This window comes from Sceloporus occidentalis, unplaced genomic scaffold (genome assembly GCF_023333645.1).
Source record: "Sceloporus occidentalis isolate IW3139 unplaced genomic scaffold, rSceOcc1.0.p SCAF_3, whole genome shotgun sequence".
NCBI classification, from domain to species: Eukaryota; Metazoa; Chordata; class Lepidosauria; order Squamata; family Phrynosomatidae; genus Sceloporus; species Sceloporus occidentalis.
This window is the reverse complement of record NW_028316983.1, coordinates 136,418,189-136,490,277: the sequence shown is the minus strand read 5'-3', so window position 1 is coordinate 136,490,277 and position 72,089 is coordinate 136,418,189.

Here is a 72,089-nt window from a genome sequence, read left to right as displayed (position 1 = left end):
ACCAGTTTACTCATAAGTAAAATGGCATGCTGCAGGGAAGGGCGTACTCTGAGCACTCACCCTCCCTGCCATGTACTGTCTACTTATGAGTAAAATGGAACATGGCAGGGAGGAGGTGCTATGGGCACTCTTCCTCCCTGCCACATGCCACTCTACTCATGAGTAAAATGGCATGTGGCAGGGAGGGGGGTGCGCTCAGCCAGGTGACATCTCTCTTTTAGGGTGTCACCCAGTGCGTTACATTCTCCCCACACCCCCTAATGATGCCACTGACTTGTACCTTATTTATGTCCATTGACTACAACTCTATCTTGCTTTTTTTAGAAATTCACCATGTATTGGCAGCCAGTGAGACATGGACCAACATTGGTCCATAGACTCCAACTTTGAGTAGTACTGCCTTAGAAAAAGGATACGGCCATGTGTATTATTCACAAGGCTGATTACCACCCAACCTCCCACTCACCAGGAATGGACCATTCAGAGAATTATTTCTGAGCTGAAGTCATCCACAATAATTTCCCACCCACAATATTGAAAGGGTGGCACTCCCCTTTTATTCTTTTTTTTTTTTGGGGGGGTGTGGGTGTGGGGGTAAAATTATGCTACATACTATTTTTTAGATAGATAGATAGTAAACTCTTTGCTACCTAACATGTATTGGGAGCTCTAGATGTTTTGTTGTTGAAATAGAACATTAAAAATATGTTTCCCACTGCCACTGTAAAAATCTAATGATTAATAACTGTTAAATTGCTGTTCTTTCATCATACCCATAGCCTACCTTCTAAAGTAGAATGATCAGCTCATGAAATCTTCAGGTTTGCAGTTTAAGAAGGTATATTTAGAGTGCTTAGCCAGAGAGTTCAAGTGCACCAGCAAGTTACAACTCCAGGATGCAGCCATGGCAGTTAAAGTGAAATCACAAGTGCTATGACTGTGTAGTGTGAAAGTGCTCCAAGATGCTGTTCAATGGAAGGTAAACATAACTGGCCTATTTTTTTTTTATTTTTTTATTAGAAATTTGGATGTTCAAATGGGAAATAAGGGAAGTGTTAATAGTGTCAAATGTCATTAAGCGATCCTTAAGAAATATTTATATTTTGAACTTCTAGGAAGCAAAAAAGTTGAACATCTGTCCATAGAACTTTTTTTAAACAACCATATGTCTGTCACACTACAGTATTTTATTGAATGGGAGAACTGTGATTCTTTATCCCCTAATATTTTACAAGGCTTCCAAAAGTTCCCTTGAACTGATGAGGCTCCACAGTTTCTGTTTATCCGCAATGATGCCAGAGAAGTGCAAGTTGACTTAAGCAAGGCTTAAAGTGGAGTCCTTTTTTGCTTTTGCTCTGGTCCTGAAAACCACAATTGCTGTAATAATTTGCTCCTAGCAGTTGTCTAGCAGCTGTCTAAATTTACAAGGTCACTGCCAGCATAACCTAAGCCAAACTTTTAGAGACCTTGGGGTCAGGTTTCTTAGAGCTGCACATTCTTCTTTGAACCAAAACTCCATCTGAAAGAACTTGACATGCTTTAACGATGAATGTTCATCGCTTCTCACATTTGCAGCTTCAAAGGACCAATTACTACTCGGCTGACATAGACTGTTTCATGATACTTCCTGTGCAAAGTGCTACCTCTCTGCACTTTGAGTTTAAGATGCTTCTGTTTTCGTTGGTCACTTTCTCTTTTGCAAGGCAAAAATCAATACCAGGTTTCCTCTCACCTCTATCTTGCACTTGTTAAAAGCAATTAGCATTAGGAACTCTAACAATACTCTTGAATACTCTTACCATGACAAAGATATTTATGTTCACTTTAATGGATGCAGTAATACTGAATCATTTAGGATGTTTTGCCATTAAAAAACATTGGAAACATCTGTCTTCTAAAAGGAATTTCACATTTTAAAGATACATCTCAATGGCAAAGAATTCCCTTTTCACATTCAGTTTGTATGACAGACTGCAAGTAAGAAAAACAGTTAAAACATTAGAACAGTAAAAACAGTTAATTTTCTCATTTCACAAATTGAGAAGCATAGCCATCTTCATTTTTTGAACTACTAAAGTTATTTAAAATTTGTCACATATAAACTGAGTGCTGGCACACTTGAACACATTTCAAATTAATTTTCAAATATTTTAATGAATGACTTTCACTTTTAGTTTATTTAGTAAATGTGACCTCATTTTAAACAGCTTTGGAATGATTGATTATAAAGCCACAAATGTTTCTTGAAGCTGAATGAGTCAATGTTGGTGCAAATCTCTCCAGTTAAAAACAAGATCCATTATATTCAGTGTCCACTGTACACAGAGTGGATGTGTGTACAGATCTTCCAAGTAACTGTTAATAGAGGATGGTTACAAACCATAGAAATAAATGTATATATCAAAAGTAGAGGGAAAAAGAAATTGAATGAATAAAAGGATCAGTCCAGAGCATAACAGAATCTGGAATGTCATGTTTTGTTCTAATGTCAGGCAATGGTGGCTAGTGGCTTTCACGTGAGTGGGACAAGTACTCTTCTCTGAGTTTTAATATAAACTTTACAGAAACTGTCCAAGGAACTGAAATCTGTTCCCAAATAGGTTCAACACCTTGAATAGCTCTTTTAAAATTTGAACTGTTCTCTGCTCCACTGATACTGTTGTAATGCATAAAGAGCAGAACAAAGACCATGTTAGTCTGATAAGGTCAATAGAAAGTTCATGAACAGCCCCACTGGAAAACCCCCCCCCCCCCCATTTTTCCTCTATTAAATACAGTGGTCCCTTGTTATCCACTAGGGTTTGATTCCACAACTCTCCATGGATACCAAAATTCATGGATGCTCAAGTCCCACTATACACAATACTTTAGTAAAATGGTGTCCCTTATATAAAATGGCAAAATCAAGGTTTTCTATTTGGATTTTCAAAAACATTTTCAAGTAGGGGATGGTTGAATCCATTGATGCAGAATCTGTGGATAGGGAACTCTAACTGTAACTATAGTTCCAAGAATATGAGTGGAAGGACAAGGACTTGCAAAGAGCATGCAGAGGCACTCCTGATTTCAGCTTACAGGCAGTTTCAGGTTCTGAAGGAGGCAGTTTCAGCCTGATTCAGGTACTGAAGGAGACCCTCTCATTCCATCAATCCCTGGATGGAGATAGACCACACACACATATGCACACCAGCCATTGCATTTGGGAAGTCCCAGTTCCCAAATGGAAAGTTGATCAGGAAAGATGGAATTTTCCCAGTAGCTTTGCTGATAAGGTTTATGGAATGATGGGTTGTGGAAATAATTTTGTTACCTGTTGCAAGTGAGAGGCAATTATTTGAAAGAGAGATAATGCTTTTCATCTCAGAGTAGATTAATGATGACAAATGACTGATAAAATGTAATAAGAACAACTGGTTATTTAAAAAGGTGAAAGCTTTGCCTTCTCATTTAGCTATTGGAAATAGAATTTAAGAGGTTTATGCTCAACTTATTATGAATCAGAGATGATTGCAACCTGCAGGCTGTCAGATTTCGCTCCAAACCACCCAGATTTTTTTTCTTTTTCAAAAGAAGTGAGAAATTTTAAGAAAGCAACTGCACTGGACCAACTGTTCCCAACTAGGAAGATCAATGAGCTAGTAGAAGCAAAAGAAGTTTAGATGAGTCAGTAACTCCTATCACTTTTTAAAAAGCTTATAGGCCTTAAAAAAATCAAAATTCTCATTGATTCCCCCAAACAACTGAAAGTAGAATTTCTTGGTTTTAAAAAGAATTATATGCATCAGACCAATTATATGCATCATATCAGGTTAATAAAATAATTTTGAATGGATTATAAATGCCTCCATTTTTAAAAGAAGTTGCAGTATTACAAGCTCCATTAACTGTTGCAAAGATGAAGCAGGTTATTGTTCATTTATAGATCTCTAGGAATAGGTGATATCATTGGAGACTATTACAAGACATTATTGAATTAAACACCTTTTGATGTCTGAAAACAGATTGTACTAAAATGTGCTTAAGTTAGCAGATATCTCTCTTTCTGTCTCTAAGGAAGACAAATCAGAACTTAGGCCCAATAAATCCATAGGTATCTAAATCCATCAGGATATGTGACTTGTAGTTTAAAGTAGTAAAATAGTGCATGGTCTCCTGTGTTCAAATAGCAACATTTTGAAGAACATTATCTTGGTCAAATGCCTTACTATCCACTAGGAAGTGTGCTTACTGTCACAAAGTTTAATTAACTCACAACAGTTTTGGAAGAGAAATGTGTCCATGTTCCACACGAAACTTGCAGCACAAGAGAAATTGAGGATTATCTCTGATGGAGCCTGGGAATGTATGGTTCCAAGTCTAGTCAGTCATTGTAGCTAATATTAAAATGGGAGCTCCAGTCCAACATTGGTTTCCGGACCCAGTACAAGGTGTTGGTTATTACCTTTAAAGCCCTAAGTGGCTTGGGTCCAAGCTATCTCAGAGACCGCCTCTTCCCATACAACCCTCCCCGCGCTCTCCGGTCCTCTGGGAGGAACTTGTTGCAGCCTCAAAAATTGAGGCTTGTGGCGACCTCCTGGAGGGCTTTTTCTGCTGTCGCCCCAGGCTCTGGAACGACCTGCTGGACGAGATCCATCAATTAACATCTTTGGACAGCTTCAAAAAGGCTGTCAAGATGGATCTCTTCAGGCAGGCCTTCCTAGACGGAAAAATCCCGGCCTCAGGATCTCCCTCCTCCTCAGTAATGTCTCCAAAGCCCCCTTTTTCTTTCTTTAGAACTGAAGTTGCAGTAGTTTATTAGTTGGTTTTATTTTATTTAATTTATTGTTGGTTTAACTAGTTATTGTGGTTTTAAATTAGATATGCAGTTTAATAACTTTTTAAGGGGGGGAGGGAAATATATTGTTTCTATGCTGTATGTTATTTTAATGTTGTAAACCGCCCGGATTGGTTCGCCACAGGGCGGTATATAAATAAAAATTTATAATAATAATAATAATAATAATAATAATAATAATAATTATTATTATTATTATTAACAATATTTGAAGGACCATAGTTCACTTCAGATAGTTTGAATGTTGGACTAGAACTGAAGGAAACCAAGATGTGAATCTCCACTGAGCCACTGAAACTCACAAGGAGACCTTGAGCAAGTCACCGCTTTCTCAACCTCAAAGAAAAGCAATGGCAAGCCTCCTTTGAGTAAATCTTGCAAAAAACCCTGTGATAAGGTTGTCATAAGCAGTAGTTGACTTGACAGCACATAACAACAATATTTTCTTACTCCTGTAATACAGTACATTCATCTTTCATATTCATCTGCCAAGGAACTGAGTACAATTAACATATCTGAAATACATTTCTTTCCCAGGTATTTTTGTGAGAAAAAAAATCCCTATCTTTGAAAGAGTGACTATTTGCTATCTAGTTGTTGGCATGTATCACTTGAGGTGGCAGCTTATCACAATATTATCTGAAAATGCTTCTCTTTTTATTAAATTTAGCATTCATTAGATTGAACTGCTACCATGATTTCTTTACTGGCAACAAGTTTTGGTTGAGCCATCTCTGTAATATAGCAGATTTGTCATTTTGTCGTGTTATGTATTGCGTTTTGCACTCCTGTTATGGCCTGTGGCCAATGTGGAAATACAATGGAACTAAACCAGAAAAAAAACAACCCTTTATTATTTTAGTGACTCAATTAACCAAACGATGGAGCAAAGTTATGAAACCCTTGAGAGTGTCTGAACTGTGGAGGGAAAATTAATAGTACTAATTGGTGAGAAGGAAAAGATCTTTTAAAAATCGATAAAAATCGGTCCCTATCACTTTTGAATCAGGATGCTAAGCACTAAAATATGGTCTACAAGTATACTGAATATGATACTGATCACTCACAAAGAACAAATTGTTTTTATAAAATCTAGGAAATAACCACAGATATAGACTGATAATATGGCATGTAAGATAAACATTTCTCACAAATAAAATCTATTTCAGAATGTTTTTAATACACTATTCAGTGTTTTCAAATTTGTCCAGAGTTCATAAAATGAATTCAGATAATGTACTCCAATTCCAATGCAAAAAATATTAGTAAACCATAAATGTTTAATGTAAAGTCAAAGGCTTTCACAGCTGGCATCCATAGCTTTCTGTAGGTGTTGCAGGCTATGTGGCCATGTTCTGGAAGAATTTATTCCTGACATTTCACCTGCATCTGTGGCTGGTACCTTCCATGTAAATGTTTACATAAAACTGATTTACACAGAGGATTAGATAAAAAAGATTTCTTCTTTGGGGGTCATCCTCATAAGAAGTAATGCTAATATAGGAGTCAGTGTAGGCAAGTGATTGTCTTTCTTTAAAAAAATAGCTTATTTGGGTAGCCCCATCTCTTTGAAAACCAGAAGGTAATTCACTGTCTTTTTACAAGTGCAAAGTGACTTTGCTTGTTATCAGGATACATGATCACTTTTAATAAATCATGATGGATTTATATAAATATGATGAGATCTTATAAGTATGGTATCCCTTCAAGGCATTCTATTCACTGGAGAGAGAAACTCATTGAAAAATCTTACAGATGAAGCCTTTTCAGGTCTACTAGAAGTAAGTGACCTAGAAACAGTGGTACATGCGCTGGTAACCTCTCAGCTTGACTTCTGCAACAAAGGGGTATAACTCAGGGGAGGGACAAAAAAGAAGTAGTTCTCATGGGATTCTGCAAGAGCCGAGCGTTAAAAAACAAAAACAGCCTTGAGTGTAGGGTAGCCAGAGTGAAAACTGGAGTGGGCACCTGTATCTTTAATGATGGTGGAAGATGGGATATATAAGCAGGTGTTGCTTTTTTACCTGGTTTTATGGCAAGCAACACCTGCTGAAATTTCCACTTCTACACAGTTATTAAAGGTACATGAACCCTCTCTAGTTTTCACTTTGCCTTTTTAGGTCTCTTTTTTGAGTCAATAATAATTAAGCACTGAAACTGCTCATCAGCATTGACTGGGGATCCTTGTCAGAACAGTCTCTATCTTAGTTGAACTTTCTTAGTGATATCACATTCTTTCCCATAGACTTTGGTCCAATCATAATCTGCCATTATCACCTCTTTTGAGTTTTCTAATTCTCCAAATTCCTTCCCTTGTGCCTAGCTGCTTCCCCTTATAGGCACCTTGCCCAATTTCATTTTCTCCTTGGCTCGTGTCTCTCTTTTAATCCTTGCCTTTTTGCTTCTGTCACTGCTGCTCCAGCCCCATTCCAGGTAACATCATAGTTAACTCCAAAAATTAAAGGGAGGATATTATTTAGGAGAAAACTTTTTATGACTTTTCAAGAATACAGCATTTTGCTATTGGGAAATCCACACTATTAAATTGCAAATATAAATAAATATACGTCAGTAATAAAATGCACAAACTCTGGTCTCGTCTCTTAATACAGCCTGTAAAAACTGTTCTACTGGTAAAGTTTTACACCTGCATGTCTTCTGAAATTATTTCAGCAGTAATTAGCATATTAGACGTCTCCAGCAACACAACTATAAAATTCAGTTGAGTGGGGCCATTAACTACAATTTTCACATTGTTTGCACTGCAGAAGAAAAATAACTGGGAGATAATTCTCAGTAACTTAATACCCTTAAATGGCTTATATGAATATGGTTCACTCTATATGCAGGGATTTACCTTAATGATCTCATTCCGGAGGAATCTGCTTTAGATCAAACCGGGTTAAAGATCAGGCCTGTCAAAAGATGATGTCATTAGATCCCATTACCAAAAAACGCCAGGGTCATTTTGAGTACAGAAACCAATTTGTGTTCATATTATTTATCTATCTTATATCTTTCTATATCTGTGTCTAGATAGATAAATAAAGTGTATGAGAGAGAAAGAGAGAGTAGTCTCTAGGCAAAATCCCACAGGAATTTCTCTGGCACTGTTCTGGGTGAAATAAAAGGCAAACTATTCAGCCTTATGCCTTTTGGCATGCTCTGGGCCACAGACACTTCTACTGGACTGTGGTCTTAGCCTCATGCCCCATGTAGCAGATTTGAAGCTCTTTTATAACACACTCCATAAGTCTGCTGTTGCCCAGTTCCTGTTTCTCTTCCTGGGCAGCCGACCCACAGCACAGAACAGAGGTAGGAAAATCTGTGGTCCTCCAGATGCTGTTAGACTGCAACTCCTTTCAGTCCCAGCTAATATAACCAGTGGTGATGAATGATAGGACTTGTAGTTCAGCGCACCAAGAGGGGAAAACATTCTTCCTTCTAGACACAGATGTGTACACAGTCCTGCCTCTAAGTTTGAAGGATAACAACATGATTGAATGCACAGCTCCTACTCTAGTTAGGGAAAGGCAGAGTGACTCATTTGTTTCTTCTGATGTCCATCCAGCCCCTAGCAAAATACAGTTGACAATGTTCTTGTGGTAGAGAACATTGTAGATTAAGGACAAAACTTTGTAGAATAGATGCAGAGCCTTTCTAGATCTGGGATAGCTAGAAGATGGCACCAGGAGAGAAAAGGGTTAAAAACCGGATACACTTACCAGCATTCAAAGCTCAAAGAACTCCTGTGATGTGCCATTTCAAGGTTTGAGTTGGCCTAGGAATATTAAGCTTTCAAGGGTCTGAAACAGCTAGGGTGTTGTTGTTGCAAACTTCATGTTGTCAGAAATGGAAAAACCAAACCCTCTCACAGACGCCTCTAGTAACACCACCATACTGCTGCTGGTGGCGGTGCCACTACAGTGCCAGGTAACTGGGAAGGAAGGTTCTTATTTTCTTAAAGTGTGTTGGATAAATTAAGATGGGAAGAGATGGGCACTTCAGACTCTTTCAGGTTCCTGATGAAATAATTGGGCATGCAATAGTTTCTGGAAGGAATGTCCCCTTTCTTTGGAAAATAGTATATTTGTAAAAATAGCAAGTCCTACCTTTAACCACATCAAGGTGTATTCACCTATTACTAATAGGAAAGAAGTTAGGCATATGCATACCACTGAAGTGATTTACCCATACTAGCACTTGCTGATAATAAGGGTATCCTGAGCATTTAAGTTGCTACAGGCAAACACCCATCCTTAAATGCTGACCAGCAAGACAAACACAGATAGTGTCTCAACTTGCTGCAACCAGTCTGTAAACCCCCAATTTAATCATCTCCTTCTGAACAGAAAAAGTCCTTTATCTTCATCCATTTGAAGACAAATGCAGAGGCAGTAGCAGGATTATTTCAGACATCAGCAGAGCATGTTTTCCTGTGATGCTGTGGGTCTATCCAGCAAACAAATTCACATCCAATACACATTCCCCTGTATATCAGTGTTCACCTTTATTGACAATTTGGATAGGAACCCAACAAATCTAGGAGATAAAAAAAACCATTATTTGGTTGTGCAAGAGTCTTGTTATGTAAGATTTTTGCTGTACCAGATTTTTGTTTGTTTGTTTTGAACAACAAACAGCAAGCTTTCAACCAACAAAATATGTGGCTATCTGAAAAATAGTGTTTTGGCACAAAACACACAACTTTCTAGATACAGTGCTTTTTTGTGCAAAAGCATGTAATTGTCATGCAAAACAAAACAAAACAAAAACCACAGATTAATTTCCCCAAACACTTTGAGATGTGTGAATACCAAGTGAAGAACTGTGCAGAAATATATATCTTCTCTGCAGCAGGAGCAAAACTGTGGAAATTAGTCATCCTCTGTTGCAAGGACAAAAGAAGTGAAAGTTACCATCCCAGCTCAGTGCAATTACAGGATCACTTACATTCAAGGTAAATACTGATCCAAATGTTCTAATATGTTCGTGCATTTCTGTAGCACATGATATCAAACGAAAGGGGCTTAGAATAAAAAATAAGCCAGTGAAAGTCTACCACAGCCCCAAATAGTTGTTCCTCTCAGGTGGGCTCATAGAAAATCAAATTTCTCATGCATGCTCTGATTTTTGAGGGAGATACAAATTGACACGGGTAGTTAGCCAAATAGGTATGATTTGGTGAACACGCCAAATCTTTGGGCAATCCAAAATAGTGGTAGTAGTCATAACTTGATTACACTGTATAGTTACGATGACCAATGCTTTTTAGTAAATCAATAGGAGTTTTTGGTATTGTTCCTGATGCTGCTACTACAGGCTGAGTATGCCTTACCTGAAAATCAGAAATGTTCCAAAATGGGTGGCTGAGATAGAGATTGTTTTGGTTTCTGATTGTTCAGTATACACAAACATTGTTTCATGTACAACATGATTTAAAACATTGTATAAAAATACTGTCAGAATATGGGTATATGAAACATAAATGAATTTTGCATTTAGACTTGGGTCCCAACTCCAAGATATCTCATTAGGTATGCAAATATTCACATCCAAATAAATAAATAAATCAAAATCCCCAAACAGTTCTGATCCCAAGCATTTTGGATAAGGGAAATTCAGCCTGTCCTACTATTACCCCTCATCCAAGTAACAAAAACTGTAAACGCAGCAATCTTATCTGGGTCACAGCATGTAGAACAGCATTTTTTTTAACTAAAAAAGTTTATTTTTTAAAAAAATCTGCCCAGCAAGAACAGGTTGTTTACTTAAAGATCATTTGGCCTTCAAAGATTAGTTGTCCAGATCTTTCAATATATGTTAGTTTTATATGTATACATATAAATGTGGGTGGAAAGTGGAGATATTAAGGCCCTTGCTTGTTTTCTTTTCTTGTATTTTATCTACCTCTCTCTCTCTCTCTCTCGTGGTTTTGGAGCCATTGTGGGAATCATGACTGAAGAGCAGCTGATACATCTTATAAAATTGTCAAATGTTTAACTCATACCTGCCTGTTCTTTTAATCCTGGCTTTATGTATCAATATAAGTAGCGGATGATTTCAGTTACCCAAAATGTCAACTGGTGCATTTTTCAGTGGAAGCCATTGTAAAAAACAGACTGGGTTTTGTTATTTTGTTGATCACTTGGAAAACCTAGAGGCGTTGCAGTTGGAAAGACAAGTAAGCACATTAAAGTCAACTGATTTTGAGTTAAGAATAAGCAATATTAAATTTATTCCAGTCAATTTCCCAGGCTAGAATCCTGCACCAGAAAACATGTCTGGCACATAGCTATGCCTTTGTAGCTAGAACTCCCCACAAAACAAAGCAAAACAAAACAAAACAAAAAACCCTACTTTTTAAGTGATATAGCCCCCCACAGAGCCATCTGTATATTGTTAGATGGTGAGGGAATGAAGAGAGATGCATCCAGCTATTTTCCTCAAGCTAAACAACTGAAAAAGGCATCTGCAAGGATTTCCACGGGTCCTCAGGAACTTCTACAAGTCCTACATTTAATGTCCTTTCAGTATGTCATCTACAGGAAGACAGCTGAATGTCTCTCCACTGATCCCACACAATCTTCAACGACATGGAAATGGCTGTGTGTGGAGGTCTGCATTGCTTTAAAAGTAGGTTGGGGGGATTGGGAGCACTGTATGGTAAGTAAAAAACTGGGACCACCCCAATCATCAAAAAAGTGAATTGCAGTGGTTTAAGTCTAAGTTACATCATCCTAAGTCATCAACAGGATTCTAGCTGAAGTATACATTTTAATGTACACGGTGCTGCTAAGAGAGTGATTTAAATGAAAACTGGCAAACTCTGTTTCAAGACCCAGCTGCTTCAAAATCTGGAATAATAATAATAATAATAATAATAATAATAATAATAATAATATTACAGTTCTTACAAATGTAAGCTAAAACCAGTATAATGTATTATGTTTGATTAAGGACTTTAAATTTCAATTAAATAAATCTTTACTGAACTCATGCAGATTATATCTGTCTTTGAAAATAGCACGACCAGCTGCTACTGTCTGTACCCCATTCCTTTTCCTATTACAGATTATCCCTTTACAGATGCTTTATTTCATCATTTTTTCACTTACAGGAAAGTGTTTCATTTTCCCACAGGAGACACTCACATCCTCATTTTTCTTCTGGATAAATTTGTCACAATATTTCTCATCTGACTATTGTTTATTATCCATCCTTCTCCTTCTTTATCAGAGCCTTAATCAGTCCTTAGAATGGTATTTAATGGCTGAAACAGATGGCCCCTTTGCGTTGCCATCTGGGTGGCTTTAGAACTTGGCGTTTATACACCGCACGTCCTGATGTTTACACACAGCTGGCTTCAAAGCGCTTTGGTGGCATGGCATTTATATGCCGCATGGCACTGGAGTGCCTTAAAGCTGGCTTCTGGCTGTGGCGGGGTGGAAAAAGCTGGCTTTTTTCCAGCTGAAAAGGAGAGGCTCTTTGCCACTCCTTTTCCAGCCAGTTTCAAGGTGGATTGGGGCTGCAACATGTGGTTGCTGCAGGCCCAATCTGTCTTCAGAAGAGGCAGCATCAAGCTGCCCCTTCAGGGCTGGCTGTTTTGGCCCTAAGATGATCTTTCTTATGTCTTCCTGTCCTACTATTTTAAAAATGTCTGATTTCACACATGCACGTTCCTCACAACGTCATAGGTCACTCCTGAATGTGTGAACTGAAACCTTTGAAAAGTAGTAGTAGTACACATGCTTAATTTGAGGAAGGGGCTAGCCTGAAGAAAGAGGCTCCTCCCTCCCTAACTGTCATCTTCTGGCTTCCTATTCCCCTCCAGCTATGCTCTGACTATGTCGGGGAGAAGCTTGCTCTTTTCTTAAACATTTGGAGCATTTTGTTTGTCATCCATTGTTTCTTTTCTTTCTTTTTGACCACAGGTATTATCTTTCTGCATTCTTCTTTCACTTTATACCTTATTTTTGTCCATAATTCTTCTGGTTCCTGGTCAGTTGGGCTTAATAGTGCAAATCTGTTTCTTATATTTTCTTTAAATTCTGTTAGAATGTTCTTCAGATCATATTTTGATATGATGATTGGTTTGGAGTTCTTCAGATTTATTCTAATTTTTGATATTAATAAATCCATGATATGTGCTGCAGTCTATGCTTACCTCTGCTTATCAATGTGCCTGAAGGTACAGCAGAGTGACCATTGTGACAATTACAGTCAGTAGCCCTATTATTTATTTATTTATTTATTTAGTGCTGTAGATTTACATAGCGCTGTACATACAGACAATAAAATCGATAAAAATGAAACCTGCCAATGGTGTACATTCTACAAAATACATATAAAACAATAGATAGTAATACAAGATAGAATTAGATAAAATAAAGAGGCAACAGACTGAGAACATCAGAGATCAAATAAAACAAAATATCAGATAACAATCACACAATGCCTAGGAACGCTTTCCTGAACAATATAGTCCAGCTCAGTTTTGAAACTGGTTAAAGAAGTGAAGAATCTTCTTCCTCTGGTCATTTTTGCATTTGAATGTTGAAAAATCCCAAGAATCCAATGACCAGCTGCATCACAGAGCTGTTTCAAAATACTGCCCCCATATTAGCAGTGTAACCTCTGGGCAGAAAAAAGCCATTACCTAGACCTCTCCTTGATCTTTCTTTCCACCAGTCAAAGCAGTGGCATCCAAATGGGTCAAGCCCAAGCTAGTGTCATGCTGGGGCACTGTGAGAAATAAAATATGTACTTCGAGGAAGCCACCCAGTGCTAATCAAAGTGCTTCCAACACATCTAGTGTGATGTAGAGGTAACCCATTGGGAGGAGAGATGCTAGAAGTCAGTTGACCTCCTCAATACAAGAGATGCCCCTGACAACAAACCTCACTCTTTATAGAATGCAAAGGCCCATCCACAATTAGTCTATATTTCAGTACACATACCCATCATCTGGTAAACACCCAAGTAGTTTCATATCTGTATAATGATATGATCTATATGATGATGATATTCAGGACCAGAGCTGTAGTGCTCACAACATGACATAGTCTGGAAGTATTCCTTAGTCATTCTATATAAAATGGAAGCCTGAGCAGAAGGTCATTAGCCAAAGGGTACCAAAGGTAGATATTTATCAGCCTCCAAGAATATCAAAGGGCCCACCCACCATGCCATCACTTTTGCACAGAGTCCCAAAGAAGAATTCTCAGTTGTGCATGCACAACCCACATCTTCAAGGTGAATGGACTTTGTAAAGAGTGCTTTTCCAAGGCCCCCCATCCACCTTGACTTCTCTCTCTCTCTCTCTCTCTCTCTTTCTCTCTCTCCCCCTTTCCCCCTCTCTCTGTATGTGAAAATTAAAAATCCACTTCTGTTTTATTCCACTTGGCTTCATCATTATTTGTTGGTGGAAAAAAAATTCAACTGAATTCATATGGACACTGTTGGACTTGAGTAGGGTTAATCTACTTAGGCTCAGGTGAGTTCAGTTTAGTCTTGATTCACTTCATTGCACAGCCATAATGGTTATTAACAAGCTTAAGGGCCTTTGGGAGCTTATAGATAACAATGAAGTACCATGGAAGGTGGGAAATCATTATGCTAATAAGGTGAGCATAATAATTTGCAGTCACACACAGTTTCCATACTAATCCTTGGGGTTGGAATAGGTCACAAGGTCTGTAAACCTTTCATCAACTTCATAATTTTTTTTTGCTCCTGCTCTTTAATTAATGAATGTATGGTAACATAAAAGTAGATGTAAAGGGGGTAATATATAAGTTTTTCATGCACCACTGGAAATATTTAATAGCCTCGAGTGTGCATGCATTTGGAAACACTGCCTTTACAATGATTTCTCTTTGGTCCAATTGTATTTATTCATTTTAATGTCCTTTGACTTGGTAATTAATGTGTAGTGTCTCCAAGTGAAAAGAACAAAGGAGCTTCAGAGAGTGAAAGTATCTTTTTTCAGGTTACAGATCAAATAAGATTCAGTTACAAATTCAAAAGCAAAACAGGCTCCAAATTAGAAGTTTGCTTTCCAGACCATCCTTAGAGTTGTCCACAGAAATGAAATCAGCAGAGCAGACATTGTTCTGGAGGGAAGGTATTGTTTAGCTCCCTTTCTTTAGAAATGTTTTTCACTTAGGTTTTTTCACTGACTCTCAAGCAGTGTTCAAATTATAGAACAAGCAGGGTGGAAAAATCATTTTCATTCCCATGCCCATCAGAAAGAATCCTGCTGCTATGAGATTGTGGGATGTGTGATCCAAAACTATCTCCACAAATGTCCCAAGTTCCACTTTACTTAATAGTCTCTTTAGCTTATACTTTTAGAGGCTACACAGAAGGCACAGTTTAATGGATAGAACCACAAAATAGGACATATTGATTTTAATGACAGCATCAAGACCTCCTTATTGCTTCCTTTATAGAGCATTTTACAGAAGGATCAGACATGTACAAAAGGCAACACTGAAGCAAGAGTCTGAGAGCTTCCAAACTTCACAGAGTACTATATCCAGAATTATTTGATATCAAAAGTTAAAAAATGTAACATTTAATTATTTTAAAAAAGCTTTCATACTGGAATACTATCTATCTATCTATCTATCTATCTATGCATGTTGTTCCACTGAATTTAACAAAAATTATTTCTTAATAAACATTCATAGGTTTGTGAACTTAACTCATTTTTTAAGATGGCCTGGACTAAACAAACACAGAGAAATTAATTAATTAATTAATTAATTCAGAATTTGTACAAAAATCTTACATACAATAGCTAGCCTTTTGTCTTTTGTGAGACCCAGTGTGGTGTAGTGGTTTAAGAATTGGACTACAACTCTGGAGACCAGAATCTGAATCCCAACTCAGCCATGAAAACCCACTCTTAGCTTCAGAGGGAGGCAATGGCAAACCCCTTCTGAAAAACATGTCAAGAAAACCCTATGATAGGCTTGCCTTAGGGTCAACATAAGTCGGAAACAACTTGAAGGCACACAGCAACAACAACAAGAAGCAAGAATGACAAATAGAAATCATGTGGCAGACATGCATTGCCCCAATGACAACCAAACAACTGACTTAGTCAACATCCACAAGACATTAGAGAGACAATGACTGAGAAACACTCCATTCCTTGAACTAGAAATAGGGAATATGAATTGTGAGGAAATACTAACACAGAAGATGGCTTTTGAAGGAAACAAGACCATGACAAGTGCACCATGGAAGATTCAAGGCTAAGAATACAAGCCCCCGCATTACCTTTTCAAAATAGATTACACAGTGGGGTTCCTCTCCTTCCACTCAGGAATTATTAGTGGTTGTCATAGCACCTCCTCCTATACTTTGGCCTCTGTGGTAGACCTATGTTTCTGTTATTCATGCCCATTACAAAGCATGCACTCCAAATCCCAATAAAAACAACTATACGACAACTACAAGTCTAAACATTCAAGCCAGGCATAGCTAGATGCTACCAGCAACCTCATTTTCTTGGCAAAGGCTAAGATAGAACCTCCCAAAAGAATACTTTGGAAATGGACTGAAGCAGAAATATTAAATGTGTTTAGGGGAGCATTGGATGATATTTTAAGCAATCACAGATGGTGGTGCATTAGCTGGTTACCGACAGCAGTTATCAGCTTTACAAAAGATTTTGACAGGTCTCATAGTAAATGATTAATTACTGTAAGGTATTCCAATTTCCTCTTTCTTTTGGCTCATGGCTTAGGGTGAAATCCGTGGCTCCTATTACACCACCCACAAAAAACAGGAAATGTCATTTCACTGCTCTGACCAAGGACCAATCATCAGTGCAAAATTGGGCTAAGTATACTCCAGTGTATACATGTCAGTTTTGGAAAGCCATTCCTCAAGGGAACAAAGAGGAAAGCAAATTAACCTGCTTCCATGATGCTCTTTTATTTGCTTTAGGTGACCATTGGCTTGCAAAAAGTCCCAACAGAGATGCTTGTAAACTTGCTCCTCCATGGGCAAAAAGAGAAGGAGATGCTGACAGAAAGAGTAGGATGTAATTCAGACACCTCTCTGTCTTTCCGCAGATGCATAACTCATTAACATCTCCACAAACATGAGTAAACCTAGCATGTAATTTGGTAATATACACATCAGACTTATCCTAAATCCTGCAACCTCCACGGTGGTCTACTGGAAAATGAAAAACATTGAGAATGACATGTTAAAATTAATGGCAGAGATGACCTCTTACAGTCTCCCTCTTAAACCACAGAGGTAGCTGATATCTCCAAAAGGAAGTATAGAACTCAGGTTGAGATGAGAAACCGTCTTGGCATAATAAGACAAAACATTGCAAGGATTGTTCATGATATCTAACCTTGGTGAGAGACCAAGAAACCAAGTGGGTTTGTGGTAGGAGGAACTACAATTTGCTCAAAGCTTCTATTTTTGTTTTCCTTTGGTGAAGGTCAGCACAAACACACCTTAAGCACAAGAGGGTAGAAGGATTTATCAGAAAAACAGAAACAACTCATTTAATGCTAGTACTGTTGCTTCAACACAGCAGTAGCTACATTTTACAAAATGACACATTCTATAGAAATATACAAAAAGTACATGCACAGTTTAGGCTCCCAAATGACCAAGAGAAAATCCTGCGAGTGTTAGCAACTCACATCAAGTAGAGGAAAAAAATATATAGTTTTTGTTTCTATACTACACAAGATTATTAATCTGGCCAGAATTTACAGCCTCAGTTTCAAGACATATAGGAAGGAGTACATTTCTCCTTCCAAAATCCCTTGTGACATTGAACAGTGGTCCAGACTTGGTGAGGAGAACGTCTTGAGAGAAGACAGACATTCTTCTGTGAAAAATCTGGATGATGTCAGTCATGGTTGTGATCCTTCAATTGGAAGATTAATCCGTATGTTTATAATTTAGGCCTCACAAACTTAGCTGGTGAAGTTTTGCTGCCAGTGGGGCAGTTTGGGCATGATGGAGCCACTATTTTCTTTGGACTCCCTTGTGCTGTTTGCACACCTGGGAAGAAGCAGCTAAACAGCTTGTTGTTGGGGAGGGGGGTGAGATAATTCCCAGATGGCTGACCTGAGAAACATGGATTACCCTCAGGTCCTCCTGGGGAGTATATTCTTAGGAGCACTCCTGCTTTGTCTAGCATGCTGTGCATGCATTGGATCATTTGGATCTGTGCCTCATGGCAGGCCAATCTATGCCACTGTAACTCATTAAAGTTGTGGCTATTTTCTACTAAGCTCATTTGTTGTGTGGCTGAGTATCTGGCTTTGACTTCTATTAGCCTTTCACTACTAGACCTCCAATAAATATTTACCATTGGAGATAGGTGAAATTTAATCAAGTTTGTGGATTCAGAGGAGAACATTACTAGATTATTTTCAATCCAATGGCTTGGACTGTGATTGTAGTTTGGATTCTTTTGTAGTGTATTTATTTGTTTTGTATTGTTATGCATACTGCTTTCTATTTGCATTGTATTGTTATGCATGCTGCTTGGTACTTTTATCACCTTTAAAATTCATTAACTTTGATACACACTCATAAAAATGACATCTATGTCCATTGAAACTTGACACCTGAATTAACAAAATGAAAATGTGGAATCTATAAGCAGGTGAGAGAGGCCTGTATACATGTGACTCTCTAAACCGAATGAATCTTATGTTTGTTAAATAGCCACATCTTTCTCTTAAGGTTGAAACAGAATATATACAAATCTGTTGTGTGCCTGCTGTCCTGACATGGAGATTAGGACTGGGTAAATAGCATCAGTTTCACCATATTCATGATGTTCAAGACCAGGGATAGGGCTGTATAAATACAGCTTCAGCTTGAAATTAAGTCTAAATAGCACAAATCATTGTACAAGACATTCTTAGACATTCTTTTGTAAAATGCCTGAGTCAATGTGATACTTTTTGCCGTTTTTTGGGTGATCTATTAATCAATTTCCAGTAGTAATAATAATAATACCCACTATTCTTAATTGTCTTCACTTTGGTAACATTTGCCAGTAACACTGTAACAGTATGGAAAAAAAAAGTCTGCATTGCAGAGCAATCCTACCAATTCCATGATCAGAACAGATTCAGCAGCATCTGTCTTATCTGCAGCCCTGCTGAGTTCTTGTTGAATGGTAAACTAGTGGCTTCTAGCAAGGAGGTTTAAAGGAGTTATCCAAAGCTCTGAATGATATTCTCAATATACGTTTTGTACCTTGGATCACACCTTTAAAGTTAAAACTAAAACCCAGACTGAATTTACTGCTCCGTTGACATGGGAGGCATTAGTTGTTCCTGTTCCTGTTAGCAGGATGGAAGTAAGGATGGATCAACATTCTCTTTCCTTTCTCCAGGTTTTCACTGAATTTACAATCCTTCTAATGTTATGGGTTTAAGTTTATCCCCCCCGCCAATTCTTAAACAGGAAATATCCCCTTTCCCATGTTGTGTGTGTGGAGTAGGGGAGGACTCATGAAGCACTAGGGCTTGGGATCATGTGACTCCAGGTCCTTCTCCAGTCTGCCCACAGGATCTCTAACCCACTCCCTACAGACATCTCCATCAGGACTCAGCTTTGTAGCTTTGACATGACAAGAGGGAACAGATGTAGAACTTAAAGCTGGGAAAGGACTCCTGAGGTTTGACTTTCTTTCTCCAAGTCAGTGTTCTCACTCTCTCTGGTCTTAGAAGGTTAAATCTAATGGTTTGAGTGCCTCTGAAAGTCATAGGACTGTAGATACAAGCATTTATATTACCTTATAGAAATATCTGTTATATAGCCCTTGGTTTGTTTTTAAATGACAAAGGTTAGTATTTTCATTTTGAATAGGTCTTTTAACCCTTGCCATGTCCATAAGTCAACTTTTGGGTACATTTCTTAGACTTATGGACATATTTCTAATACCTGTAATTACAATCCTTTCTTGGTTCTACGGAAATCTATGACGGTGAAAATAATTGCCGATACTCTAATGGGGTGATACTACAACACCATCACCTAGTGTCCCCCAAATACATTAAACTACACTGCTTATCATTCTCAGTTAACACAGTGCTGGCGGATTGCAAGCCTCTTAGGACTATTTATTTCATGATCTTTTGAAATTCAGATATAGCAAAAGAATATATCCATCAATACCTCCTCTATGAATTAGTTACTCTACAGCCTGTAATACTCTAGAGTGATACCAACTCTTGTTTTTTTCCACCTCACTCTATATTATCTTTATATTAAATAGGCCTTATATAAGCTATGCCATATAAAAATATAAAATTGCAGTCTTTCTGATACCAGAAAAAAGTGACAGTTTGATAATACATTTCCTTATAAAGGAATTATCAGGGTCTCTCTCCCCCCCCCCCCCGGTTTGTATTTGATCCTATAAAGTAGTTAATTATAAAAATATGAATGGTAATTAAATGCATGTAATTCTTAGATGGGCCATATCTCAATTATTAATATCACATTATGGTTTCCATTATACATATATTTTTATTCACACACACATACTTCCCTCTGCTTTCAAAATAGTTTTATTCTAGTACTTTTGTCTTTAGCTTAATTTGTTTGCAGAAAAATAGAATTAATCTGTTACTCCACTAATAACAAGCCACTCCAATTTGGAAGACCATGAAACCCCTGCTGTTTAACTTATTTGTAAAAGAGGAAACTACTGTTTAATAGTTTGGTGTCCAGAGGATTCCAGTTTCCTATCTCTTTACAGGCAACGATCATTAGGCCATTTGTCTGTGGAAGACAGCAGAACTGTACATTCTTGGCCTTCTGCCCAACACTGGCAAATAAATGAATGAATGACTATTAAATATATAGTGCTCCACTTTGAAATCCAGTGTCCAGCAACAATAACAGTCCTGTGTTATAGCACCTGGCAGAGGCTCTGTAGTGAAAAGCTTACAAATCTTTTCCCCTTCAACCCCCCCTCCCCCATTGAAGACACCGCTGGGAATATTTTGGAATGAATTCTGTCTGAGTGAGAAGCAATAAAATTCTGGGACTATTCCCACACTGACTGCAGGGTAAGTGAGGATGTCAGGGAGATGCAAAGATGGCATTATATAATTTTCTTTGGGATCTGTCTATTTTAAAAATTCTTTCTAAGAGCATACAAAAGTCTTTTCCTCTCCCCCAACTCAAGATGCAGCAATTTGTTGTCATACATTTCATACAATTAGGTTTGATTTCTTTCTAAAACATAGAAAGATTTTAAGAATTTTCTGTGCTTTGCCCTTCAAGCATGTGTCATGTACCTTCCTAGCAGAGCCAGCCTAGATATTTTGCATCAAGAGTAGAGCAGTGAAGCACTATTTCCTTCCAGCTGCCCTAAAGACAGACAAGTGATTTTGTTAGATGAAGCAGGAACTCTGACCCATGTCCTATGTGCACCCAGGGGGTGTAACAGGGAAATTACGGGCATTTCCCCAAAATAAGTATTGTGCCCCCAATTAAATTTGCCTTCAGTTCTGAACATTTGCTGTGTTTACATGACTGGGTATTGGTCCCATTTCTTTGGATGTCTAAACTGGTTTACTAAAAGTTCAACTGAAGTTTTAAGTGACAGTCATGCTAGAAATTGGGGGATTTCATGAAAGTTTCATTAGGAGGGCCAGAATTCTTATTTAGGACAGACAGTGTCCTCATTCCCACAGAGCTGAACCCCTGTATGCACCTCTGCCCATTTTTGTGGCTCTCCAAGGATGTCCCTACCTTCCATCTCTCAGGAAAAAAAAAAATAACAACACCATATGCTCTGCTTCTTCACCACTTTGAGGGGAAAGGGGGAGGAGAATCACCTCTTAAAGTCCACATAGGCATCCCCCCCAAAAAAAAAATTGGATCTTTTTCTACTTTTGAAATCAATTTATTATTTACTAAAGTTGTTAATTTATTAATTTCTTCCATGTCCTTAATTTTGAATAACCATTCTTCTAGGGTTGGTGGCTCCTCTAATTTCCACCTTCTTGCTAAAACTATTCTTGCCAGAGTTAATACATACATCATAATTTTCCAGTATTTTTTCTCTACTTCTTCACACAGTACAGATGGCATATTAAGAAGATATCATTCAGGGACACGAGAAAATTGTACATTCAAAATTTGTTGCAATTGGTCTTTTGGACCAATACTTTCAAATTAATAGACAGGTCCACCACATGTGTAACTATGTTCCTGCTTCTTTATGGCATCTCTAGCACCCATCATTGCCAATTTTGTATATCCTATTTAATTTGACTGGCGTATAATACCATCTATTCATCACTTTGAGAGGTTTTAGAAGTTATAAATCCTTCATTAAATCCAGCATAATAAGAATTACAAAAACAACAACAACAACTTAGGGCTGAAACAGATGGCCTTTTAAAGCCACCATCCAGGTGGCTTGGAGTGCGGCATTCATTCGCTTTGTCCTCCCGCACTGCCTTGAAGCTGCCTGGAAGTTGGGTGGCTGCCAAGCCATGGGCAGCCTCAAGACACTGTGGTGGCATGGAGTTTACACACTGCACACCACTGCAAGCATGTTGAAGCTGGCTTTGAGCTGTGGTGGGGCCAGGAAAGGCACCTTTTCCATGTCCAGAAAAGGAGTGGATCTTTGATCCTCCTTTTTTGGTCAGTTACAAGGTGGATTGGGGCTTTGGCATGTGTTCACCATGGCCTCAATCTGTCTTTGGAAGGGTCACCTTCAAGCTGCCCCTTCTGCCAGTCTGTTTCATCCCACAATCAATGAAAAGCTAAAAACACACAATGGAGGTTTTAGAAGTTAGAAATCCTTCGTTGAGTGTTTTAGCTGATTATGTTGGCTTTTTGTAACTCTTATTATGCTAGATTTACATGTTTTGTGCTGATTTTACTTTGATGGATTGCTGTTTGTTTTTTTGAGAGATCTTTATTAGCCTTCGCTACATACACTACTATTCAGTTTCTGAAAGTTTTGTATCATCTTAGGATGATTAGATTATATTTATGAGGCATCTGTCTCATAGATTCACCTGGGCTTGTTAGAGTTTAAATATGAATAAATACTTACCAATTTTTAGGCATCTTGTAACAAACACATGGCATTATAACCAAAATGCAGGTTTTCTTGATAGTCACAAGGGAATGTTGCATGTCAGAAATTATAGAGTTACACTAATGGATGCAGTTACCTGAGTCTTAAGATTGCAAGTAACCAATTTTGGGATTACCAGCTTTCTTCAGGAATGCAATGTGTTTCATAACATAAGGAATTCAGAACTTAATATAATAACATAATTATGAAGGATTTTCCATTTCATAATGGAAAGCAGAGGATGTGGTGGGACAAGACCTCATATATGAAGGAACCCTTTTGCATTTGCATTTTGTGAGGAATTCATCCCAAAATATTTGCTTCATTTACTAGAATGAAAGTTGCTAGTTCACATAGTAAATATCATAAATGTGGTCATAGCTCCATTTTAGACTGAAGGTTGTTTGCTCAAGCTGAAAAGGGCTAACTTTTGTTTGTGAATGACTGTTGCCAATGTCATTCTTCACATCCCTACAGTGCCTTTTCAGCATGCAAATGAGTACTTCTCATAAATCCTTAGGCCTAAATCCATTTGCAAACCCCACTAAAGTACACCCACTGAATCAATAGGACTTACATAAGTGTTGATTTACCATTTAGCAATATGTCTGCCCTAGCTGGGTCTATGAGTCACTCACTTTACGGCCTTGTTAAACAATTTTTAAAGTTTTTTTTATAGTGTGTGTGTGTATACACACAAACACATGCACGCACGCACGCACGCACACACACACATACACATTCAATTTCTTTAAAATCACTTTTCAAAACTGAGAATAAATTAAATTCTCTATCCATTGATATGCTTGCACACAAACAGAAATATGGGCACAATTCTATTTCACCCATCTATCCTGGCTGTGAGTTTCTACAGAGGCTTTGATGTTGCCTTTCCCTTTTTATCCTCCTTTACAAGGTCTTGCACAGGTAGAAGTGAGCAAGTTAATAAGCAAAGGGATCTGCCCAGTTTCCTTTTTCATTCTCCTGGGTGGTGGCAAAGTGCCCTTTGCCCATAGCACAGCTGACATGTGGAAAATGCTCTTAATGGGGCTGATGGAGAACACTTGGCAAATGAAGGCCACACAAACAACTAGTTAGAACCTCCTGGGGCTTAGCCCCTGGACTGCAAGTTTCCTACCCTTAGCATCAGAGCTTGGCTAATGGAATTGCTGGCTGGAAGCTTTTGGGTATTGTAGTCCAAAAGAGTAACATTCTCACGCCCTGCTTAACAAAAAGTATCTCACTAAAAATAAAACTGAGGTGTGAGATCATTTTCAGTATTGTCTGGGGGAAGAAGATAGGCACCTAGATATCTCCAGGGGCCCCTTAACTCACCAGGGTTTTATATGTTTGGTAACTGAGTTTTGTGCATATTAGTCATTGGTGACATCATATAGATAACAATAACTATATGGCATATTCAGCCATTGGTGACAATTTAATGAAACACTTAAAGCCTTGTCACTTCCCACTGTTAGACAAGATGACATGGCGGGGTCTCCAAGCTCATTGAGTCTACTATTCTGTCAGGTTTGTCTTTACAAGAGGGCTTAATCAGTGACTTTTATTTAGTGCTGTGCTGTCCCAGAATTTTTCTACTGGCCTTGGCTTGGATGATGATCCTCAGTTATGATTGACAGCCAGTGACATGGATGAAGAAGTGTCTGAAAATAGTAACCAGTAAATCTACAGAACAGATCTTGAGTTCTTCTTTAGTGCACTCCAAATTTAATATCTCAAAGGAGACTGTACATCAACAGGATAGTCAGGACTGTGACAAATCTTCAGTATCAATACAATGATACAGCATTGGTACGGATATACAAGCTTCAATGTTAAGTTTACCAAATGCTCTAAAATAATTAATAATTGACTGAGCCTCCTCAGCTGATCAGGACTTTACTAGGTATCTGTTTCAAAAATCCAGAATTTTTGTTCTGAGTTATCACTATACATTTTTTTGACTGTAGCAAATTTAGATTTGAGAGAGAGAGAGAGAGAGAGAGACTGCTTTGGGATAAGGATATCATATTAGACTATTAGTAGTAAATGGATAATTCTGACTGCCCCCATTTTAACAACTTTCTAAAAAGTTAGCAATGCTAATTGCTCACACTTGGGCCTTGGGAGTCTCTGAACAGGAAACTATGAAGATTGACGGACTTTGCTGTCAGCAACTTCCCTCAGGTCTTGCAGTATTTTACCATGTCAAAAATGATACAGAGTTATCTGGAGATTCTTCAGCCTTATATTTAGTAGGGATTGGAATTTTAAAAATATTATTCATTCTTACTAAAAGAGAAGAACTTTTTAAATAGAAATATTATATGTATATTGTTGAGAAAATATGTGTGTGTATTGTAACCTCTTCTGGATGAAGTGTGTCTATGTGTATGTGTGCATATCCATATATTTGTATGTATCTTACAGGTAACTGTCTCAAGCCTTGCTATCTTTACCCTTGTCCCTGGAAGCAGGATGATGTGACCAACATGGCTTCTCTAAGTTTATGGTTTTGTTTTAGCAGCTACCAGCAGCTCCAACACAGCTTTTGCTACTAGATTCACCATGGCATGTTTGTAGTGTGTATATATTTCACTGTCTTTACGTAGCAACAGGAAAGAGAAAATATTAGAAATTTTCAGCTTAGTCAAATGTTAAAGAAAACAAAGATGTTTCTGCCTAGTGGCTAAATAAAAGATTACAGTTGTCCTTCATACAAACAAAGAGCGTATGGAATTTGTTCTTGTGCACCTTCAAGTCATTACCAACTTATGGCAACCCTAAGACAAAGCTATCCTGCGGTTTTCTTGGCAAGATTTGTTTAGAAGTAGTTTGCCTTTGGCTCCTTCTGATGCTAAGAGATTATGACTTGCTCAAGGTCACTCAGCAAGTTTCCATTGCTTAGCAGGGATTCGAACCTTGGTGTCCAGAGTTCTAGCCCAATGCTCAAACCACTACACCATTCTGGTTCTCATTGCATTCCAAATTATATTCCTATATATATATTCAACAAATTGAAGCTGAATCCAGACAAAATGGGGGTACTCACGGTAGCGGCCCTGAACGCAGGTATTGGGATACAACCTCCGGTCCTGGATGGGGTCACACTCTCCTCCAAGGACTGTGTCTGGGGGTGCTCCTGGACCTGTCACTCCTGATGACGAATCAGGTAAATGCGACAGTCAGGAGTGCCTGTTATCAGCTTCAGCTGATATATCAGCTGCACCCTTTTCTGTAAGTTAGGGACATTGAGACCGTGATACATGCTCTGGTAACCTCTCATCTGGATTTCTGTAATGCACTTTACATGAGGCTATCCTTGTGCTTGTCCCAGAAACTTCAACTAGTACTGAATATGGCAGCCAGACTGGTCTCAGGCACATCCATAAAAGACCATCTAACACCGATCTTAAGATCACTTCACTGGCTGCCCATTAGTTTCTGGGTCCAATACAAGGTGTTAGTTATTATCTATAAAGCCCTAAATAGCTTGGGTCCAAGCTATCTTCAGGACCGCCTCCTGCCACATGATCCTCCCCATGCGCTCAGGTCTTCTGGGAGGACTCTCTTACAGCTTTAAAAAGCAGTTTGTCTATGAACACCCAGAGGACCCTTTCGGTTATCGCTCCCAGATTATGGAATGGTCTGCTGGATGAGATCTGTCATATTACCACCCTAAACAGCTTTAAGAAAGCCATTAAGACCAATCTTTTCTGGCAGGCCTTTCCTGAATAAATTCCCAGCCACCAAAAGAAAGTAAATCCAGCTTTTGATTCAACCTCGCTGTAGCCACAGTTTATCATTATTTGTGAATTTTAAGTATGTTTTGATTTTAAGCTGTTTAATTGTATTTGAAGGGGGTGGGTGGGAATGATGGTTCATGCATGTATATTTTAATGTTGTAATCCACCCCGATTGCATTTTGTAGAGGAAAATAAATAAATAAATAAATAAATAAATAAATAAATAAAATATAAAGAGAGCCAGTGTGGTGTGATGGTTTCAGTGCTGCACTAGGATTCTTGGAGGCCAGGGTTCAAATCCTTACTTGCCCATGGAAAACCACTGGGTGATCTTGAGCAAGTCATACTCACTCAGTCTCCGAGGATGGCAATGGCAAAGCCCTTCCAATCAAATCTTGCCAAGGGTTTGCCGTAAGTAACAAATAACTTGAAGGAAACAACAACAAATAAAGATGATAATCTTCCTGCAAGCATACAGACAATACACACTCTCTCTTTAATTTTAGTTAAAAAGAACTAGAAATTAATTCAGCAGGACATGTTGATACAACATGGTAATTGAACCCTCTCACAGATCCGACTAGGCAAGATTTGCTTTCATAGCTGTGCATTCTAAGAGGCAGATGTTCTGCTACAATGGGTTGGAAGAAGACAAAGGAAAGAACATGACTCTTTTTTAGCAGAAACCTTGTGGTCGGTCATAGCTCCCCCTGCTGGAAACAAAGATCAAATAATGTGGTTGTCTTGCTGGTCACCCTTTCCATAAAATGACACATATTCTACATTTAGCTCCTGCAACTGACTTGGCCTCTATAGATATAGCTGGCAGATCTTGTGACCTGCCAAGCCAAACACAGCTCATAAGGAATTCAGGTCTGCCCTCTAAACAAGAAGATCAAAATAGTGTGCTAATACAAATCTATTGAAAGATAACAAGAGAATAAAGACTGTATAGAATTAATTTTAAACAAAAACCAATAAGATATCCTGAAAATCTAACATTTGTGCATTACAAGACTTAGATTTAAACCATTTTAAAACAGGGAACACTTTATTACAACCCTCTTCAAAAGAACAGGATCCAAACGCCAAAGAAGCTTTTCTTTCTGATCAGTGCAAACATGCCTTCTGGAAAAGAAAGTCGTGAGGGTCACTAAGGTTTTCCAAAGCCTCTCAAAAAAGTGAAGATAAATTTTCCCCTTCTATCAGATGGGAAACAGTTAAATTCAAGTAGCTTCCAGTAATTAAAAAGTGTTTCTTTGTAAAATAAATAGCCCTCTGATACTTTATCGAGGCTTTAAATCCTTAGACAATCAGCAGTTTTAAAAATGCACTACACATCATAGCAATAACATTCTAGGGATTTATTTCAGAAGGATGTAATCTAATATATTCCTTTCCCAAACACATTTTGTATTTTATCTAATGTGTCTAACCTAAGGGTATGTAACCAGATACTTGGCAGACAAAAAATACATATATATGAGCCTAGAATTATTATTATTATTTTTTAAAAATCAACAACAATACCCAACTTCAATATATTTGCACATGACTGTCAGAGAGAAAGAAAAGTAATAAATAAATAAATAAATAAGTGGAGGTTTCGACTGACACTTCTGGTTTAATGCTGCTTTACTGAGTGACTGGCATAATGATAAGTGATGGTAATTTCCCTTAAAAACCTTAATGAGCAGATCATTACTATAGAGGAATGGGGAGAAAACTTTAATCCCACAGAGGCAGGCTCTCCATGCTTGGCTGTGCAATAACCAGACAGAACTCTCAATGAGATTCCCAAGCTTGTGTTCCCTAGATAAAATTTTCTCTCACTCTACTTTTGCAAAGGTAATGAGGAGGTAATGAGGCTTGACTTGATATTGCCCCCCCCCCCCCCGTACTTGATTCCCTTCATTCCCCCAGCAGGTTCCCATAGGATAGAGTAAGATGCTGGATTTCTATAAAAGCTGTGCTGATAGATAGGTAGAGGAGGTGAATGTTACTGTTTGGTTTTGGATTCTGCCTGGATGAGGAAAAGGATTTAAATTCAAGGCTTTTTCAGTACTGTCAATTCAGTACCTACCGGCTAAGACAATCTGACACCACACAGATCTTGTCGGGCCTGTTGACTGTTTATTTTGTCACTTTGCTGATATTAAATACTGATATCCCCCTCCCTTGTACCTATCCTCTCTTCTCCTCCCCTATTGCCAGTGTGCTACATTAAATCCAAATCAATAACAAAACTCTGAAAGGTAGGCAGAAGTGTTACATTAGATCATTAGCTTAATTTGAGCTGAAAGGTCTTTGTTGTAAGTTGGGGGCGGGAAGGGACCTGGGGACCTTTGCAAAGTATTTTGCTGGCAAGCTTGTTGAGATTTGATTGCCTTTGTTGTGATAATCTAAAATTAATTTGCACTTGAACCCATCTTTCTTCTGGGCTCAATTTAAACACCGTTATAATTATGCGCCCGGCATGAAATTGAGAGCAGACACTGATATGACAAGTCTGATTTTTTTTTAAATTCCCCAGGTACTAAAGGCTTTTTCCCTCACTTATCTCACAAGGTAATAAAACAAAATGTTCCAGTGCAGCTTATGCTTAAGAGAGAGGTATTTGCCTGAGGGGAAACAGTAATAATCAGTGTATTGCTACACATTTACTCATGTACTTTCTCAGTAGGTCAATCTCTTTCTTTTAAAGTGATGTTAAACTTCTGCTAATATCGGTTGATTTGTACCTGGTACCATTTTTTTTTTGAGAAAAAAAGTAACGCTATTTTAAAAAAGAAGAAAGAAAGATATGTTTCATTCTATTTTACCCACTCACCATCTAAAAGGCTTTGTCTCAAACATCCATTTTGATAGATATGAAAAAGAACCATTAAAGCATACCTCCTAATAGCTACAATTGATCTGAGCCATGCACCTTCCTTGTTCTCAGTGTGAGATGTAATATCCTTATCAGTGTTCTTTTAGTTTTAACCCAGATTAGTGTTTTTGGTGAAGAATCTCATTAACTACAATAAGCCCTTTCCCCCATCCATTTTTTCTTTTGCAGGTTGGCTTCCTTTAGAACTATAATGTTCAGAAAAAAGGCTACTGAGGTCGTTGCCCAAGGTACAAATTCCACTTTAAATTGTCAGATGGTTTAGGGGAGCAGTCATCTTCCTTAGAAAGAGATTTTTTTTCAAGATCTGGAATTACTGTACAATCCCATTCATGGGGTGGAATGGGGGAGTCGGGGAAAGGCTATGTCTCAGCAGCAGAGTGCATGCAAAGGGAACAAAGTTCAGTTCTCGGCATCTCCAGGTGAAAGACTCCAGTCTGAAACCCTGCAGAGTTGCCACCAATCAGTGCAGACATCACTGAGCAAGAAGAATCAATACCGGAGTTGTCCAAAGATAGTTTTGCATGTTCCTGTGAAATTACAGGAGATACTAGCAGTGGGCCCCCCTTTCATGTTTCTTAGCCTATTGAAATGCGCTGGACAAACGTCAAGCGTGGCAGTCTTTATTTTGCTTCTATGCTTGCAATATTATTCCAAGGTATGATACAAGTTATGGCCTCATCTGTACTGTAGAAACAATGCTGTTTCATGCCACTTTAGCTGCCATTACTCAGTGCTATGGATGTGTAGTTTGTTGTGGCACCAGAGTTCTCTGACAGAGGAGGCTAAATGTCTCATGAAACTATAGATCCCAGAATCCCATAGCATTGAGCCATGGCAGTTAAAGTGGTGTAAAAATGCATTTTTTTTTCTGCACTGCAGATGAAGTTTAGGTCACCACAACTAGTAGCCAGGAAGTGTAACATCCAGTTAATGTTGTACCACAAAGCAGAGAGAGGTGACTACAACCAGGCAGTAGTGCTGGGGCAATTGCAGTAATTTGCTAGCTGTTGCTCCTGAACCTCCAGGAGTTCTCCAGGATTAGGGAATAAAACCATTAGTGATGTAAAATCTTGTAATTTTCATTCCCATGTACAAAAATGAATAATTTTACCTCCACCCTACCCTACCTGCTGGAAAGTCTTTGTAAGCTGCTCAGTTTTTGAGGACTATTTGTATTTTGGGATTTATTATGCAAAAATAAAATAAAATAAAAAATTAGCTTTATGTTAGGTTTTTGCACTGAGAGCACCCCTTTCTGTGTGGAAATTTTGTTTTACTATGCAGGAAACTTGCTTTTTGAATAGAAAATAACATTTCTCTCAAGTCAATACCATTTTGTGCACACAAACCCATTATGAATCCCATTTGGGAGAAAGGGGAATATACATTCAATAAATAAATAAATGGTCATGTGCATCTTCCACACAGTATAAATCCAGTATGGTGACTAATCTCATCTGTCAAGGATTCTCCTTGTCACTTAAGAATCTCTTCTTTTTTTAAATAAAATCTGAGACTCAAGTATGCATGAATACTTTTTCCAGTCCTGAAAGCCCAGCAACCTGCCCTGGATCCCTTTGAACTGACCTGCTATCTCAGATGAGGGCAAGGAGGGCCCGGCCCTATGTCATCACGAATATAGAAGTCAACCCCATACACTCAGGTTCACCCCTAATTCTTCTGTTGCTATTGTTTATTTGTTTTGATTTGTTTTGTCTATTATTTTAAGTTATGTTTTAAACTGTAAGATGTTTAATTGTATTTTGGGGGGTGCGATTGTGGGATATGGGAATGTATGTTTTAATCTTGTAAGCTGCCCCGGTTGTGTTGCACAGAGGGGTTGGATAAAAATAAATGCTATTATTATTATTATTATTATTATTATTATTATTACTATTAGTTTATTTTTGAGTCCAGTCACTACTATATATGGAGTGCAGAGGGGATACCATCTTTCCCTTTGTCTCATACAGCAAAATATTTCATGCCAAACTTGACCACAACCCATGACATCTGATGTTTGCAGGGAAACTTTCAGATCAATCTGATAGAATCACAGACAGCAATGTGTATATATATTTCTTTCATCACACAGGGATTGGATAACTCATCATTATAAAGGTACCCTTTTTTTTAACTATGTAAAGAGAAATCAAGAAAATCATGAGGAGCAACTTTGAGAGATTCCGATTCCAACATGACTAACACAGGAGGCTTTTCATTAGGCATTAGGCAGTCCCAAGGCCCCCTGTATATATCTACAAATTATCATTTCAGTAGGAGAGTCACACGAGGGAAAGTAATAACAGCAGTAGGAGGCAACCAAGGAGCAACCAAACAAGATGATTGTAATGTTCTGGGTACATCAAGATATTGTTAGGAATCCCTCCATGCTGGGGAGTTCCAATCTAACAGATCCTTCCAAAATGTATTATTTATTTACTTCTTTTTAAATGAAAGAAAGAAAGAAAGAAAGAAAGAAAGAAAGAAGTCCCCAAGCAATTTACAAGAGTTAAACCAATAAAAAAATATTAAAACCAATTAATATAACCAGTAAAAACAATCAAACAATATAATATTTCAGTTATAATTACTAGGGGGTCTGGCAGTCTGAAAACAGACTAGGCAAACAAGCACATATCTTCAACAAACAATGGAAAACCTTTCCATGGGGAGTCCTCCAGCTTGTATTTTATGCTCTATCACATTATATTGCATTGTATTGTATTATGAGGTTAATTTTATGGAGATTTTAGTGTTGTAAACATTTGTATGCTCTGTATGTATTTTATCTGTTGTAATCCCGCCTCAATCCCTACGGAGAGGCGGGAAATAGAAATAAATTATTATTATTATTATTATTATTATTATAATAAATAGGAAAACATTTACAATTTGTGCCACAACGGAAAAGGCCCTTCTCTGCACTGCAACCAAATGAACCTCCAACCTCTGTACATGGCAGCAGAAGGAAGTAGGGCATCTCTTAGAGAGTCTGAAAACTAGAATGGTCTCTAGATGGAAGAAACACTTCTCTCAACCTATTTCTGAGTTGCTTGAGCTCTATAACCAAGCATAAGATCTTGACTATGGTTCAGTAGTTAATTATGCCTGGTAATGTATGTAAAACTACAGAGCTGGATCCTTTCATTGAACTTCATTGTTTTTTCTTTCCTTCTCCCATCCCCCCAAAAACCATTTATTGTTGCTGCTGTTGTTGTTATCACTGTGATGTAAAATCTATCTAACTTTTTCTGGATCAAAGCATTGATGATACTGTTTGTAGTGAAACAGATGTGCACCTAAAACAGGTGCATTTTAAAGGTGAGACTGTCCAATGTCCTAGGGGAGAAAGAGAGGGTCATGAACTGAGCAAGTCTGCTACAAGGTACATTGAGGTAGCCATCTATGGTTTGGAGACAACATTAAAGAGAGCAGAATGGAAGACACAGGGGAAATCTCAGGGGATACAAGCCATCGGAGGGTTTTCTTTCCAGGCTCCATAGGAACAAGCAACTGTGCTCTTATGCAGCTATCATTCATTCCAATATAACTTGCCAAGAGCACCTACCAATCATTTGTGTCTCAAGTTAACTATTAAGATGGTTGAAACACACACACACACACACATCCTGCACAGTCATTCAGTGATTCAACATAGCGGTACGTCTGTGTGATAAAATCAACGACTGATATAGTAAATTGCCTAGGAGGGATCCAAACAGATTCTAGATAAAAGAGAAAGGGAAAGATTAAGCAAAGACAGCATTTAATGCTTTTGCCAAACGCTTCAACTTCCCCCTTGTTGACATTGATCTAATAGTTGGCCATTTAATTTCCAGGACTCACTACCAATCTGTTGTCACCTCTGCTGCCCCATATCAAACTTCCAGGAAACAAACAAACAAAAAAACTGAACCCGGAAAGCAGACAATCAATAATGAGATCAGTAGATTTTATCTTAAGAGAAACAGGGCTTGCCTGCTTTGTTTATGGAAGGCTCATTCTCTCAATGGTTTAGTCAGGGTGGGTTGTCAGGAGGTGACGGTGATGTGCATGGCCCGATTGACTGAGCATAGATAAAGTCACAATGAAATGTGGCAGTGGAAAGCAAAACATATAAAACTCTAGCAGGTGAATATACCACCCCATGTGTGGCCATTGCTATTCTCATCACACCCTGTCAAACACAGTGTGTTTTCATTTTGCTTGAAGATCTCCAAGAGATGGGTTAATTCCTGGTCTGGTTACATTTGAAAATGTCTCTAGGGAGAACAAGAATCAGATGCAAACTAGGGCTAACCCTACCATTAAGAAGAGTGACAGTATTGTCTCAAGTGGCTGCAGTTACAATTCCTCGGCTGTTTCCCCAAGCCCCCTATTTTTTCCCCTTTTCTTGGCACAACCTGCCTGGCATTCCTTAAGCTGGTACAACACCATTGCCAGTACTGAAATCAAAGCTCAACTGACAGTCCATTCAACTTGTGAATACCGGGGGAAGTGCTTCATCTTATGTTTTGCCTCAGGCGGCAAAATGTTTTAAGCTGTGCCCCTCTCACACCTACAAAAACACGCCTTGCCTTGAAATTCATATTACTGGCAACAATTGAATGTGTCTTTTCCCTTCTGCCTTTCTACTCCAACTTTGATAGAAATGTGGGAAGAAATCTAGACTGATATACCTTCGGAATGGTGGCCTTATGTTCTCTGCTGGAAAACCTGATTCTGTCATTCGTTTCCCAGTTTTAGACCATTTGATTACAAATGTCCCAAATTCAGATGTTAGTGTTGTACTTCCACAAAATGAGGATGCGGTGATGTCTATGTGTTGTTCTGGCTTTACTAGCTGCTGTTTCCTCTTCCTTTTTTCCAACAGCATTATTTTTTGAAGCATTATTATCTTTTGCAGTGAGTCATGTCATCTCTTGATATGGCCAAAGGAGTAAAAGTAAAATATTCAAAGCAATGTAGTTGTGTTGTTACAGGAAAGCTCTCCCATTTGTGCAGTGATTCTCTGTGGTGGGCATGATGATCAAACACTTTCAAAAAGTCTTATTTATGAAGATAGCCGAACAAAATTTCAGTTTAGCAAGATCTTATTTATTTTTGATAAGAATTTACCTGCCCCTCAAAACAACAACAACAACAACAAAACAACCTTCCACTTTTGTGATGCTTTTTACAAGCTTTACATCTGGGTTTCATAATATGAACAGATAACAGAAAATCAGCCAGATCTGTGAGCCTACCATTATGCTCCCTCTGGAAATACCGTCTTCAGGTGATGGCTTGAGCCTTTTTGAACCAACATTGTCAGAAAAACAACTTGTTCCAGTGGATTTTGAGATAGACCAAGGAAACCTTGGGCCCTCAGGAGAGGTTGGAGATTTGAAAAAGTTACTTTTTTGGACTGCAACTCAGAGCATCCTGCAGCGGTGTGGCTGTACCCCAGAAGGGAAAGATGGAGTGATGGAGATAGGAGTGCAATGTGTATTGAGATGGGTGATAGAAATGACAGACAGACTTTTTGATGTTGCCCAGTCCTAATTGTAATACATATGCATTAGATGTAGCTTCAAGATAGACTTGCCAACTTTGTGCCTACTGGACCTGTTGGACTGTAGTTGTCATCATACCAGACAGAGTGATAGGATGTATTGTTTACACCCCTTGAGACAGCAAGAAACCTGGAAAACTGCAACCGTGGAGATTCCTATGAATGTCTTTTTAAGTCATTCCCAATATCTTGCCAAAAGGCTAAATGGAGACTATTTTCTCCCAGAGACAGGCTCCAGAAATGAAGAATTCTCCACAGTAAATAAGGTTAAGTGAGCCATACTGTATAAGGAAGAAAAAAAGTGTGTTTGTGAGAACAGGCTTTATGCACTTGAGTTTACTTGTGTTTTCTTGTTTATACTAAACAGGCAAATTAACACTGGTATTACTGTAGACATGTCCTGACTCAGACAAAAAGTGCTAATCGTGTTGAGAAGAAATTTCACAATGCAAAGCACTGAAATTGCTTAGACATGCATGATACGTTACCATCTGCTCCTCTGTGCTAGTTGCTGTTGTGCAACCCTATATACATGGTACATGCTGCTGGGAAGGGAAAGAGGAGGAAAAGAAAGTGTTTTTGAACTTGAGATATGCCAGTGGAGAACATAATGCATGTGTTGTCTTCAAAGTATTTAGATATATACATTTGATTGACAGAGTCATGTCTAAACAAAAGCACTCTGTTAAAGCATACTGTTAAACAATATAAAGAACTACACTATACTACATTCTTCTGTAAGAATATAGTATATCCTTATACTATATTCTGTATGAATATAGAATATACTACAGTTGGTCTTCCATATCCACAGTTTCTTTATGGATTCAGCCATCCATGGCTTGAAAATATTTGTGTGTGTGTGTGTGTGTCTGTCTGTCTGTCTGTATGTATGTCTATCAATCTATCTTCTAAGAAGCAAACCTTGATTTTGCCATTTTAAGTAAGGAACACCATTTTATTTTGCCATTTAATGGACTTGAGCATCCACAGATTTTAATATCCACAAAAGGGGCCTGGAACCAAATCTTGGTGGATGCCAAGGGTGCACTGTATAAGAACAACCAGAGCCTAGACACTTTACCAGCCAACAAACTCTGAGAACAAGGGTATATATGTATTCCATGCTGAAGTGCTCCACTGGCCATATTTCCAACTGAGGGAAGGATTTGTGAGAAAACACGAGAAAGAAGGGAGTCTCTTTTTATTAGTTTTCAAACAGTATAAGAAGGAGTAACCAGTACATTCTTAAGCAGATGCTAGAGTGCAGAGATGATACCTGGCCTACCTGGTTACCTGGTCCCTGGATCGTAAGTTCATCCAGCCGCGCGGGTTAAGTCTGAGATGTCATTAACCATTTTAAATTACCCATAATGCTCTTGATCCATTATGAGAACTTAACATGGAAGGCAAATTGTAAGACCAAGTCATTGCTACCAAATAAGCTCAAAAATGAAGAAGCAAGTAAGTGACCAATGATATACATCTGTCCTTTCCCCCCATGACTAGAGTTGGCCCAGGATGAGAACTATTTCTTTTAGCATTGCTAGATGCAGGATTTATGCGTCTAGCAGTGTGGAGGCTGAATGATTATTCTTTCTCACATGACTACTGCTGTCTATGGCCCTTTTCCTTACTGTGGTCCCCCCCGCCAGATATTTTGTAATACATTTACCATCATCAATGAACAATGTGGTGGATTACGGTATTGTTAGCCCAAGACATCTGGTGTTACACTGGCTTCTATATGCTGGTATATGCTGTGTTCACTTAGGAGGGAGCTACAGAACTAGTTGTATCCTGGCCATAGTGTTCTTTCATCACATTGCCAGAATTTCTAGTAAACAAGCTATAGTGTTTTGCCTTTCCTAGAATTTCCCAGGTTTTCACATCAGGCCAGGGTTATTTGTGTGTGTAATGTGGGGATTTTTGAATGACATAAAACAAATTGGCTTGAAACATGTCAATGAAAGCAAATAAACTGAAGTAGAATTTCTGTAAAATGGGAACTTTGTGGATTGGTAGTTCCTGGTCCATTTAAGAAGCATGCACATAGCTTGGGAGGATGCATCTCTGTAACTGGAAGCCCAAGTGGGCTTTGGCTAGTCTGCCAGATCACAACACTTCATGTGCTAGTAACTTCCTGATTACTTCCCTTGAAGATGACGTGGAAGTTTCAGGTAATACAAAATGTAAGACTTAGACTGCTGACTAGAACATTTTATAAAATGATACAGTGCTGGTTTCAAGGAATTGCACTGGCTGTCAGTAGACCTCTGGTCAGAATTCAAGGTGATTGTCATGAAATTTAGAGCCCTAAATGGGATAGGACCTTAATACTCGAAAGAGAATTTATGTAGGCCTGTCCGAGGACTGAGGTCTGCTGGAAGGGGTCCTTCCCCAGGTTCCACCAATGGGATCCACACCGTGTGGGAGGACTAGGGCAAATGACTTTCCAGCTGTGGCATTCCATCATTGGCACTGGTTTCTTTGCAGCACAAGTTTAAAACATTACCTCTTATCAAAACCTTTGAGATGTAACAATTATGGTTACATGAAGGTTTTAAATGTTTACATCATTTAGGAATTTATTGCACTACCCTTTTCTGTCCTTTCCTCCTGAGCTAAGTGTGGGATGAAAATTTTTAAACATGAATTTAATTGCACCCCTCCATGCCCAGACAGGAGGCATCCTGGACCCAATCTGGACTTCTCCTGCACTTTTTGAAAGAACAGGACTGTCCTGTTTTTGGCTAAGATGGAAAAAAAATCTGGATTGGTTACAGGATGCCATGATTAGGTACAGGATGCCTCCAGCCTGGACACAGAGGTGTACAATGAATTCTTTTATTTAAAAGGTTTCATTCTGTGCCTAACTTGGGAAGGAAGGACCAAAACGGGCAGTGTGAAAAACTCTTCTATATCTTTACATTCCTAATTCGTTTATTATATTTGTCAGGAGTTGCTCAGGCACCTTGCCTGCCATGATATGCTTAGTAATTGGGGTGATGGGTTTTGTAGTAGTATAGCATTGTAAAACAGTGGTAATGTCATATGCACATGGGAAGATAACAACAGAAAAGAGGTTAGCTTCTGGCAGGACTGTTCATGGTTGTTCTTCTGTAAGAAAGGAACAGTAAGGAGAATGTGAGAGTTGGTTTGGTAATGAAAGGAGCAAAACAGTTTGATAATGGAACAAATGAAAGTTAGTCCACACATGAATTGAAATTATGCATTGTTTATTTAGTCTGACAATATTTACTTTTGCTAGTCAGTTCTTACAATGAAAGTAACTGGATTGGATCTATAGTTTCTGAACAAAGGTTTCTGAATTTTACTACTGAGCCTAAGTTTTATGAACTTTGGTATCCTGCAAGACAAGAAAAAATGGAGACAGAATAAAGATCAAGGAAGAAATGCAGGAAGATGGAGTAGAAGTTCATTGACTGTTCGCTTAACAAATCTTAGAAAACTTTAAGAAAGATAATAAAATCTAAGGAATTGAAAATGAATCAAAAGAATAAAATCCTAGCACATATGATAATGAAGATTTATAAGATGCTATTATATAGAGAACTAATGGAAGAAACCATCAAGGAAAATATGATAAAATGAATGAAAAATATAGGAAAACAAATTCCATTAACAAGTTGGGAGAAAGTTTGGAAATACAATTTAAAATTTACCAAATGCAATAACCTTAAAGAAAATTATTATGAGGTATTCTATAGATGGTACATGACACCATCAAAACTCGCAAAGATTCAGAATAAGAATAAGAACAACTGCTGGAAATGCAAAGAACCAAATGGAACATTTTATCATATGTGGTGGCATTGCAAAAAAGCCAAGAGATTTTGGGAAAAAAATCATACAAACATATCAGACACGCTGCAAACAGAATTCAAGATGAGCCCAGAATCATTCTTACTAAACTTAACAGATGAATTAAAAGACAGACTTAATCAAGGGGAAATAAATTGATGATTAATGGATAAATTGACGGTGCTCATCAACGGAGAAAAACAACTCAACAATATAAAAAGAAATGGGATAAATTAAATATACTCTGGGATTAAAATAAAATAAGTAGAGATTATTAATGTAAAATATAGGAAAGATAATAGAATTATAGAATCTGTGGATGGAACAAATTGAATTTAAGTTGTATATTTTATAAGAAAAACAAAATAAAAACAATAATTAAAAATATTTCACATTGTTTTAATTATCCATTATTTTAAAAAATGAATGAAAATTGTTCAACTGTATGTCAAACTGAGAACCTATGATATAGGGTGGACTGTAATATAATTATTTTGGGAATGGTATTTAGTATTTTATTCCATTCCAATATACACACACACACACACACACACACACACACAGAGAGAGAGAGAGAGAGAGAGAAGGGGGGGGAGTTTAGAATCTCCACCATTGACTGTGGTGGGTCAAGTTAAAGTAATGGCTCCTGATGACTTCCATGTCAGTGGGGAGATGAATCTGGTTTGCCTTTAAGCTGAAGCTATTCAAGGTGCTGACCCTATTTTAGGAAATAGGGTTCAGCAGTTTGGATAGGTCCTTTAAACTTCAGACTTCAACCCAGGCCAGATTCACTGTCCTGCTAGCATGGAAGCCACCAGAGACCACTGAGTCAAATGGCTGATACTCCTAAAACTGTGTTCAGGTAAATGAGGTGCAAACCTCCAATCAGGAGTTTTCACTGGTGAATTTGGCAAGGCCTTATTGAGTGAGACAATTTTAGCCCCAAAGGGAACATATTATATCTTACAAGGTAGCTTTACATTGATAAAGATTTCATTTTTTTCAAACTTAAGTTTTGAGTTATGCCTTGTGAAAGAAAAGGCGTATCATAATTATGTCATGCATCCCTGGAAATGAAATCTCTTTCAGAGGGATGTCGCAGAGTTTGAATGGGGTCCTTGATATTCTTCTCTGGTCTCCATCACTTCATTACTATTTAAATATATGTTAATTTCATCAAGGTGCAGAAAGATCTTTTTCTTGCATATACATGAACTAACTTTATTACTATTCAACTAGCTATTTTGTCTTTCTTTACCCAAGAGAAGCGTTGCGTGTGTTAGCAAAAGTAAAAGTGAGCTATTGTAGTAGAGCCTGTGTTTTAAAGGTTGTATCCGGCCTTGTTTTCTCAGGCAATAGCCTGGTGAGAACTATTACATGGACTGAATACTAAATGAGTCCATTTTGTCCTACTTATGGCAAATATTCTTTGGTTTTGACAGTCACCTTAGGCTTAGCACATTTTAAAGTAGCCAAACTCATTATGGGGGAGTATAAACCATTCATGATGTTTCAGTGTTATTCAGTCTCCTCTTGCTCACTTGATGATTACCTTCTAGTTTCCAGTTTACTTCTTTTCCTAGGCCTAGAATGACCGTGGACATCTATTAGAGATGGAAAAGAAAGTCAATGGGTTTACAATTCCCTTTGGAAAATACCTGTTTATTTATTTGTTTTATTTATTAGCGGCATTAATGTATTAGCTCTCAGCCCACCAGGCAATGCACAACAGATAAAAACAATAAAAGTCTTTAAAGCCTAAAATACATAGCTTAAAAACTTTTCAAACGAACTAAAATCCTACTTTAAAACAATTTAAAACCAGACAGTTCAAGCATCAGAGAAATGTCAAGAACTATACTAAAGGCTATGTGTTTGATATTCCTCGAATGTTTTAACTCTGATGTGAGAGCCAGCGTGGTGTAGTGGTTTGAGTGTTGGACTAGGACTCTGGAGACCAGTGTCTGGTTCCCCATTTGTCCATGAAATCCTCTGGGTGACCATGGGCAAATTACACTCTCTCAGCCTCAGAAGAAGGCAATGGCAAACCTCCTCTGCACAAAATCTTGCAAAGAAAGCTCTTTGCTAAGTTGCACCGAAATAGGAAGCCACTTCTCTCTGCCTCTACCTTGCTCTGCTTCCTGCCAACCTCCCTGTCCATTCACCCTGGGGTTGTCCTGAACCAATCACTTTTTTGTCACTCTAAAGTTAAAGGCATCAACCAGACTGGAATACCAATTCCTGGGAAAGAACATCAAGTCTTTGTTACCTTATAAGATAGCACATCTGCAGAGGCTAGTTTTCAGGTATAAATATTGGTTTCAAAAACCTAACCTCTGCTCAGACAGTACCCATACAGCTGTCCCAGGCCTGTATTGCCTTCACACCTCAGTCTGAGCCACTACCATTTTTCATGGTCTCCTCTTTGGACAGGTAAACATTTCTCTGCCCCACCTTTCTTTGGGTAACAACCTAGTAGTTGCTATATATTAGAAAAGGGCAGGGCTAGTACATCCCTATTCATTCTATGGAGGTTGCAGCCACATTGCAGAAATAATCCAGGCTGATACCACTTTATGGAGTCCTGGGATTTTTAGTTTGCAGTGGCACCAGAGAAGGCTAAATATCTCACAAAATTACAGATCCTAGAATTCCATAGTATAGAGCCATGACAGTTAAAGGGATGTCAAGATAGATTATTTATTTAGTGCAGCTGCAGCCTGAACTATTCTGATTTTTTTATACCATTATCCAAGGCATTCTTCAAGGTTGTCTGGAAAATATGAAACTTGAGGTATTTAGAATGAGGCTTTTTTTTTTAAAGATCCCTTATTTATGTTAATATCATCACTACACATATGCAGATTTTTAAAAAATAAAAATGGCCTTAGTATCCCTATTTTAAAATAGTTGGGGTACTCTGAGAAGTTTTCATTTGTTGCTGTGTTCATAATCTATATGACCCCATGCCACTAGAGGGCAATTTGGGGCAAAACAGAAAAAAATTGCCCGAACCTTTGATCAATGGGGGACTGAGGGGAAACAAACATTAGCTTACAGTTGTAAACCGCTTAGACACTGTTAGTTCAGTATGAAGTGGTATATAAATGAAGCTGTTTGTTTGTTTGTTTTGGTAGAAATTTCCAATTTCCAGACATGGTGGAAACGTCTTGCACACACCCTAGGGCTTTTGTGGGCATTTTGGAACAAAACAATTGAGAAAACGTTGGCCCCCAGGAGTTCTGGGGGGCACAAAATTGAGTGTGTAGGGCTACAGGCAGGCCATGGGATTCACTTTGCCCACCACACACTATATTATACTGATTTGAATTATCCTATGTAACACGCCATTAAAACACACACACACGTGCACACACCACTGCTGAATTGCCTTTGCCTGTGGGATCACTGAAAATATCTCTGCCTGATTTGGAGGCATTTCTCTCCCCCTCCCAAACCATAGTTCACTGCCATCCAGCACTGTCCTGCAGCCCTTTGTGTAGCACTTACACAGTTATACACAGTTACAACTTATAAGGGATGCCATGGAAAGAGGATAACAGGAAATCCAATTCTGGCACTCTATCTCCATAAACCTGTGTCTGGATCTAACACATGGTGTGAACCTACATAATGTGTGACCTAGCCTGATGAATGTAAAGAAGTCCATGAAGAGCTCATTCAGCTTTTTGGCTAGGCTTCTGAACCAGAGCTGTTGAAGGCAATTGGGCTGTGAACCACCTGACATGGCTGTTGGTTAGTTTGTTTAATTTGTTGGACCACCAGTTGTGGTGAGCCAACCAGGCAATTTAAATGAAAGTCTTCTATAACACCTATACTTGATGGGATCATTAGTAGCTATAGGACAAAATAAATGAGGGAGAAAGAAAGAAAGAGAAAAAGAAAAAGGCTTTAAGCTGCCTTCTCCTATAATTTCCATGACTTTTTAAAAGCTACCCAGGCTGTATTTCCAACTCTGCTTTAAGTAGCTCAACAAGGCACATAATAAAGGTCTTGTCTTACATGGCTGTCATGATACAGTTTAATAGTGTTATAAGGCTACATGGTGTGTGGTTGTCATGATGGTAGATTGCACAGGTCTGTATAGATTTACTGTCATTCTTTAGGCTTTTCATACATGACAGAGGTTGTCTGAAGCACAGCAGGAACATGAAGCTCGCAGGGGTTAAGTGTTCCTTGCCTCCTGGCTTCCGACATAGTCCTCTCTGCACACATACAGAGACAAGGTGTAGGGTACATCTGTCACAAGACTGATGACATGATGGATTACCCATGTCATTGTCAGTACGTTCAGAATTACTCTGCAGCTGATAAGATGGCCCCTTTCTTCCCTCTTGGTAAAGAGGAGCTATTCCCCCTCTCCATCTTGTTGCTCTTACAAATTTCTCTGAAATAAGAACAGGGAAACAATCCTCTTCCTTCTCAGTCCCAGGATTACTTTTCAGTTGCTGGAACTGATATTATTTTTACGATGTTTTATGTCATAACAGCATTCCCAGCAGGCTAGGCTTGACACTTAACATTTTGTGCAGTTCAAAAAGGTGATAGGTTACTTTCTAAAACAGAGAGAGAGAGAGAGAGAGAGACTTATGGCAGATAAATAATCAAACCCTCAGCTCAGTGTATCTTAGTGTATCTTTCAGAATATCACCATATACACAATATGTAGAGGTAAAGGTTAAAGAAAAGGCATCTCTTGACATTAATGTCTAGTTGTAACCAATTGTAGGGGGTGGTACTCATCTCTGTTACTAAGCCGAAGAGCCAGCATTGTCTAAGGACTACTATGGTGGTCATGTGGCCAGCATGACTGCACCAAATGCTGTTATCTTCCTATTGAAGTGGTACTTATTTATTTACTTGCATTTGCATGCTTTTGAACTGCTAGGTTGGCAGAAGCTGGGACTAGTGACAGGAGCTTGCCCCATCATGCAGTGCTTGAGCCTCGATCAACAGAACTGGCATCTTAACCACTAAATCACCACATTCCCTTTATTGAATGAGTGGAGGAGAGAAAAGTTCCAGACCTTGGCTGGAAGTTTTGAAAATGTTACTTTGTTTGGACTACAACTTCCAAAAATCCCAAACAGGATGGACAGAGAAATGCCACACACATATACAGAGAAACAAATATCCTTCTTCACATGGGTGGATAATACCTGTTATCAAAAACTACAATCATGTGAGTTTCTCATGAAGCAAAGTGGATTGATATAAAGCCATCATGGCCCAGTGGTTTGAGGGTTAGACTATGACTCTGGAGACCAGGGTTCACTTCCCAGCTTGGCCATGAAACCCACTGGGTGATGTTGGGCAAGTCACATGCTCTCAGCCTCAGAGGACAGCAATGACAAACCTCCTCTGAACAAATATTGCCAAGTAAACCCCATCATAGGTTCTCCAGTACCATAATGGATGAACTGAATGAAAGTCAAACTGGGCTACTAGAAAACACTGATTTTTTTTTTAAAGCTGCAAATAATTTTTGTAACTTCTAAAAATAAGGTTGCAATGAACTACTAGGAGGTGTAAAGGTGAAGAAAAATCTGCTCAGAGGGCATTTGGGGCAATTTCATTTTCATTTTTTGACCCCTGGGGGCTACATGCAGCCTATAGGCTGCATTTTGCCCAATCCTGTGTTAGAGGAAATGAAACAGATAAGCATCAGACATTAATCAGTGGAGGGATCATTTTACTGTAGAGTTGATTAATTGGTCATACATTTTATTTATGCATTTAGAACACATTTGCTTATTTTCAAGTTATTCTGATGCTGGTATGAGCCCAGCAAGGCATGTCAAAGACAGTGAGCAGCTGCTGGAAGGCAGTCTAGGGACTGAAACATGAAAAGATATGATCATATGTGCTTATTATTAATGTAAATGGAGTGATTATTTTGTGGTTTGGTTATAGAAAAATGAGTTTTTCTTTCTTCTCTTGCCCAGCATCTGACCTTGTCTTTTTGCTTGGCTGAATGGCTGAAGAAGTGGGTTGTATATCAATGGAATATCACAGTGGAATTCATGAGATGAATCTTATGCAGTATACACAGAAAGCATATATACTGTTAAAAGGAGTGAGTACTAAACACAGCTGAAAGATGGATAGGCATCTAGAATAGGGATCTGATGTATTTTAAAAATGCAATAATTTTAATTGCCTTAAGTGTCTGAGACAAGAAAATAGACTGAATGAATGAACTAATTTTATTACTACATAAGGGTATACATATATAATTAATTGATGTTTTACACATATTTTTGAATAATTTACACACATTTTTTCGTTGAATGCATAGGCCATAAACTGGAAGATATAGTAGTTTTTGGCCTGTTAGGCCACACACGGTACAACAGAACTAAAACCATCTTTCAAACCCATTTACTAATATTCATTTAAATTGTAAAAAATTAAGAGTAAAAATAAAAGAGACAAGAATGTCTTTCACTTTTAGACCTTCAGCTTAAAATTTATATGAGCACAACTGTGCATTTCATTGGTTTTCTGCTGATTAATCAGGATGACACTGGCTTCTGCAAACAACAAGTCATATTATAAAACTGTTCCTGGCATGTACCATTTTACAATGCTCTTTGAGGATTACATATTTTCTCCCATTGTCCTACATGCAAACTGCTGTGGAGAAGGGTTTCAGTTATTTCTGACAAGCTGACTTTCTGTCTAGGGAAAATTGGGGGTGACAACCAGTCAATCAATCTCCCACCTGCAATCCAAAGTCGAACAGTCCAAGAACACAGTTTTATTCTGTGATCTGCTGGTTATAGGCCTGGTCTATAAAGCTTTCAGTTGTTTCCTCAATGGACTAAAGCTTGCCATTCCATTTATTTAACCACAATAGCAGTGATTCTTTATCCAGCTGCATGCGTTAAAATCCTATTGAAATTAATGACACTTAAGTGCATATCACTGGATGGCAGATTGGAACCGAAAACACTCCAGTCTTAAAATGCTTTTCATCGAAGTGAATCCCACGGAAATCAATAGGACTTACCTCTGTGCCATGGCTTGAGGCTGAGGGTGTAAGAATATTAGGATTATTTTCTCCCATAATGAGCTCAAGAAAATATTCTGAAATGATGTGTGTGCATAACGCAGACACATACAGACCCGACTGATGCGCTTTTGTTTTGAAGTTTTAATCAGGTTTAAAAGAGAAGCTATTCAGGAAAATTGTGTGGTCTGAATTTTAATCCACCAGCTTCTGCTTTATAGCATGTGGTGTGGCCTTGAATTGCAGAATGTTTGAAACATACATAATGAGCTCAATGTCAAACTGTTGGGCCTTTTGTCTTTAACAATAAGCACTTAGCTCAACTAAATGAATAGAAATTGCTTTAGTGAATTAGAAAAGCCAAGGTCTTTTCAGTGCTCTAATTCTGACGTTAATTATTTCAGACATTGTCTCTTTTTTTGGTAATTAAAGCAACTTAAGAATTAAACTTCCCAAAACCAGGATATAATACTAGTAAGCAAATATTCCAGTGATCAAAGGAGTAGATTTTTTCCCCCAAGAGCAACCTTCCTTGTATCCAGTCAGAAACTTTCTTTCCACATGTGTTTACTCTTTCAACAACAAGATACACCGAACATGTAAAATCTGATTTGACAATAGGCCTGTTTAATAATAATCATCATAATCATAATGTAAGCAACATGACTAATGTCTCTAATTTGCCGAGATTAGATTCCCAGTTCATAACAGATCTCCCATTCTCCAGTTATGTATCCTAAAGGACATTCGTAGTAGAATAGGGTTCTCCTGCTCATATTAGAAAATAAGTGATTTTTTTCCTTCTCTGCACCCAAAGAACAGCATTCAAGAAAAAAAAAATTACAGTGAATAGCAATTCATCCTTTAGAAATCCCTTCAACCCAGTTGCTGCCAAAGATCTGAATGCTTTCTCCTAAAGCTCTGTAATCCAATAAGCTTTTGTGTTTAGCAGCTTGTTTGAAACTTGTATAGCACCCCGGCCTGTGCCTCCGTATGCTCCTTTGCAGGCAGGTGAGTGCCCGAGGGCCTGCTTATTATTCAAGCCACGAGGCCTTCACAGCCCCAACCAGAATGTAATTTGTAATTAACTGTCATTTACTTCTGTCTGCATTGACTTGTTGTTCAAAAGACAATGTAGCTACGCTGGTCACTAGCTCGTCTTTGTTGTGGTTATAATGTCTCCCAGATCTAGCTCTTTCTCGATATTTCAGTTTAAAACAACACACTACATCCTTGTAAGGGAGGGTGCTACAGAACCAATATAATTATTTCCCACAGAAACCAGCACAATTAAATGTTGCATATTGAAGTTATTCAAGACATGGGACTTATGGGCCAGATATTTCTGTAGGCTCCTGGTAACCAGTGGTATGTTGATGAATTCAAATGAAAGCGGAGATTTCAAAGACAATAGCCCTGTTAAGATTTTAATTACAGTTTCTCTACCCTGCCTCCCACTTTCGTTTGAAAACGCATGTTTTCTAGCACTATGGATGATAGCTGTTTATTCTGAGAATGGGTCCTGACTGAATTTGTGCCTTCTTTTCTGGTGATAAGATTTATTTACCTGAAATTCATGTGCATATGAATATGTGCACATTCAGACACACAAGATAGCAGGATATTGAGGAAGAGATGAATCAAACTCTTTCTGGCCCTTGTCAGGTTTACATGTGTTCACCCATTAGCAAGCTCCATCTTGTTTCCAAATTAATATGTGGGTTGTTGTTTTTAAAACATCTGCATGAAAATGTGTAGTTAAATATGCATTTTTGAATGCATTCTCTTACAGAATACACATTTTAGATGCATTTTTTTCTTGCTTTTCTAAACCCGTTTTATACTAAAATAACACACTTTTATAGGCATCTTCATATACATTTTGGGCTGAGAAAATTTTTTGACAGGTGCAAAATCTGAAAGAGAATTGTCTTTTTAAAATCACACACTGGATTGGAAGGTGAGAATCAGGTTGGTTTATTTGAAAATGCAGACCAAAGGAAATCCTTAAGCATTCTAATGAGAGGCATAATAACCAAGTTTCACCCCACAACTCCCTGTACCCTCTAGAGCGGTAAAATAAAAGAGTACTGCCCCAGTTTAAAAAGCTTGTGGGCTGCAATCAATCATCCATACAATTTGAATAATTCACACACACACACACACACACACACACAAACATTTTTCTCAGCAGAGACATTTCCAATATAAGTCAGTGGTAACTCAAAAATGACGTACAGAGAAATGCTGAGCACCATGGCTTCTTAATTTTAACAGCACAAAACCTTATTGAAACCTGCCTATGAATATACCTCACTGATGTCTGTGTTCCATGTTGTCATTGCTTGAATGCTTGTTCTCTGTTTGGTTGTATTTTATCATTAAAAAATCTGATTTGTACCCATGGTTTGTCTGTATGATTGCTGAAATTTTGCCATGGCCTCCTTTGGGAATATTGAAATTTTTAGCTTCCCCAGAAGGCACATATCGAATTTATTTATTTAATTAATCTGCAGACTATCTGCAAGCACAAAAAAGTTGAGCATTGTCAATCACAAAATGCTTATGCAAATTCAAAATTAAACACCTCAATATTCCTTTTAGAAGAGGTTTTATTTATTTATTACATTTGTATCTCATCTTCCTCCAGACCTCAGGATAGGTAAATGGAGTATACCCGGCATCCACGGATTCTTTATTCACAGCTTGAAAGTATTGGGGACAAAATATAAATGCCAATTTTTTTATTTTTGCCATTTTAAACAAGGGACACCATTTTACTCTGCCGTTGTATTTAATGAGATTTGAACATTCATGGATTTTGGTATCCATGGAGTGGAGGCAGGAACCAAAAAACAACAGATAACAAGGACCCACTCTATTTCCCAGAGTGAGCTTCTTGGCTAAGGAGGCTAGGAATCTGTGACTAGTTCTCTGCAGTCCATATCTATCACTAAATTCATCACCTTAGATTTTGCCCTTTCCCTGGAGAAAGCATTCTGAAATAATAAAGCCTCCACCAAGAATGTTTCTTAAGTATACAGTCCACTAGAAATTTCATTGAAATCAACATAACAGTGTGCTTATATAGGTCCTATAGAGGCTAAACAGACCACCCCTTTGGAGCAGTCTACAGCTGCCCCTTGTGCCCCAGATCGGGGTGGCAGCAACCATATGCCACGGCACCGATTTGACCTTCAGAGGATACAAAAAGGAGCAGCAAAACACAGCTCCTTCTTGTGCCTTCTAAAGGGTGCTATATACACCACGGCACAGTGTGGTGATGCCCTTTTGGTGCTGCATCATGTAGATGCTGCACCAGAGTGGCGTGTGGATGCTCTGCCGTGACTCTGCCCACAGGCTGGCCTTTCGGACCAGTCTGTAGAGGCCCATGGTTTTCAAGGAGGCTTGAAAATAACATTCCACTAGATCAGGATAGGGAACGACTGGCTATTTAGCTATTTTGGACTACAACTCCCACAACAATTAATCTTTCTGCATGAGACTGATGAGGATTAAAGTCCACAACATCTAGAGGACCAAAGGTTCCTTTAAGCCCTTCTTGTAGACAAGCTCTTGACATTCAGATTATACATAGGGAGAGTACAACCGGAAGTTATTTTCCTGCCTCTGTAGAAGCATTGATGGGACACATAGAGAATGATGGGACACACAGAGACAGTGCACCCTTCCCTAGAAAAATGTATGTCTCTATGCAAGCTTCTCACCTCACACTTTCTGTGAGGCAGAACTTTTGCATACCCCTCATTCCCTTAATAAGCCAATAGCAACGGCCCATATTCTATGTCACCCAGTGACATATGTGTAACTCAGCACCATCTCCTGGCCCAACTTTCCCCTCAACCTACTTTACCAAGCAACAGCTGCACACAGAGATGGAGTTTTGTTCCGCCAGTGATTGGGGTGCAAAGAATGATGTTTCCACACCCTTCCCACCCATGAGCAAGGCTGTGACAAGTAATTGCAACAGGGTTTTGGCTTCTGGTTGTCACAGCCTCACTTGTAGGCAGGAAGGAGGTGAAAACATCATCCCCCTGCACCCCAATCACCAGCTGATCAGACCTCTCATCTTGGCATGGTTAGTGCCTCGTAGGTTTGGGTGGTCATTTATAATCACGGCAATCATGCCACAGTTGTGACTACATCATGTTGGTGAATATGGAACAGTTATAGATCCACAACTCTAGGTTAGGAACCCATAATTGTGATACAGAATTCCAGCTGACACCCTTACCCTTCTGAAAGAAATGAGTGTAAGGGTTTTATTTATTTATTTAGCCATTCTCCTGAACAAGGGGAGATTTCCCACTCATCTAACAGTTCCACCCATGCAGCAATTATGCAAAACCCTTCGTTATCTGAATTTAGCATAAATGCCCGCTCCCCTCATGTAGCCCCTGTAGCTATGTATAAATAGCTTGCCCTGTTTATCTGGCATTTGGATGCCCTCTAGGCCATTCAGATAAATGAGGTAGTACAGTAATTGCCTTTTTATTTGGGACTGTACACTCCTTTTGAAATATATTTGTAAAAGAAGCCCTCTCTCTATAGCTCTACCCGTCCCACCTCCCTGTTTTTGATGATTTGCATAAAGCTGGATTAAATAGTGCATCAAGTCCCCCAAAGGCTGGTTTATTTACATTTGGACCTTATTAATTATTTCCTTCCTTTATTTGAAACAATTAACCAGAGAGAATGGAGGAGGAGGGGGGAAACACTGCTCCAACTCTCTCGAAGTCATTAAGGAATAAAAGCAGCAGGAATGATGTGTGCATATGTGTGTACACATACACAAAAGAACACCCACCCATATACCCTGAGTGCTTTGGGTAGGGAGCGAGTGGTGGGGTGGGGGAAGAGGATTGCAATTCCACTGTGTTATCAAAAGAGACAAGAGCAGCCAGCATTCACACCTCGACGCCCAGGATTGCTACATGCCACTCTAAGTGCGATTAAGCTTCCTTTAGTGCAGTGGTGACATCACTCATGGCTCAAAGCTGCTTCTACTCAAGAGTATTAGAATGCATTTCATGCTTGGCTTACTCAAAACTGCAGAGCTCAAATTTACACCTTATTTGATGTTCTTCTGCCTGCTGTTAATTGGTAAAGGGATCTTTGACCCTTTTGATCTCTCTTACAATCCTCTAAATGCCCAGGTCTGCTAAACTGTTCAGCAGGAGATACTCAGCAGTTGCCCAGTAATATAAAGTCTTTCTTTCTCTCTTTCTTCTTCTTCTCTTCCCCCACCCCCGTTTGGCTTTCCTGCCTTTGGTTTACATCCAAGTTGCACAGAAATAAGAGATGACAGTTGTTACAGATATGCCGGTTTAATTACTTGTCAGCTTAGAGCCGATATCTCGGCTAGCCAACGTCGAAAGCTTAACTTTCTTCTAGTAGCTTATAGCATGACCAACTGCTAGTGCTTTAGTATTTACCCATAAAACTCTGGATACATTTAAGATAAAAAATAATAAAATAAACAGCCCTTTTGATCTTGCAGGAAAAGTGATCATCTTCTCTCGCTCTTGATTTTGTACAGATCTTTGTGTCACTTTAAACGAGGTAGTAATATCAATACTGAAGTGGAAATCGGACTTATTTTTGTCAATAGAAATTTATAATTGCTCTGGGACGGTTAGTACCACATTTTGGGTGAGCAATACAACTGAAAGAATTGTTTATGCTGGAGGGAAAATAAATACTGTATTTACTTTATCAAACAATTCCTCTGTCTTCTTCCTTGTAGATCAAATCTCCTATGTCCTCTTTGTCCACTTCAAAAACTTACTTTTTGGGGTCACCACTCCAAGAACCCAGGTAGCCATATTGACTGATACCGAAAGCATTTTACTCTCATATTTTACATAATCAAATGATCTTTCTAAAGGTGCCTCGTGTGGTAGATCTGCAAATTACATCAAATTGATTCCCTTGTAAAATTATCTTTTTTCTATAATTGATTACTGAACACAAAGGAATGGCAGGTGAGTGAGTGGATCGTTATAGATTTTACTTCCTAGACATAATGTCTCTGTGTTCTGATATCATTGTTAATACTATGTTTTTTCCAAACCCAATTCAGTGTGCATAATATTCAATTGATGACAAATCATTCACATTAATCATTCAGAATTCAAATTTGTTTGTTGTTGCCTTGCTGTTGCTTTTTGACACCTCATCATCAGAATCACAAAACAAGTGTTTAACGAAGAAAACTACATATTGGTATAAAAGTGAAACAGTTTAACATCAAATATAAATTTGTTGCAAACCTGAAAGTATATTAAACAAAGAACCTCCATTATTTTGAATCTTCTCAGCAAAATAATTGCTCCCTACTTCAACACAAAGGATGAGAAATCAAGGTGTGCGCATGAACATATGCACCTGGTTGTGTTGACTTACTTGTAAATGTGTGCAGCGTCTCAGTGAGGAATGCATTATGCTTAAGGTAATGTGTTAAGTTCTGAAAGTTTCATTTGTGATGGACAATTCACTGCTGTAGATAATACCTTAATGCTGACATGAATGTGTGAGCCACAGTACGGATATTGAAAGGGCTGGTTTTCCAACAATTTCCTAATGAAATATTTTGCACAAGACCATTTTAACACATGGAAGATTGGTGTACTTTCACTTGTAAAATAATATACTGAATCAGCTTTATAACAGTAGGTAAGGATACAAGTCTTTTTACAGATGTCAGAATTTCTTGTAGTTTGCTTATTTAGATTCATGTCCATTTTCAAATGGATTACCACAATGGAAGGAGAGCAAGACATTTTAAAAAGTGCTTAAAAATGCAGAGTTAAGTTTTTATGATGTTCCTTTAATTTGGGCAGCTCAAATGTTTGTAGGCTTAATTCATCCCCCCGCCATCCTCTTCCAAACCCAAGAAGTTTTTTTAAACTGTTTAACCCAGACTCTTTTACCCACCCAGATACATAGTTTCCATTGAAGTGAAACAGATTATTGGTTACTATAGTTTCCCTATTGCATGATATGTTGGCGTAGAAAGCCTAGTACAATAGGTTTAAAAGTTCAGTTTGAACAAGTAAGTCAGTGTTGTGAAGAATGAGAAAGAAGGTACCTGAGCTTGTCTCTTTGATGTTTCCTTTATGTGGCATGATAGAAGAGGAATTAGTGGTGGGTTAATTGTTTGGTACTTAAGTTTCTGTCTCTCTCATTTACCATGGAGTGAAATATGTTGCAATGAAAGCCATGGATGTAGTTTCATTCAACCTTCCTTGCCACCCACTAGCCAGATTTAATGGAAAGTGTTCTGCTACATAAAAATAAGTAAGAAGACTTGCATATTTATCACTTTGGTAAGGTGAGTCCCCCCCACACCTGCTGCCACCTCATCCCACCAACATCCAGATTTTGCAGATGGCAAAATATGGTGAAGGCTTCTTTTTATATCCACTGAGGGGGAAAAAAACAAGATTCTTGGGTTGTAATAACATACACTGAGGAAGATGAGGGAATATTCCACAAGAATACCTTCAGGACATGTTGATGAAAACAAGTATATTTTAGGAAGCAGCTTTGAACCCTGTGCTGGGATCCAAATTAAAACAAATTAAACAAACAAATTAAATTAAACAAACAAACAATCAAAAGATTAAATAATACAGTGCAGACTTCTGCAGGTTTTTGTGTGTATGCCTCACAATCATGTCTGCATTCAAGCTAAGTGTGGTTAAAAGAAAAAGCTGGTTTGATTTCATAGCTGAAAAGGTTGCCTAATTTTCTCCATATTTTCTCGGGGAGGGGAGAAGTTGCTTTTTTAAAAAAATAATCATGTTTTCCTAGAACAATTTATAAGAATGCTGACTATGACCACACCTTAGTTATCTCTTCATATCAAGGAACTTGCTATACAAAGACTCATTAGGGCCTTGTCAAATATGCCAGTCCAAAACCCACCCAAGCCCTTTGGAGTCCATGGAAACAATTAACCATAGAAGAAACCCCTGGAAAACCTACTCCTTTTTTTGGAGTGCAACCTCCCTAAACCTGAAGCCAATGTGGCTGATATCTGTAAATTGTAATCCAAAAAGTACCTTTTTTATACTGTAGCAAAAACAGGATGCTGCAAGCTCAATGGGAATCATGCAATCCATTTCATACTATGGTTTCATGGAAAGTGGTTGGTGTTAGAGCACATTAGGGCATTTTCATGCACAGTCTCATTTGGAGCAACAGGCTGCTGTTGAACTTTTGGAAACTTTGCATTCCTGCCAGTGAGGCTTTTTTCAGGAGAGTTTTGCTGCTGTTATTGTTTTTAAAAGTCCCCTACACTTCTCTCACTTTTGGCCCCCAAAAGGTAGAGATTTATTTTCTATGTATTCCTCATGTTGTCTGATAGACCACAAGGCAGAATCCAATGGACAAAATGCAGTTCTCTAAATAATATTCCAGGTCTCTGTGCATGTGTGTTTAACCTTCACAAAAGGGCAAAATACAGATGACATCTGCAGAGCCAAGTCTTTAAACAGAGGGTTGCAAATGATATATAAATATGTACATACTCAAACATACTTGCTAATTAGCTTACTTGCTGTTCACCGCTATGATCTTTGGAATAGCGGTATATAAATAAAACAAATTATTATTAAAATTATACTACTGAATAGTGGGGCCTCGTTTTAAGAGCAAATAAGTAAAGTAGGCAGGAAATGCCAAAACCTTCTCCACCTCTGATTTGTCTTCTTGTAGATCTTGTCTGCACCTGTCAAAAGCCCCCCCTCACACACACACACTCTGGGGGGGGGGGTGGTGGCCTGTTTGGACCAGGCATGGCCCAAATCCTGGTTCTGGTGCAAAAGATGACATCCAGCATGTTCAACCCCAGAACTGGGTATAACATCATTAAAACAAACTTTAAAAATTTCCTTTTACCCTGGATATTCTGAGAAGATCCAATGCCTTCCATTCCAGCAGTGGAGTGGATATCTGCAAGGTATCTCACTGAGCCACCCAGTGCATCTGTTACCATTGTGGGTCACTTCTCTGTGATCAGAATGAGATGCCCATTCATGTGATCATCTCTGGGCACTTTGTTCTGACCTCAGAAGTGAGCAACCTGCAGCAATGTCAGACAAGACAGGGCATGGAACAGGGAAAGGCCAGGGTATTTCCTGAGTCAGTATTTCCTGGATGACAGAATTGGGAGCATACTTATCAAATTTGCAGATGACACCAAATTAGGGGGAATAGCTAATACCCCAGAGGACAGGATCAAGATTCAAAATGACCTGAATAGACTAGAAAGCTGGGCCAAAGCTAACAAAATGAAATTCAACACAGAGAAATGTAAGGTATTGCACTTAGGGCGGAAAAATAAAATGCACAGATATAGGATGGGTGACACCTGGCTGAATGAAACTACGTGTGAAAGGGATCTAGGAGTCCAAGTAGACCACAAGTTGAACATGAGTGAACAGTGTGATGCGGCAGCTAAAAAGGCCAATGCTATTTTAGGCTGCATCAATAGAAGTATAGTGTCTAGATCAAGAGAAGTAATAGTGCCACTGTATTCTGCTTTGGTCAGGCCCCACCTAGAATATTGTGTCCAGTTCTGGGCGCCACAATTCAGAAAGGACATTGAGAAACTGGAGCGTGTCCAAAGGAGGGCGACAAAAATGGTGAAGGGTCTGGAAACCATGCCCTATGAGGAACGACTTAGGGAGCTGGGGATGTTTAGCCTGGAGAAAAGAAGGTTAAGAGGTGATATGATAGCCCTGTTTAAATATTTGAAAGGATGTCATATTGAGGAGGGAGCAAGCTTGTTTTCTGCTGCTCCAGAGAACAGGACCCGGAACAATGGATGCAAGCTACAGGAAAAGAGATTCCACCTGAACATTAGGAGGAACTTCCTGACAGTAAGGGCTGTTCGACAGTGGAATGCACTTCCTCGGAAGGTGATAGAGTCTCCTTCCTTGGAGGTCTTTAAACAGAGGCTGGATGGCCATCTGTCAGGGATGCTTTGATTTGGATTTCCTGCATGGCAGGGGGTTGGACTGGACGGCCCTAGTGGTCTCTTCCAACTCTACGATTCTATGACTCTATGATTCTATGATTCTATGATTCTGGGCTTTCCCTGGAGCATTCTGCCCTGTGAAGACACTATGTTCTTCTAAGTGACTTTTCTCTCACTGCTTTATCACACTAGGGGGCAAACAGGATTTATGCAAGAGTTAAACTAGAGAAAACCAGGAAATGTCGTGTGATAAACATCAGGCATTTCCTGGTTTTCTTTAGTTTAACTCTCATTTAAATCCTGTTTGCCCCCTAGTGTGATAAAGAGGAGCCCTGGTAGCACAGTGGTGAAATGCCTGTACTGCAGCCATGTACTCACAAACCGTAAGGTTGCGAGTTCAATACCAGCAAAAGGGCTCAAGCTCGAATCAGGCTTGCATCCTCACTAAATTGAGTACCCAGATTGTTGGGGGCAATCAGCTTACAGTTGTAAACCGCCTAGGGAGTGCTTAAGTGCACCGATAAGTGGTATAGAAATGTACTTGCTATTGCTATTGCTATAAAGCACTCAGTCAGGATCTCAACCAGAAGTAAGGCTATTTAGGAGAAAGGGGCTGAGTGGTGAATGGCTGTGTCAGGGAAATTAGAGTCAGGTGGGATGAGAGGTTTCCACTCTTTCTTGTGTGTCCATTTAGCACTTCTAACTGGATCCCACTTTCCCATCCTTTTTTATATGATTTTAAACTGGATTTGCTATGGTCATTTGATATTTGGGCCAAAATGTTAAATATTGTCATATGTTACAAAAAAGTAGAACCTTATTCATCGCCAATTGTTTTTTGACATTGCTGAAGGTTTTGTCTTGATTACTTTCAATAAAATCCAAAGTAAGGATGGCTGTCTTGGCTCACTAAGCAACCAGGTTTTATCACTAATTACAATCCTTTATTACCAGTAGTTTAATAGGTTTATGATAGGGCATAAAACAATTCAGCATGGGAGTACATAAAAGGAATGGGTTATACAGCTGTGACATCTTAATGTCAATTCACTGTAATCATTTTATGATCTTTAATGGGCATGGAGTTTTTTCCCCCATTCAGTAAAGTAAGTTTGCATGCTTTTACATGGGATGTATAGCCACTGAATATGGGAGGCAGAAAGAAACCACATAAATATACAGTAAAATACTTAATGAGGCATTTTAAAAACTTCTAATGTCAAAAGTATGTAGACTGTAACACACATGTGGAGACTCATTATGGGTAATTATAATAAAATTATAAGTGCTACAATCATTCTAACCTTGAAGGCATAATAAAGGGTGAGTATGTTTGCCTTCTTTGCTTCTGCATCCAAGATGTTTTCCTCATTAATTATACTTCATGTAGCTATAATTGCATTATGTAAGTAAGAATGAAACCAGTAAGTGTAGCATTCCCTACATCACTGTTGGGGGGCAGTCTTACTCTTTTGAGGGTGAACATAGTTAATTGTATCTTAGGCTGAGACTGTAAAGCAGGCCTGCCCAATCGGTGAGCAGATACTTATAGTTTAGATCTACCTTTTCCTGAGACTGAACACCTTGACAAGGAAAAGTTGTGCTGATAGGGTATTTTTAATGTAGAAGAGAAAGGTGAATAAAGTGTGTATGTATAGGGGGCTCAATCCACTCAAGTCTGAACTTTAAAGATGCTAAAACTAGAGGGGAGCACCAAGATTGCAGCCTAGCAAAATCCTTTCTGGAAAACTGCAGCATGATTCTGAAGGTCCTTATACAAATGGGCACACACACACATATGCATCAGTTTCAATGCTGCGTATCTGTTTTCTATATACATCCATGTTATGGACAGTTAGGTTGTATTCTGAGTCAGAGAGGAAGACCATTCAAGAAAAACTCAATGGGAGCCATGTCCTCCCCCTCTTAAATCTGCCCTGCAGGAATGGACAAGTTGTCACATACTGGATATTGTCAGACTGCAACAACCATCATATTTAACATTTTACTATACTGGCTATGGCTGATGGGACCTGTAACTGAACAACAACTTCTGGAGGGTCTCAACTCACCAGCCTGTTTTGTATTTGCTTGTTTTGGAGACCAAGGCATGAATTGCTGTGAAACTATATCATATGGCAGTTACATTCTCCCAGTTCTCTGGCAAATGTTCCCTGCTTTCAGTTTTCTACAGTGAACACATTTCCTTCAGAAAATCAAATGGTTGTCCATTTGTCTTCAGTACCTTCACCAGTCAGCTCCCCTTCTCTCAGTTTAATTGGATATTCTCTGTTGCCGATTAAAATAATCTGCAAGCCTCCACAAGGGCCACCAAAATAATAAAGATTTGCCCAGCACTTTGAAGCTTCCCCTGCCCATGTCACATCATCTATTTCCATGCACACCTCTTTATAAATTAATTTATTCCTTAATCCAGATGGCCCAGGTTTTTTTCCTCACTCTCTTTAGATACACTTTCCCCAAGTCATCAGCAATTTTCAGCATCATTCATCTTGGTGCCCCCTTTGTCTTGCTAAATGCTTACTGAGACAAGAGGGCAGAATCTGAGTTGCATTCCAAATAAACTAAGCTGACTGGAGTTAGAGATGTTATACGCTCAGATGTGTCATATACTGGGTGCAGTTTATATCCTGTGATTCCCCCCCCCAAAAAAAAATTGAAGTTTAATATTTTTCTGATGTAAATATGATTTTAATTTATGTGAGTTAAGATAATCATTGTGAACTATTTGTGGAGGACTGAGGTACAGTCAGCTCTCCTCATAGGTGGACTTGCCTTCCGCAGCTTTGAGCTTATGCAGAAGGCAAGCCCCATTAGAAGTAATGAGGCACATACCCGCACCATGCGCCCTGTACATCGCCACATGCATGCACCTAATTCTTTCCTATGGAGATTGAGCATACACTATTTTTCCCATACGCGGGGGAGTCCAGAACGGATCCCCTGAGTATAGAGAGGGTGGACTGTACAATTGTATGAAATTTGTCATTACACTTTTCAGTACACCCCCCCACAGTGCAATTCATGTTATTGGTTTGTAAAAACATTTTCATGAGTAAATTGAAGGTCACCTTTTAATTCTTCATGCTTTTAAAATATTAGTACCACTGAACACATCAGCTAGGATTTATTTCATTTTCACTTCATGACACTTTCAACAAAAAAGATGATTAGAAAACTTCTCCCATAATCTCACCCAGTGGAGGGGAAATTTCTGCAAGTTTTGGAAATAAGTAAAGATTCAGATCCCTATGATTCACATTACAGACAATGTGCCAAACATGGCTCTGTCCTCCAAAACATTGTTATTTTGCCCTCCTATAGTACTGCCTAACACAATGGCACTGCCTTGTGCAACTGTGTGATTCAGTGCAGACATTTTTGTATATGCAAACTTAATTTACACTACTCTTCCTCAGTCCCTCTTAAGGATGGAAAGAATATTCAAAAATATTTGGAAAATGTTTTAAAAGCTTGTTTTTAGAGTGTTGGGAAACCCTGAAGAAGAGAATCCTGGACTGATGAGAAACGTCACAGTTCAGGACTTTTCTACACAAAATCCACATGTGGTCTTTTTTTGCATAGAAAACAACATTTCCTATGCAGGAAATCGCGTTTTCTTTGCAGAAAATACTGTTTTGGTTCATAAAAATTGTCTGACATCCTGTTCAGGAATTAAGATAGCCCACTCAGCCCTGAAACCCACTGGGTGACTGTGGACAAATCATATGCTCTTGGTCTCATGGGGAGGCAATGGCAAAACTCCTCTGAACAAATCTTGCTGAGAAAAACCTATTATAGAATCATCTTGGGGTTGCTATAAATTGGAAATGACTCGAAGGGACACGAGAACCACAACGATTGTTGATTTATGACATCTTAATTATTCCAGTACACATTTACTGCCATTGCATGATCACAAAATGTCCTTCCCATCCTGCCTTTGAAGCCTTACCACGAATGCAAGACAGCCACCAGAGGCACTGGACAGCAAGGCAGCTCTCCAATGGTACTCCGATGGTTATGTTGGGATCCCGCTGCAGTAGTCTGTTTCAGCATGTCCATGACAGGGAGAAAGCTTGACACATTGTTACTCAGTGTCCTGCTCTCCAGCACCTCAGAAATGACAGTGCTTGAAATGTGGTGCTGGAACAGAGTGGCACTAGTGATCCAGAGTCAAGCATAAAGATATATTTTTAAATCCAAAGGCAGAATTATCTGGGCCATAGCATTTTCAGTTTCGATGTAGGGCTGTGGAACCTGGTCAGTCAACAAAGTTAATAGGAAGAAAATCAACTCATTTGAAATGTGGTGCTGGAGAAGCGTTCTACAGATACCATGGACTGCTAAAAAGTCAAATGAATGGGTCTTAGAGCACATTAAGCCAGAATTCCCATTAAAAGTGAAGATTACTAAACTGAGGCTGACATACTTTGACTCAATTGAAAAGTCAATAATATTTGGTAAAGCGGAGGCCAGTAGGAAAAGAGGGATGCTTTAGGTAGATTGATTCAGTCAAAAAAGTTTCACCCCCGAGTTTGCAAGACCTGAGCAGGATAGTTGATGAATGAGTCTCTTTGAGATCTTTCATTCATAAAGTCACCATAAGCAAAGTTGACTTTACAACAAATAACAAACAGCCCTTGTTGCTTCCTTCAAGAATGAAATTAGTTAACAGTAACATCCCCAGTTTTTCTTGGAGAGGAAGATTTGTAGAGTCATGCTTGTTTCATTTCCACCATATGTTACATGATCTGGATGTTAGCAACAAGTGTGGCACACCAGCTCCTTCATCCCACACAGAGGATTAGCATAAAGAAGGCTGGCTGTTTTGATTAGGAAAAATAAGTGTTCTCTTATGATATATTTCTTTTTTTAAAATGCAGTTTTATTTGTGTAGGTTGCAATCTTATAACTCTTTTCCATTTCCTAATGCATGTCTGTAGTATGTTGGTTTTGGATTTTGGTTAATGTAAGCCATTTGCGATTTATTTATTTCATGACTTGTGTATACAATTGCTTGGACACATGGTTTCTCAAAATGGACATTGTCCAGAAAAGATTCCCCCCATCCTTCTCAGCAACTGGAATTCTCTGAACATTTTCTTCTTTTTTTCTGGTACATTCCAATTCTCATACATGATCTGATGGAAATCATCTCATTCCAAGATCAGTCCAAGTTAAAACTGGGATAGGTTCACCAGTTGTTGTTCTACAGTAAAGAGGAGATATAAAGGAATGGATGGATGGATGGGTAGGTGGATGAATAGATGAATAGTCAAACCAGCAGCTGTACTTAGAAGGATGGGCTGGGAGAATTTGGACCTTTGCCTCAGGCATCAAAATGCCATGAGCTGACCCTGGCCAATGGTGTTTGTAGGGAGGATTTCTTGGTAGACTATGTATTAGGAGCAGAACCTGGGCCTCCATTGCCTTCCATAATGTTATGCTAATCACGTCTCATTGTATTATAACAGAGTATGTGGGGAATTTAAGGGAAAATAATATCCCTAGCATCAATCTTGTTGGACATGTTCAGGTCCCATTCAGGTTATTAGTTAGTGGTGGTTTAATTGGCACGCAGGCTCTTAAATTTCTAAATCTCTATTTAATTGATTTTTGAGGCTTACTGGGATAATGTTTTGTATTCCTGTCAACCATTTTTATTTCATTGCAGTCAGTGCCATGAAACCACTTTCAGAAGTCCATTACTTTATTCTGTACTACTAATAGGACAATATTATAGTTACTATGATGTGTAATTGAGCTGAATTTAGCACTTATTGGAAGTTAGTGTCACTGGCTGCTAATTGCATTAAATCTATAAAGCTTAACAACTGCTTTAGGTGGTAATCCAATGTCCATTTACCTAAGAGTAAGACCCAGAGTACATATAGGATTTACTTCTGAGTGAACATGCATAGAACAGCAGAGTTATTTTTATTAAATGCAATAGCATATATTTTAATGCTAAATCTTACCAAATTAAAACATTTGTGTGTCTAGATTCCACCACATTTTCAAGGTTTCTTTCTCCACTCAGCCCACATAAACACTTTACAAGCGTAAATATAATGTTCTATATATTATGACACAACTAGTCACCTAAACCCTGCACAATTACTGTTGGATCAGACTTCCATTTGTAAAATGAGAATAACAGTGAGTCTCTTCATAGAGATATTTGAAGGTTTAATGAGATCACAAAATGCTACTAATAGATCATTTTTTTAAAAAAAAGATGTAGCATTGGTGTCTTATCTGTGCATAACTAGATAGGTTCGGTAAAATGATAGCTGTACTTCTGTGTCCATCTACTGAGTCCACCACATTGATTCCAACATTATATCTATTCTTCTGAAAAGAAACGTATCAAGATTTGGTAGTGCACAGACCAAATAAAATGGTCCCACCTAGTTTTCACAGTGGGCTATCCAAATAATGTACAAGAAAACTGGGGCCAAATGCAGGCTGTTTCATTACTTCAAGGCCTTAATCAGGAAGGGGGGGGGGGAATCCCAGTTTTGAGTGGAAATCCAAATATTCATGAATGCATGTAGACTGGGCTCCACAGCAGCTTCATTTTGGGGCCTGGGGAAGGAGTTCAGAAACACTCACATTTACATGTTTGGGCAAAGGTGTGTGGGTGGGTGGGTGGGGGAACAGAGCAGCTATAGCTGTTTGACTTCACATACTGCAATTTATCAGACCAGGGTGAGATCAAAAGGGAGAATGTGTGGCCAGTGATCCCAAACATGCCTTGGTGTGGTGATCATGAACACAAACACATGGTTGCTGTAGACTGAGGTAACCCAAAGGTAGACTTGTTTTTTTCCTTTCAGTGTAGATGGATCCTCAATCTCAGGTTTTGCATGGGGATGTGAGACGTTAGACGCTCTGGTGGAACGAGCGTGCTATATTCTGTACTATGCACTGTTTCCATTGTAAATATGTAGTCTTCCACTAAATAGGTGAGCAGATTCTTTTATGGTGATAGTTTGAATAACCACTATACCTGGTGATCAAATTAGATTATATTTCAAACTGGTCAACAATAATTTAGGAGATTAGCTTTAGCTAAAAAGTTATATGAAATGATAGAGATTTTCAGAGTAAACCTAGAAAGGATAATTTCCTGGACTGGCTCTCCTATTAGGCAGGGAGAAGCAGCTGCATCAGGCAGATTTTTTGTGTCACAAAAATGTTAGTCTGGCATTGCACACCCTAGAATTAAATAACTGTTCTGTATTCATCCATGCTATGTATTCACAAATTTGGAACTATGGCCACAACCATAAATGCTCCCAACTACCTTGGTGGTTAACCCCACTTGACCATGTTGCAGACCAATGTCACTCAGAGTGGTTCCCTGGAGTTTAAGATGGGTGTCAGGGACCAGTGCCTTAGTAATTTGTAGCAGGATCTCAGCCTTAGAGATTCAATTTGTTGTAGCTGGGAGCAGAGTTGGAGGGAGGAAGATTGTTCTTGTGTGATTTTTGGCTAATAATGGCTGGCTTTGAGGATTACACACCTTGATGGAGTGTTTGCCATTTACTGCATTGCTTCACACGGTAAAATGTCCCGAGACAAAGTGGAGTCTTACAGTGGTGGCTGCTGTCTGTGACATAATTGTCATCTGTCTGGGACTGAGAAAAGTGGAAGAGAATCTGGAATACATCTCTCCCCAAAACAAGAGACCAGCACTGTCTGATCTGACACATTGGCCATCTCTTTCCCTAATATGGGAATGAGGGAAAGTGATTCCTCTTGAGTATCAGGGGACTCACAGCAGCACATTTTCTGCCAGGATCTCTGGCCGAAATCTCTAAACTCTTCCCTGCAACTTGACATTCCCTGGCCCAATTTCTCTAACTTGACTTATCCAAACAGCTGAGAATAAAGCATTTGTGCAGAAGGAGCTGGGGCAGGGCTTGCTAGCTTGCTTTTTTTAAAAAAGAAAAGAAAACAGAAAAGGAAAAGACAGGAGTTTGAAAAGAACCGTGTAAAATTCAGCAGTGGCAGGCGGTGGAGAGAAGTTTCTGTCAGAACCCTATGATAAATGAAAGGGCTCTCACGGCTCGACGATTTGTTTAGACCTCTCATTTTGGCTACAACTCTGCTGCACAAAACTCGCATTGAAGTGTCTCTCGTTCAAACATAACATAACCTGACAATGATCAGCCCACTGGGCTTTTCTTAAGAGAAGGCCATATTGTTCAGCTCAGGGAAAGTGCTCGAGCGGGAGATGTCCTGAGACATGAAGGAAAACCACGGCGTGCGGAAGACTTTCCAGTACATTAGTAGCATATGAAAGGAACTGACCACTTGTACATTAATATTGCCTTCTCCTAAGGAGTGACATATGGGAAAGCATGGTAGAAGAGACAGCTTGTTTCCTCCAGCCTTGTTTTGATAATCAAAGGACTGGGGTAGAGGTGGGGAGAGATTAACAGCAGTGGAGAAGGACTGATGTTAATAGCTAGTCTATGTTATATTTATTCATTCATGTATTTATATGGCTAGCTACTGTATGTCTCAATAGTATATGAAATGTAATTGGTAGTTTCAAAGTTCGTACACTGAAATCATTGAATAACAGCTCTCATAAACAAAATGAAATCCATTGACTAACATCTTTCCCTGGCTTCTTTTGTTATAAGTTATAAGCACTTAATGCATTTTTACTTTGGGAATGATTGCGATATTAAGGATTTTTGTTTACCACCCACTCCGATTAACACTGGGCAGGCTTCTGCTAATGGCCTTTAAGTGCTCTTATATATTTTTTCTGACTGTTGTAGATTTTTAAAAAAATGACATCTTGATTTTTAAGGCACCCAAATGGACATGCTATACACATTTTACATGATCAGCAGCATTATATCTAGAAGACTGAATTACTCATATAATTAAGGCCAGGACACACTCCACAGGCCCACACCACAAAGATTTAGAATCATAGAATCATAGAATCGTAGAGTTGGAAGAGACTGCAAGGGCCATCCAGTCCAACCCCCTGCCATGCAGGAATCTAAATCAAAGCATCCCTGACAGATGACCATCCAGCCTCTGTTTGAAGACCTCTAAGGAAGGAGACTCCACTACACTCTGGGGGAGTTTGTTCCACTGTCGAACAGCCCTTACTGTCAGGAGGCTCCTCCTAATATTGAGGTGGAATCTCTTTTCCTGTAGCTTGCATCCATTGCTCTGGGTCCTAGTCTCTGGAGCCGCAGAAAACAAGCTAGCTCCCTCCTCAGTATGGCATTCCTTCAAGTATTTAAACGGCTATCATATCACCCCTTTCCTGCAGCAGAAACATTATTGCTATTTTTGTGTGTGCAGGGAAATTGTTTTCTGTGCAGACAATGCCGCTTTATGCCCAGGAAATTTGTTTTCATTGCAGAAAATACTGTTCTTTGCACAAAGAAACACAGAGATTGTTTTTTTCACATCTTGAACTTCAAATATTCTTTGAAAACAGCACAGTTTTGTGCTGTTAATGTGTAAGCTGTTTGGGTCCCACTCTTGGGGAAAACATGATATATAAATAAAGATGATGAAGATGATGATGATTGGTGACTTTTCTGACAACAAGTAGAAAAATAGTAAAATTATTAATTATTGCCAGCAAGGATGAAATATATAAAGACTTCCATCCCTAACATGTAGGTCCTCTGGCCTTGTGATCTAAGGGATGATGATGATGATGATGATGATGATGATATATCCAAGTTCACCAAAGACTGGCTGTGAGATTGGATTGGGAGGCATATCATAAAGTTGTGCATAACTATGATAATCCAGCCTTCTTTTAAACTGCTGCTGAAAGCCAAACATCATAATTTATTGGCTGGTAGAAACCAGGAAAGACAAAGGAGTAGGTCCAGCATCATCCCCATTGCTAAATACGCAGCAACAGGACAAGGAGAAAGATATTACTAAGTTGCCCAAAAAAGATACCAGTTACAATAAAACTTGTATTCCAAGAATCAGTATATGAATGGAAAGAGAGTCAGTTTCTTTTAATTCACAGTTGCCAAAATTGAGGTCATCATGGCAGTTGTATTAAAGACAACAAAAGTCTTAACAGCATCTTAAAGACTAAGATCCATGAAAAATACACCATGATAATTTTGTTAATCTTTAGGGTGCCTTTTAAGGTAAGGGTCTTTTGTTATTTTTGGAATTTATGGAGTGCAGTTCATTGCTTCCAGCTTTACTTTCCACTGAATTCTAGAAAGTTCGAAAGAATGGGAGAGAAAAAAGACACATAAAACTTGGTCAACAGGTCTAGTGAAAGAGGAAAGTTAATAGAAATTCCATGTAATTTCATTTGCCCCACAATGAACTGTATAACTCCATTCTAGCTCATGATGTGAAAGGAGTTGAGAATAGAAAGCATGTCTCTCTTTCTGTGTGTTTAATGTACATGCCATTTGATTTTTATGCCAGGTATTACAGTGCAAAAGTTTAGTCCTGAATATAATTTGAGTTCAGTATCAGCTTTGGGAAATATTTGCCAAAATGAATCCTCTTGTTCATAAAAGCTATGAATATGGACAATTAAAATGACTCAGCTTGGCTTTGCTAAATCAGACAAAGCCAGGACTAGCACATGGCATTTATATACACATTGGCAATTTCAGAGATTCCATACCATTTGATAACTGTAGGGCCTGATGCTGTGCAATGCTATTTTCTGTGCCTGAGCTGGATTCTATGGTCTAAACACACTGTTCATATTAGCACACCCTGCTAGGTGTGACTGTCAACATCTGTGGCAGAGTTGAGCAACTGTGGGATGTTAGGGAGCTGCATTAGCGCACCCCCACAGGAGAGATTGGGGGGCCACACCTGTCCATCACACCTGAACCTGAAATATTTGCCTCCAAATATCCTCTAGGAAACAAAGAAAAATGTTCACCATGTTTGGGGACCTTCCTGGCCTATTTTAGAGCCATGAGAATCATTTTAATAACAGGAACTGAGCAGAAAGTCAATTTCTATTCACTTCCTGTTTTGATAAAGGCCTCTTCTGAGCTTAAATTGGCCCAGGCAAGCATCAAATGAAAAGGAAATATGTCCCATGGCCCTAGAGGACATCTGGAGGGGATAATGGAAGGCAAAAATGTTTTTTTTATTTGAAAAAAAATGCAAAAAATGTTTTGACCTACTAATAAGCCCAGGATAACTCCACACATGGTTGAAATGCCCTCTGCAACACCTAGAATGAATTTGCTGGCATTACAGAGCAATCAATCTATCCATCCATCTGTCTATAAAACCATAGATCAGGCCGAGCAAAGTGTAGCTCATGGGCCTCATGTGGCCCCTTTTGCTGTTTTTGTGGCCCCAAGAGATTATTTTTTTTTAAACCCCCAACATGTTTCTGCATTTTTAAAATCCAAAATTAACAATATACACAAAAAAATTGCACCTTCTTAGGACCTCTTGAAAGCTTCTTTCCTAATGTATAAAGAGGTGACTTTATTTCACTATCTCCTACTTTTCTTATGATTCCCACTTTGGTACCCAGGGTTATAGATCTATGTTTGTTTGTTTTTAAAACCAACACGCTAGGGATAGTAGGTGTTGTAGGCTAATCTGCTATGTCCTTTTCTCTCTATTTGCTGTTGGTGCATGGTCGGTCAGGAATTCAGAAGGCAGCTGCTGTTTCTCTTGCCTGTTGTAAACTGGTGCATTCTGACAACTACTGTTGGATTGGCTGGGGATTGTTTATCCCAGATATGCTGCTGCATCTCTACATTGAAAGTCTGTGGTTTCTCCAGCCCTTCTTAACCATCATCCCAGGGTTGGTGCTGCTTTAAAAAACCCTTACATTTAGGCAGGGACAGAAATGACAGAGTCTGGGTGGTTGTAAAAAGACTTTATAAAAAGAAGCTTCTTTGTTGGAGACGTTTTTAACTGAAATATACTTGCATCATCATCATCATCATCATCATCATCATCATCATCATCAAGAAATGTCAGTGTGTGCAGTGCTTCTTGTTCTATACCTGCCAGAAGTAGTATCATTCTTCTTGGAAGGAAGTGCTTGTAAACATTTTCACTTATCTTGATGGGGAACACACTGAAGAAGATTGTGTCTAAAATAAATTTCATTCAGCCTGGTTCTTTAAAATGGGACATAGAGTCATGAACTGACCTTCCTTAAGATCATGAGTTCATGTGAAGTGCCTGATGCAGACTTAATACCTTTTCAGGGGGGATTCTGGGAAACCTATTAACTAGGACCAAAAAAAGCCAGGCAAAACCTGCATCCAAAGGATATAGGTATCTGTGTCAGAGTTTCAGAGTAAATGCCACAGAGTCCTCTGGCATGGCAATGACTAAAACATATATTTATGTATAATTTTTTATGGAATTTTATGGACTTCTTCAGATGTATAGTTTTAGCCAGGATTTCAGACACATAATTGGTAGTGTAACTGTAGAAAGTAAGGCCAACTAGACATTAAATACAGAAATTATCAGAAATAGCCATACACTTATACAGACATATACTGTGTGTGTGTGTGTGTGTAGTTTCATTGGGTTCCTTCTTGTAATATTAATATGATGTAGTTTTGCTATAACTGTTACAGTGAGCCCTTGGTATCTGCTGGAGTTTGGTTCCAGAACCCCCAGTGAATACCAAAATCTATGGATGTTTAAGACCTGTTAAATACAATTGTATAATAAAATGGTGTCTCTTCTATAGAATATCAATAGCAATAGCAGCTTCATGTATATACCACTTCATACCACACTAAACAGTCTGTAAGTGGTTTACAACTGTAAGCTAATTGCCCCCACCAAGCTGGGTACTCATTTTAGCAATCTCAGAAGGATGCAAGGCTGAGTCAACCCTGAGCCCCTGGCTGGGATTGAACTCACAACCTTGTGGTTTGAGTGAGTGGATGCAGTACTGGCATTTAACCACTGTGCCATCAGGGCAAAATCAAGGTTTGTTTTTTGTTTTTGTTTTGTTTTGGAATATTCTGAGGGTTGAATCTATGAATGAAGAATGCCTGGATATGGAAGGCCGACTACATCTCATTATTTTTACTTACAGATTACAAAAACTGCATTACAAAAAAACTTCCCCATTTGGCATATTGGCCATTTGAGCACGGCTTGTAGGTGGGTTTTAGGTGGCATGCAGTCAGGCAGCAGCATTGGTGGCATTTTGCATGTGATAATATCTGACTGCATCCCATAATAGACTTGAACACAGCAGGGGTAAGCAATAGGTTTTTGTAATGTGATAAACTCCTGTATTTCTCCTTTTTACCTGTTGGTCACCAAGTCTTCACATCCCACACGCTGTGACCCAGCATTATAGCTAACATCCACAGTGATGTAAATTGGTTATATTTGAAAGTTCTGTATTAGAAGAGCGGCAGTAGTTTCATAAAGATGAAGCCCTGCTCCTCAAAATTCAAGTAATTTCACTAAAAAGATGTCCTGAACACTTCAAATTTTGTTCAAGTGAGAGTCCCTCCCAAATATGCATCAGATTTTGATTTGGCACAAATGTAATGACCATGATCTATATGAGGCCATCCTGAGAAATGAAATGTCACTATAGTCTTTCTTTCTTTGTTTAAAATGTGGCTTTTCCAGAGCAGACAATTCCTAATTGACCTTGAATTTTGCTATGGACAAACTTTAGTGGCAATCCTGGGGTCTCGGAAGCATGTGCTAGAATCAGAATTTAACCTTCTTAACTCCTTTTCACACACCATTTTGAGAGTACTTATTTGTAAGTAAATCACATGCTACATGTAACGTGGAGCAGTCCCACTTTTATACATGTATATCTGTTTGTGTAGCTGTTTTTTTTTCCCTGAAGCAAACACAGGGATGGGGGAATCATACCATGCTTCTTGAAATGTCCATGGGTTGTTTGAGATTCTGGCCCAAAGAGGATGTTCAGACATGCAAACATTTTTTAAATGGTGTTCATATACCTGTGTATGTTTCCTTCTTTTGCAACGCGTGAGAAAGATTTCAGTCACATAAAGTGTGAAAGGTAAAGGCAGGTTGGATCAGGGTTTAAGGGTCCATTTTGAGACAGTGAATCAAATGTATCCCACTGGCAAAAGCTGCTGTGTAACGTAATCTAGTTATACTTGTAAAAATGACTTATGATGTTAAAAGGAAGATATTACCCGAAGGAAAAATGAGAAAGATCAGCTGGATCTCATGCATCTAATGTGCAATATTTTCTTCATTACAGTGGAAACCATTTAACAGGAGAGCAGTGAATCAGTTTGTTGAGCAAAGCTATTCAGTGGTCAAATGTACATTGTCAGAGAGTTCATGAAAAAGTCATTAGCCTGCCTCCCCTCCTCTCTCACTGTCAGGCAGCATCATGTCATAAATATAGTGACTTGTCGAGCAAGATATCAATCTATCTAGGTATCACCCACTTCCTGTCTCTGGCCATATGTTTCTGTTATTTATGTCAAGAAAATAGCATTTACACAACCGCTGCTAGTTGTTTACAGAAGTTTAACTCCTGTGATATAGTCCCACTTGTGTTGCATGCTTTTAACCCATAGATAATACATGAGCTTGTACATTTTAAAATATGCTACCGCATGCACAATAGAATAAACATAGAATGGAACTGACAGCACCATCTGCCAAACATGGTTGATGTCAAGGGACTGGTCTCAGCACAGTATTCTGCCTCTTTGCCCTTGAGATTACAATATTTGAAAGGCATAAATAATCTAAAATTTCCCCCAGTTTTATTGATTATTCAAATTCTTTAAAATAGTCACACAAAGAAGCAGAATGGTGTTTTGAGTTTTCTTTTATCAAAGCTGATGAACCCTTGCTGTGAAGGAGCATGAGGAAAAAATTCTGGTGAATCAACTTGTCTCATTATTTTGAGATCTTTTTAGATGTTGTCTACATATTCAGCTCTTAAGGAATTGGTATAGTGAGGCATACATATATCCTGTAATCTAAACTAGCTTTCCTCAACTTGGCACCTTCTGGATGTGTTTGATTTCAATGCCCATCATTCCCAGCCAGCCAATAGAACTGGAAAGGTCAGATTGGGGACCTCTGAATTACTTTTTGAAATAAGGATTCACTTTTACTGGGGCTGTGGGAAACATTATTGGCATTAAAACTAATCTCTCTTTTCCTCCTGACACTTTTTTGGATGGACTATTTGAGAACGCTCTCTCTCTCTCTCTCTCTCTCACACACACACACACACACACACACACACACACACACTTCCCCCCTCGCTTGGTTTCTGTTTGTCTTTGCTGTATTCATTCAGCTTTTCACTCATCCTCTTCCTCAACAGACATACATTTTCAAGGTTTTGGTAAGGTTGGATAGATCTTGAAGCAGATGCTGCAGCTAGCAAAGCCTATGCCCTTACAACCCTGTCTAGAATAGTGAGCTTGTTATATACTTGATCTTTTACCACTGACACAATTTGAGCTACCTAATTCCAGCATGGAAAACATGCCTGCTAGCACTGATCTTTGATTGAGAGTGAGGAGACAGAGAAAAATGTGTGATTGAGTTGTATAAAGCAATATTTTGCATATGGTCACAGGCACGCAAAATATTTCACATTAACAAATTTCTACCCTTGATTCATTGATATTTGTAGCCAGTCAGCTACTGTTGCACTTGCAGTGGCCTATAGCTGAAACAAACACATCAGCTGAGAAACTATGTGCAAAGTTGTACATTAATTCTGTTACACAACCTCTGTGTTCAATGGCAGCCTTGAGCAATTGAACCAAGACTCCAGATGTTCAACCAAATGCACAAATAAATGTGCATTTGTGTGTTGATCTATAGTGGCATTACATGTTAAACACCATTTCCACAGGCTTGAAATGAGTGCTGCCATTCTGCATCGAAAACAAACAAGCAAACAAACATAAAACATAAAAAGTCCAACCGCTTCCACAGAGAAACTTGCACATGTGCAAGGCACCAAAAAGATTGCAAACATCATTCCTTGCTGACATTTAATATCACTTCTCATCAAACGTTCATACACAAGAAGTTTGAAGGATG